At 43.0% G+C, this 60,948-nt stretch overlaps 1 protein-coding gene and 2 long non-coding RNA genes across 7 annotated transcripts; 2 read left to right on the top strand and 1 right to left on the bottom strand.

Moving 5' to 3' along the window:
- Positions 1–3,271: 3,271 nt before the first annotated feature.
- LOC119262005 lies at positions 3,272–7,573 on the bottom strand. The gene has a single exon (XM_037532712.1). The coding sequence runs from the start codon at positions 6,677–6,679 to the stop codon at positions 3,302–3,304; it is 3,378 nt and encodes a 1,125-aa protein (XP_037388609.1). The 5' UTR covers positions 6,680–7,573; the 3' UTR covers positions 3,272–3,301.
- A 27,682-nt stretch (positions 7,574–35,255) lies between these two features.
- Positions 35,256–44,361, top strand: LOC119262007. Its single transcript, XR_005129346.1, has 3 exons — positions 35,256–37,661; positions 44,049–44,227; positions 44,310–44,361. It is a non-coding gene; the product is annotated as an uncharacterized LOC119262007 (long non-coding RNA).
- A 4,985-nt stretch (positions 44,362–49,346) lies between these two features.
- Positions 49,347–56,303, top strand: LOC108441831. Of its 5 annotated transcripts, none has more exons than XR_005129343.1 (8): positions 49,347–49,512; positions 49,587–49,704; positions 49,790–49,864; positions 54,784–54,858; positions 54,937–55,054; positions 55,137–55,213; positions 55,415–55,526; positions 55,662–56,303. It is a non-coding gene; the product is annotated as an uncharacterized LOC108441831 (long non-coding RNA). The 5 variants fall into 5 exon arrangements; XR_005129340.1 differs by having other exon boundaries at positions 55,415–55,534; XR_005129341.1 differs by having other exon boundaries at positions 49,790–49,880; positions 55,415–55,534.
- Positions 56,304–60,948: the final 4,645 nt, after the last annotated feature.

Below are 60,948 nucleotides of genomic sequence, written 5' to 3'. Positions count from 1 at the left end.
TCCATTTTCTAAGCCGCTTCTCCGTCAGGGTCGCGGGGGGCTGCTGGAGCCTATCCCAGCAGTCTTCGGGCGGAAGGCAGGATACACCCTGGATGGGTCGCCAGTCCATCGCAGGGCAGACAGACAGACACTCACACCTAGGGGCAATTTAGCACGTCCAATTGGCCTGACTGCATGTCTTTGGACTGTGGGAGGAAACCGGAGAACCCGGAGGAAACCCACGCAGACACGGGGAGAACATGCAAACTCCACACAGAGAGGACCCTGGTCGCCCGGCCAGGGAATCGAACTCAGGCCCTCCTCGCTGTTATGAGTGCATAGTTAAAAAGCAGCCTGTGGACGAAACCAGTCCTGCGTGTTCGTTGATGCAAAGTAAATGAGACAAGTAGATCAGACTGAAGTGAAACAAACGGTTTTATTACAGAATTCTGGAGAGGTTACAAACAGAGAACATGCATCATGTATCTCCCAAGTAAGCTCTGACCCCTTCTCATCTGACTCCCTTTTTTATAGTTGCATGACCGCTCCTTCCTTACCCCAGCCTCCAATATGTGCGTTAGGCCATCTCACTAATCCACATCATAAAAGTTTAAGGATGCGCTCGTGACATGAGTGCATCTGCAAGGTCAGCTTAAGGTATTTCCTGTGTTTATCAACTCCCCCCGTTTTCCAAACAATGGCTCTGCTTATCTGACCAGATGAACCACATGTGTGGTGTGCTAATCCCAGGGTCTACTACTATCAGCTTCGAGGTATTACCTGTTATCTGACGTCCTTGTGTATTCCACCATTAGTCAGCACACAGCCTTATGTGCTGACTCTTAGCTCTTAGAATAGCACAATATAACCATTAAGCTTTCTTTAATACATCTTAAAAGAGTAATATGAGCAATACTAAGGCTAATAATTCCACAATTCCCCCTTTTGACCTTTCACCCGAAAGGTCAACATTCAGACATAATATTTAAACATAAATTGTACCCCGATTTAGTTCCATGTTATTCTCCAGATCGCTATCCTGGTCACCAGAGCGGCCATTGCTATCCAGGAGAGGAAGCATAATGGCCCCCTTAGGCTCCTGTTTATGGAACATTGAAGTAATAAACCTCTCAGCTAATGTCCTAATACAAGGAACGCAGCAACAACCGCATATAATGAGGATGGCCAAAAACACAGCGATTGACATACATAGAGAGATAAACACGGCCTTCCATTTACCAAATACCTTATCCAACCACCCCGTGATGGCGTTGTCCAACCCAGAATTGTCATGCATTTCTTTAGAGAGAGCTTTGAGGCCCTCTAGGGCTTTAGTAACTGATCCATCCGGGGCGGTGTTGTTGGGGATGAATGTACAACACATATCACCAAACATGTGACAAACACCTCCCGTTTCCGCCAAAAGCATGTCTAAGGCCATTCTATTTTGTATAGCCATCAAAGACGTGGCCGAGAGTTGTGCGCTGAGGCCCTCAACGGCTACCTTGGTTAAATTGGCAAGGCGCATGACTTGGTATTTAACATAATTGATGCATTTTTGTTGGGGGTGACGGGGAAGAGGGCAGAGATAATAGGAATATTTTCAAATCCTGCGGCTATTTGATCAACTAACTTATATTCGTCGGGGACCCCCCTTGGGACCCCTATGGCGTCTATGTAAGTGAGTGAATTTTTGGTGAGATCAAAATGATCCTCTGTAGTTTCACGTTTTCGCCTATGCATAGTAATGTGTTTAGCCTGTCTCTGACCTACTAACAATATTGGAGACACCAGCCTTACCATGGCACAGAGACCGAATGTGTGAATAGGCATCCGGACTAAAAGAATAGTGCCGCCGCAGTAATAATATAGCCCTGCTCTGGCCCATGGGCCTACGGAGGCATTCCCTGAGTATGTAATGTGACACCAATCAGGGTTAATCTGGCCTATCATTTTACCTCGGCCGGTGCCATCAACGTAAGTGTGATTAAAACAGGTGAAGTTGCCGCTAAGTGGTGCTCTAAATGGGCCCGTACCCGTCGTATTGGCTATAACTGGGAAAATATCGGCTAATGTAGTGCAGTTAATCGGGTTCGCTTGTTTTGTGAGCTCAATCATACATTTAAAGCCTGTCATATCTGTGTCTGGAAATAAAGGAGCTGGGGCTAAGGAGAGCGGGGCACGAGCCTGTGCACAAGCCACGCAGTCCTCCACCCCAGCTTCCCCAGCCTGGGCTGCTAACCATTTGAGCCACAAATTATCCCCTACGTATCCTGTAGTTAATTTAACAATATCACCCGGTGACCACTTAGTATAGTCCGAGCCCTTAAGCCCTGGATCAGTCACCTCCTGGGTGGCGGGGGTAAATGTATTAGTCATGGTACTAACCGATGCTGATACAACTTTATTGTGCATATTTATTTTAATTAACCCTAATGGGTCCTTACCCGATACATCTACTCCTAATATGAGGTATGGAGAACGACCAGTCCTACCCCGATGCACATCCATAATCGATTTCTCCCATTTAATAGATAAGGTCAATGGATTTTGAGTCCTGCTAAAGTCTCGTTGAAATGACATATGTTCCCAATCTGTCTTATGAGTGTAAGCATCTCTTGCAGCTAAGGTGGGTTGCCATCTACCCGTATATTTTATCACTGAGTGCCAATACCTACACCACCTATCATCCCAGCCCCAACCAAACCCACACTTAGTCGTGACCTGCAGATCCCAGCAAAGATATACGTCATAACCTCTATATGTTGAGTTCTGACCTGCGCAGTTAATGACGTCACACAAATCAAAGGTCCATGCTGTGGAGCTGCCTAGGGTGTAGTCTAATTCTATTCCCCGTATTTAATAATACAATGGTCTTTGTTTGTAGTTGATCGTCTACTTCTGATTTTAACTATGTCCGGTGGTGCTGTGACATGGTCGGGGTTAACGGAGGTGTTCATATTAAGATACTGTGTTATCTGAGTGATATTATCATTTGTAGTATTGGGGAGGGAGGAGCTGTCATGCAAGGTGATCTGAGCGAAGCTTGCAAAACAGAGCATAAAAATACCAAACATACATAAAATAATCATGCCCGCATATAAAACACATTTCTCCTTTTCTTCAAGTCCCTTTCTGTCTTCTAAGGAGAGTCTCCTAAACCCCTGTGTTCTGTCATTTCCGAGGAACCACATGTTACCCCAAAAGCTAACGAACAATAATTAACTATATGTATATGTGTAAAGGTGCTCTTCGCCAGATGTTGGCCCTTCTGCGCTGGAGGCAGGGTAGACTTTCCCTGTTGTGCCTCTGTCCCCGGGGATTATTCTGCCCCGTTGGATGGGGACTCCTTTTCTGCCTTCGGTAGGTGCACTGGTCTGCACTGGGAGAGATGGTACCAAGCAGGTCCTTTGCCACTAAGCCGAACGGCGTGAGACATTCGCTCGACCACTCTGTAGGGTCCTGTCCACCTGGGCTCACACCACTTCCGCTTGATAACTTTCAGATAAACCCACTCAGCTAGTGCTACCTCCGGAGGGGCGTCAATTTCTGGTTCCCCCTTGGCGCGGACCTGCACAGAGTAAGCTTGACACAATGCTTTCATCTCATTAAAGTAGGCTTGGTGAGATTTGTATTGTATGTCTTTACACGCTAGCGCAGTATGGGGCCCCGGAAAAGATCTACCTGTCATCAGTTCAAAGGGCGTGAACCCTGTAGCTCTGTTTACAGAGCTTCTGATGCTAATTAATACAATTGGTAGGGCATCCAGCCAATTTTGCCCTGTAGAATATACAACTTTGTTCAATTTTGATTTCAGTGTTTGGTTCATGCGCTCCACCTTCCCTTGAGACTGTGGATGGTACACTGATCCGTACGCATGTTTCAGGCCTAGTACTTGCTCTACCCATGCCAAGGCGTTACTTGTGAAGTGAGTACCATTATCTGAGTGTATTCTTTTGGGAAACCCGTGTTGGGGAATCCAGTGATTGATCAACATTTTACAGACTGATTTGCTGTCTTCCCTCATAGTGGGGAACGCTTCCACCCAACCCGAAAATACATCCACAAACATCAACAGATACCTGTACTTCCTGACTGTCTGAATCATATCTGTGTAATCTATCTGAATATGTTCCCCTGGGCCATTGGGCTTAGGGAATTTTCCTACCCCTGGTTTGCAAGTTTTACCCACATTATTTACATTACATACTTGACATTCTTTTACATGTGTGGCTATCATGGCAGATAGAAATGGGTGCCACCATCCTTTCAAGTTTTCCTTCATCTGTACCTTTCCTACATGTGCCAACCCGTGAGCTTCTCCCAGCACTGCTTTTGCCAAAGAGGCTGGAAGTATTGGGAGTCCATTGGGACCTTCCCAGACTAACTCACCCTTTGTACCACCTTTATCCAGCCAAATAGTCTTTTCTTCTGGGCTAGCCTGGTCCTGCAGTTGCCTGAGCTTTTCTCCTGTCGGAATTGGTTCCCATAGTTCACCTTCCTTCAACACCATCTGCAAACTTGATTCCTTATAACCTGCTGCTTCCTTTGCTGCCTTATCTGCTGCCTCATTACCTCTTTCTACCAATGAGTCCCCTTTCTGATGTCCCTTGCACTTTATGATGGCAACCTGTTTTGGTAGTTGTATCGCTTTCTCTAGTGCTAACAACTCCTCCTTGTGTTTAACGGGTTTGCCCACACTGGTGAGATAACCTGTCTCCTTCCAGTGGGGTAATTCAATGTGAGCTGCTCCCACTGCATAGGCTGAATCTGTGTAGATGTTAACTGCCCTGCCTTCTGCTAATTCGAGCGCTGCAATGACTGCCAATAGTTCCGCTTTCTGAGCTGAGGGACAATTCTTGACTTCTTTTGAGATCACTGTACAAAAATCATCTACTTCCCCATTCATTTCTTGTACTACCGCAAACCCTGCTTTTATTTCTCCCCCTTCTCCCCTATAACCACACCCATCTGTCCACAAATTTAGTGCCTCTTCTATTGGCGTGCCCTTGAGGTCTGGTCTTATTTTCCCTTCTATTTTTACCTTTCTCGCACACTCGTGCGGGGGTCCTTCTAACATGTTATCTGCCATGTTAATCCCATCATGAGTGTAAGTAATGTTGGGGGCCGTCAGTACTTTATGTATGCGTCTTTGCCTGAGGGGAGTGAGTGTGAACATCTGAGAATTTATATATGCTACCACTCCGTGTGTGGTCAGCACATGTAATGGATATCCTGCAACTATGTGTGCTGTTTTTTGTACTAATTTGGCTAGTCCTGCAACATGTCTGGTGCAACATGGTTGTCTTTTCTCTACTAATTCTAGAGGAATACTCAGATACATTAACACCTGTCTACCTCCCCCCTTTTTCTGAAACAACACCCCATTTACCAATGAGGGTGTATCAGAAACATCCAGGTAGAATGGAATGGTGTAATCTGGTCTAGCAAGGTCAGCCGCATGCGCTAGTTCCTGTTTTAGTTCAATGAACGCCTGCTCTAGTTCAGGTGTCCATGACAAAATGCCTGACAAATTTCTCATCCCTAATGTCCTTATCATCTCACGAAGCGGTGCGGTGCGACCAGTAAAATCAGGTATGTATGAACGACTGTATCCTACCAGCCCTAAAAATGCCAACATGTCTCTGACCGTAATTGGTTTGGGATGGCTTAAAATAGAGGACCGGTGCTCAGGGGACATACCTGTACTCCCCTTAGTGACCACTCTGCCAAGAAAGGTGACTCTTGACCTACAAAATTGCAATTTTTGCTTCGAGACTTTATATCCGCACTCAGCCAATTTCTCCAATACTGCTATTGAAGCCTCAATACAAGCCTGTTGGGTGTCTCCAGCAATCAGGAGATCATCCACATACTGAATTAAAATGGAACCTTCAGGGAGAGAACAAGTATCCAAACTCTGCTTTAATGCTTGGTTAAACAGGCCGGGTGAAAGTGCGAAGCCTTGTGATAAACGTGTGTACCGGTACTGTCTGCCACGATGTGTAAACGCACAAATGTCTCTACACGCTTCATGTACCGGAACACAGAAAAAGACATTGGCCAGATCTACACACGTGAACCAAGTTTTGTTGTGGTCTAGTTCAGATAGTGCGGTATATGGGTTAGGAACGGGGATGGTTTGGGTGGCCAGGGCTGCATTAATGGCCCTTAAATCATGTGCCATTCTGTAGTGCCCAGGTTCTTTCTTTGGAACTGGCAAAATGGGAGTGTTCCACCTAGACTGACATGGTTCTAGCACTCCAGCTCTAAGGAGTGCATCAATAGTTTGGTCTAGGGAGGCCATAGCCTCAGGTTTATGGCGATATTGGGGAAGCCAGATTGGTCTAGTCGAGGTCATATTAAATGAGACTGGAGTTTGTTGTATTTGCCCTACGTCATCGGGGCCCTCAGACCACAATCTGTCCGGGAGATGTGACAAAAGGACAGGGGTGTCAATATGGTCAGCTGCCTCACAACCATGATGTCTAGTTAACAAATCATGTGTCAACGTGATGCGATTATGGGTCTCACCCCTTATGAAATATGTTTTTGTGGCTTCAGAAAAGGAAACATCAGGAATCTGCGTCTGTACCCAATCAGTGGCAGCGTTTGCCCTTTTGGTCATGCCCCCTAACTGCTTTGCCATATGGCCTGGATGTAGCGCTAACGAAATATGTGGCGCCGCTGAGGAAGACATTCTATACCACTGTGATTGTGCTGGTGTTAGTGTAATTGGAGCTGCCACACCCTCAGGCCCAACATATATACCTGGAGAAAAAACTTCCCACTCTGCATCTTGCAGTTCAGATTGGAATAAATCATAATAGGGCAAATCTGCCGAAGGGTCATAGTAGAGGGTGAGATGAGGGGGGTCGGGAGGAGGACCATAGGGTTCCAACCGAGATATCCATGGTCTCCACTGGATAAATAAATTCAACGCCCCTGTAGTTGTATCATTGATCAGGCCCCATTAAATATCCACCATGTCATCACTTGTGGCAGATATTAAATACATGCTTGGGCTGTTCTCACCATAACAACTTGTGACCTGACCATTTGGCCAAGTTAAAGTCAGTCCTGTGGGGCTGCACAGAATGGAAGCCCCCATTTTCATCAGCAAATCTCGTCCACACAAATTCACTGGTGCTTGAGTTGCAATGATAAATGTGTGCATGACAGTCTGTGAGCCATTATAGACAACCAATGGCTTGGTTTTGGGCAGAGTCATTGAGTCCCCTGAGAAACCTCTGACTGAGAGATAGTTACTACTCATCATATCTGGTGGAAGTTGAGAGTTGATCGCAGAAAAGGTGGCTCCTGTGTCAATCAGGAATAGCAATCTCAGGTGCCCCACAGTCAGTGATAGCATGGGTTCTGCCATGGCCACGCTATCAGGGTCCCCCAGTGGGCCCCGTCAGTGCTCTCCCCCCCATGGACTCATCTGGTACTGTCCCCCTGGGGCAGCACCTGGGTGAGGGGCCGGGTAGTAGGTGGCTTGGTGTTGAGGCTGAGGATGGTGTGGTGCTCCTACCAGCGGATGGGGGCATTGTCGTGCCCAATGATCCATGGCGCCACATCTGAAGCAGCCTAAATCATACTGCTGCGGACTACGGCCCCCGCCCCTGTTACCCCTCCCCCTGCCTCTGCCACGTCCCCTGTACAGACCCCCATATGGTGTGGGTTGATATTGAACCACAATTGACTGTGGTTGATTTGGCAACAGCTGGGTCTGGGGAGGCAGCGTCTGTGAAATGGGGGATTGTGATTGTGGTTGCCTCCCTGCATAATTAACAGAATTGTCTTCATCAGCGGTAATCACCATATTGCCTGGGTTGTTCCTTTTCTTGTCCTCACCTAAAGTCTTTCGAGCCTCTGCCAGTTGAGCTTTCATCAGCTCCAACTGCAGTTTGTCTACTTCACCTGTCCTGGTGTCTACCTGTCCCTTATGTTTGTTCATATAAAACAGAATAGTTTTCAACCATGAGTCATGTGAGGCGTCTGGTCCCATATTGGGATCATCTTCCATTTTTTTTCTAACATAATCTGGCATACCTTTTAGGATGGCTGTACGGAACCATATTTGCTGTACGCCCCCGTGGCCTGGGTGTGCGCTAGTTCTGTTGATCCAGTCCTCAGCTGCAAGACCCATATACTCAGCTGGGTTGGTCTTGCCATCCCACGGGTAGGAAGGGACAGTAGAGGAGGCCTGCACTGGCCACTTTTTTCTCATGCCATCAGCAATGACGTCTGCGTGTCGGGTGAGACGCTCTGAATTATGTACATGCTCAATGTCTGCCTGTTTCTCTACGTCTGTGGCATCTAATACGGTAGTGGCGCGATTAAGGAGATTTCTGAAATCCCCTATAGCTAAACAAACTCCTCCTGTGAGTTTAGCCAATTGTTTTAACCATGGCCCTCCTCCTGCTGTTAAAGGTGGTAGTTGCTCAGCCAGTCCCGCCGCATCAGACAGGTTAAACGGGACGTATTTCATGTCGCCTTGTGAGGTGGCTAACAGGGGGGCCATTAAAGGGGTTTTATCGCCACGATTGTTACGTACGTGTGACCGAGTACGTGTGTGTATTCCCCTATCTTCCCGATCGACATCCTCCCTAATGTCTATTTCTAACTGTGACAATTGCTCACCCAAATTAACTCCCATCCGTTCTAAGGTTCTGAGCCTCTCGTCTATTTCTAAACTTGTTCTAACCGAAGCCTGGCTCGCAAGAGACCCGGAGGATACCTCTTTATCTTGATCTTTACGATATTTACCCTGAAATACACATGTGACCTCCACTGGTGTCTGCTCGAGCTGACACTGGGGATCAGTGGGAGGTGGGTGGGGCTCCTGTCCACCACACGTTTGGATGGCCTCCGGGGAACCCCCCGTTTCCATCACCAAGGGGCATGGCTCCGCATTCCCTTGTGCTCCACCTCCTACAACACGTAAGAGTGGGGAGGCACGTTGGGTCGGGCGCTGCTGACCGGCGGGGTCACCCTCAGACTTTGTGTATACGTTGGGTGGATTTGGTTTTTCATGTGCTATTCTGTTACAAAAGGGGTTATTAGGGTTAAAATTATATTCGAGCGAGGTGTTCTGGGCTGCATCTGATTGGTTCTGGGTTTGACACACCCACTCCCGAACGCGCTCAGTAGATTGCGTCGAGGGGCCGGGCTGTTGCGGTCTTATGTCTATTGTGCCTGATTGTACGTTAATGACGGGGTATATGCCTGGCGTTAGGTTATCGTAGGAGGGTGGGGATACTTGGGCACCACTCCGCACCATTCTATCCAGGTTGCCATTATATGTGCACTTCAACCTTCTGACCTTAGCTATTTCCTGTTCTGCTTCTGATAACCTCTTCCTGGCTTTTCCTTTGTTAAACATTCCTGCCTTTTCATGTTCTGCCTTAGCCTCGTCTAATTCCTTTATTGCTCTAGTTGTAAAATCATTTAACGCCTGTCCCAAAGAAATCTGGTCATGGGGAGACAGTTCTTTATCCAGCATCCATTTTCTCCGTTTCTGCTCTCAGCCTTTTCCACTTTTTTGGATCTATTTCCAAGTCATAAACCGCTTTAGCCAAAATAATTATCTGTTCCTCCAATGTTTTCCATTGCCAATTCCCCACCCCAACTGTATTATCCAATTCTTTTTCTAAATCTCTTTTACTGTATTCAGCCATGTTGATCAAAAACTGGTACTCACCAAGACGTCTTCGAAGTTTTACTTGCTCAACTCACAATGCTCAGTTGTCACCGTTAGGTTTGCTGCATGTGAGGAACTTCAAACTTATCACGAATGGGCGCTTTAGAGGACCACCCTCAGGGACTCCAACCCGGTACTTTAGAGGACCACCCTCAGGGACTCCAACCCGGTACTTTAGAGGACTCAAACCTCAAGGACTCCAACCTGATACTTTTAGAGGACTTGAACCTCAGGGTCTCCAACCTGGTGCTTTAGAGGACTTGAACCTCAGGGACTCCAACCCTGTTTTAGGGAGAGCCAATCCCAGGGACTTTCAACCCAGTCCTTATCCCATTCACTCGTCAGATGACGGGAGGGGTTCACCAATTCCCGGCAAAAAACCACAGACCCAATACCTTATTAAGCACTCAGTATATTTTTACCTTATGTTTGTTCCAATTCAGTCCTTTAAATTTAATTACCTGATCCAACCTCTTTTACCCATCTATAATTTAGCAGTTGTCAATATGCAGAATTTATTTAAATAGGTTTCTGCTTACCTTTTTTAAATGGCGCGCCTGTGATGAGTAATGGAGGAAGATCAAGCCTGTTTTTCTAATGGTCTCCTTTGCATCACGTCGGGGTCACCAAATTGTGGACGAAACCAGTCCTGCGTGTTCGTTGATGCAAAGTAAATGAGACAAGTAGATCAGACTGAAGTGAAACAAACGGTTTTATTACAGAATTCTGGAGAGGTTACAAACAGAGAACATGCATCATGTATCTCCCAAGTAAGCTCTGACCCCTTCTCATCTGACTCCCTTTTTTATAGTTGCATGACCGCTCCTTCCTTACCCCAGCCTCCAATATGTGCGTTAGGCCATCTCACTAATCCACATCATAAAAGTTTAAGGATGCGCTCGTGACATGAGTGCATCTGCAAGGTCAGCTTAAGGTATTTCCTGTGTTTATCAACTCCCCCCGTTTTCCAAACAATGGCTCTGCTTATCTGACCAGATGAACCACATGTGTGGTGTGCTAATCCCAGGGTCTACTACTATCAGCTTCGAGGTATTACCTGTTATCTGACGTCCTTGTGTATTCCACCATTAGTCAGCACACAGCCTTATGTGCTGACTCTTAGCTCTTAGAATAGCACAATATAACCATTAAGCTTTCTTTAATACATCTTAAAAGAGTAATATGAGCAATACTAAGGCTAATAATTCCACAAGCCCCAGACCATAATTCCTCCTCCACCAAACTTTACCTTTGAGACTATGCATTCCAGTAGGTAGCATTCTTTTGGCATCTGCTAAAAATCAGATTTGTCCATGAGACTGCCAGATAATGAGGCGTGATTCATCACTCCTGAGAACATGTATTTTAAAAGCTCCAGAGTCCAATAGAGCCAGACTTTAGACCAATCCAGCTGACATTTGGCATTCCACATAGTGGTCATAGGCTTGAATGCAGCACCTTCAACATGTAAACCAATCTCATTAATCTTCTGATATTGTCTCATACATTTTGCTTGTGCAAAAGTGACAACATATCACTTAGACCAGTCCCTTATCACCCCCTGTCCCTACCACTTAGCCCTTGGCCCTCTGTTTTGTAAACATCTAGGGTTAGGGTGTCCCAACATTTGTTGAGATAGAGGGGTAGGGGCGAAGTGTTAGGGCTATATGGCCCTGCAAATGGAGATTTCTCAGAGGCTCATTCCAAACAGAGGTTTTTCAGAGGCTCGCTCCAAACGGAGGATTTTCAGAGGCTCGCTCCATACGGAGGGATTTCAAGAGGCTCGCTCCATACGGAGGGATTTCAAGAGGCACGCTCCATACGGAGGGATTTCAAGAGGCTCGCTCCATACGGAGGGATTTCAGAGGCTCGCTCCATACGGAGGGATTTCAAGAGGCTCGCTCCAAATGGAGGATTTTCAGAGGCTTGCTCCAAAAGGAGGATTTTCAGAGGCTTGCTCCAAATGGAGGTTTTTAAGAGACTTGCTACAAACGGAGTGTTTTCAGAGGCTCTCTCCAAACGGAGGGCTTTCAGAAGCAAACTGCAAATGGAGAGTATTCAGACTTGCTCCAAACGGAGGGATTTCACAGGCTCGGTCCAAATGAAGGGATTTCAAAGGCCAACACCAAATGGAGGGTTTTCAGAGACTCGCTCAAAATGGAGGGATTTCAGAGGCTTGCTCCAAACGACGGGTTTTCAGAGGCTCGCTCCAAATGGAGGTTTTTCAGAGGCTGGCTCCAAACTGAGGGTTTTCAGAGACTTGTTACAAACTGAGTGTTTTTAAAGACACACTTCAAACTGAGGGTTTTCAGAGGCTGGCTCCAAACAGAGGTTTTTCAGAGGCTCACTCCGAACTGAGGGTTTTCAGAGGCTCGATCCAAACGAAGGGTTTTCAGAGGCTCGATCCAAATGAAGGGTTTTCAGAGGCTCGCTCCAAACTGAGGTATTTTATTGACGCGCTCCAAAGGGATGGTTTCAGAGACTCACTCCAAACGAAGGTTTATTAGAGGCTCACTCCGAACGGAGGTTTTTCGGAGGCTCACTCCGAATGGAGGTTTTTCAGTGGCTTGCTCCAAAAGGAGATTTCATAGAGGTTCGCTCCAAATTAAGGTTTTTCAGAGGCTTGCTCCAAACTGAGGTTTTTCACAGGTTGCTCCAAACGGAAGTTTATCGGAGACTCACTCCAAACGGAGGTTTTTCAGAGGCTCGCTCCAAACGGAGGTTTTTCAGAGGCTCACTCCAAACGGAGGTTTTTCAGAGGCTCGATCCAAACAAAGGGTTTTCAGATCCTTGCTCCAAACTGAGGTTTTTTATAGATGCGCTCCAAAGGGAGGGTTTCTGCACAGGGGGAGAATGAAAAAGCTGAGAGCCATGCTGCTTAAATAGCACCTGGTAACAATCCCTACGCAGACCGGGTGTTTTTGCTTTGCGACTCTGTAACGTCGGGTTCTCTGGGTCTAACAACCAATATTCCTCTCTTAGGAACACACTGCCCCAAAACCACCACATCTAACTCTAGGTAACCTATGTAGGGTATGTCCAGACCATTTGCAGCTTTCAAACCTAACCACCTACAGTCTTCCGTTTGTAAGTTGGAAAAGTGTTCAACAAAGAAACTCTCAGTTATTGTTGACCCAGTGTCAATTAAGCAGGGAACTGAAATGCCTCCTATGGACACATGCAACACAGGACAATTTCCAATAAGCTGACTATAAGACTGAGAATCATAAAACTTATAGCCAGAACCATCAAGGCCCAGTGTGTGGCTCTGCACACTGGGAATTTCTAGTTTTCCGGCTGGCTAGAACTGCTTGGTGCCTGGCGCACCGGCCTATGATGGCTTAGAGGAGGGGCAGCTTGAAAATACCGGGCTATATGACCTGGGTTATCACACTTAATACAAATGGGTTGCCCATCAGTAGTGCGTTTAAAACGACTACCTCTTAATATGTAGCATGAGAATTCGAGTTAACAGGACCCAGACGTCGAATCAACATGTCCAACTGGGCATGCTGCTTCAAGACTAAGACCCTTAACACTAGAACTACCAGACCTCTGCCATTTGGCAGTTATACCTTTAAATCCCAAAGAACTGCCAAATGGCAGGTGTGAAAAGGCCTTCTTGCCTCCAATGTTATGTAAATGAGGCCATTACATTTGCAAGAAGTAACTAAGGACACTCTCCTACACTCTACACCCTTCTCGGCAACAAGTTGGTGGAGCCCCCCCCCCAAAAAAATGTCAACATTACCAGAAATTTAGATTCAAGTTAGCTTTATTGGTATATGTACAGTAAAGAAACGTGTTGCTTTGTTTCCCTGTACAATGAAATAGTAATAAAAATAAGTAATACAAAGATAAAATAAGCATGCAACAATATTACAACAAAAGTATTCATAAATAGAACGAAATGTAAACTATACAGTAAACTATACAGAAATATAAACTATGCTAATAATCCTATGTACATACAGTCATTGTGCAGTAGTGCGCTACATTACAAATTGTCTGAACACACCTGGCACTGCCACAACATCTCCTTTCTGCATTTGTCACATGTGAACCTGTTACAAGAAACGCAACGCTTAGTGGCATGGTTATTCTTGCAGCAACACTTAACCTGGCACAATGCCCTTTTCCCTGTGTCAGGTGTGGGTGGTTGCTGCTGAAGGTTTTCCTTATGCACCTCCTTGGCTGCCATATGAGACTGTGCAAGCTCTTCTGCAAGCTTCACCAAGAAGTCCAACCGTCTCTCTTTGACCCCAGTGCATGCCTGAAAAAGCACATGTGCATTCAGTGCTGAAATGTCAATTAAGTTATAAAACACAGCGACTGGCCAACGCCGTGTTCCTGAACGTACAGTGTACTTTCGCACCATCTGGTCCATGACATCCACACCACATTTTAAGCTGTTGTAGTCGGTGACTGTGTTAGGCTTTTTTTTTCGGGTGTCCCCAGTCTCCACCATACTGTGCATGCTACTGAGGATGCAGACAGTCTTTCTCCGTTTGGGCGTGTAAACGGTCAGTGTGGCACCAGAGGTTGAAAACACCTGTGTACTGAATTCCTCACGGTCCAAAGTCTTTTTGGCAGAGTCTGGAAACTCACGGCGAATCTTGTTTACAGTGCCAAGGAGGGTGGTCTTCCGGCCGAGCAATCGTCTTGCTAGTGACAATGAGGTGAAAAAATTGTCTGTGGTAACGGTTCTTCCTTTGTCCATAAATGGTTCCATTAGCTTCATCACCACATATTCCGATAGTTTTTCCCCTGTGGGACGACTGGAGTCTTTGCCAAGATATGGGATGTTGCATACATACTTGGATTTCAGGTCACATGCCACCCAGAACTTTATGCCAAACTTGTAAGGTTTTGTTGCAATGTACTGCAGAAAACAGCAACGGGTCTTGGTTGGAAAAAGGTGCTCATCTATGGTGATATGCCTTCCTGGGTTTTATGAAGCAATGCAGTTGGCAACGAAAGACCCCCAAACATCAGAGACTGCAGCAAATCGGTCATTTGCAACTCGTTCAATGCGTGTGTCCTTGTCATCGAAGCGTAGGTGCCGCATGATGTCCTGGAAGCGGTTTCGAGCCATAATCTTGCTGATGGAGGGTACTCCCAGTGTTGCAGACCATGCGTCATGCACCGCTGGAAGGCGGACAATCCCTCGCAGGATGAGGATTGCAATGAACGCCATTAGTTCAGGGAGGTCCATGAACCAGTTTCCATGCTGTGTCTGGCGTGCATGCTGGACAGTCCACTCCTGTATGGTCCGAAGCAATTGCAGAGAGATGAAACAGAGGAAACTAAGCGACTCGACACTTTTCTTCTGGCAAAAGCAGTTGGCTCTCCATCCATGGGATTGCATTCAATTGGGCTGTGAAGCAGAGGTCTTCCAATCTGCTCTTCACGCCACACTGTGTCGTCTTTTGCCATCTCTGTCAGCCACTCGTGTGTCTCCATGCGACCTCTCTTTTCTGGAGGTGGTGAAGTCTCCTCATCTACAGGACCATATGTTTGAGATTTGATTAGTGAAAGGTTGAAATAATGTGAAATTGACACAAACATAATATTTGAATTAGAATTCCAAAACATCTCAAGTATGCCTCCTTTGTACTAATGTAGGATTGTTATCACACCGCAAAAAGTGGCATATTGATTAGTCAAAATAGCTCAAAAACATCTTATCAAGACATTTTATCTTGTTTTAAGTCAAAATACAAGTCAAAATTACTCAAATTAAAATAGAATATTCTTGAGCAATTTTAACTTATCAAGATGGTACCTTTTGCAGTGTCTCTTCCAAAAACACAACAGCCATAACTGGCAAACAAAAATAGGAAATTTAGGAAATCTTACCAGAAGAGATTTCAGAGTCACTACTCTGATCAAGAGTTACTTCTTCTCCATCGGAGTCACAGGGGTTGATATGGTTGAGGATCATGCCCAAAGCTTGCTGTGCACAGTAAACCTTTGCCATCTTTGCTTCTCAGTCAACAGAGTAAGTGAAATATGTGTGGTGACGTGGCTTTTTATCCACATGGAGGTGGAACCACACATAATCATTATCATAGTATGACACAAGATGGCGTCGCGACCACACCGCGAGGCCCGGCGTCTTACCAGTTTCAGTAATATAACACTTATTTACTTAACTATTCTCAGTATTTTCGCTCAGATCGCTCGTGCGAACTACAGCTACAGCAGACAGACACTTTTGGATATCAACATTCACGGCACAAACATCGGATTTACACATCAGTTTGACTTTAACCAGCTTCCTCCAGAGTTGATCCGGACACCGGGACCTAGCGAGTCACTCTTGTCGACCGCAAGTGCCCGACGCCGGCGACGCCAGCGCAAACAAAGACGGGGCAAGCGCGGAGGTTTGCGTGCTAAGCTAAGGCTAAACCCACACCGGCCGGCGTTACCTAGCGTTTTTCTCGCCAATGTTCGCTCGCTGCCGGGAAAGCTGGACGAATTAAAGATCTGGTCCCTCACACAGAGATGGCTCAGGGACTGTAATTTGATGTTTTTCACGGAAACGTGGCTAAGGGGCGATGTGGCGGACAGCGTGGTGGAACTGGAGGGACGTGCGCTGTTCAGAGCTGACCGGTCAACCGCGACAACGGGGAAGACCCGCGGCGGAGGAACCTGTATCTACGTAAACAAAGCGTGGTGCACGGACTCTGTTGTAGTGGAAACCCACTGCTCTGCGGACCTGGAGTTCCTGACCATTAAATGCAGGCCCTTTTATACGGCTCGTGAGTTTAGCTGCATCGTCGCTACTGTAGTCTATGTGCCTCCTGATGCTAATGCTAACTCGGCTATGGAGGCTCTCTGTGCTACCATCAACAAACTTCAAACTACATACCCGGACAGAGCCTTTATTGTAGCAGGGGACTTCAATCACACTGATCTAAAATCTGGATTACCAAAATTTTATCAGAATGTCTCCTGCACCACAAGGGGACAAAAAATTTTGGATAAAGTTTACACAAACGTGGCTGATGCATACAAAGCCACACCCCTCCCCCACCTCGGACTTTCAGATCATCTTTCTCTGTTTCTACTCCCCAAATACAGTCCAGTCATTCGGAGGATCAAGCCTACAACCAGAACTGTAAAGATCTGGATGGATGGGGCTGACTCCTTCCTTCAGCACCAGTTCCAGCACACTGACTGGAGCGAGTATGCAGCCCGGGCCACCACGGCCTCACAAATCCACCTGGACACCTACACTAACTCTGTCCTGGAACACACCAACAACTGTGTGGACAGAGTGACAACACAAAAGACAATAATAATATTCCCAAATCAGAAGCCCTGGATGAACAGAGAGGTTCGCTCTCTGATCAAAGCCAGAGATGCTGCCTTCAGGTCAGGAGACCGGGAGGCTTACAGCTTGGCCAGAGCCAATCTGAGGAGAGGAATATCCATAGCCAAGCACTGCTACAAACAGCGGATGGAGGAGCACTTTACCTCCTCTGACCCTCGGCGTATGTGGCAGGGCATACGCACCCTGACAGACTACAAGCCACCGAGCACTGCGCCATCCACCAACAGTGCTTCACTCCCTGATGAGCTGAACCACTTTTATGCTCGCTTTGACCGGGGTAATAAGGTGACATGTTTAAAAAACGATCCTCCACCAGACGATAATCCACTTGAACTTTCCAATTCGGATGTCAGTCGCATGCTGAGCAGGGTGAATGCACGGAAAGCAGCGGGCCCTGATGGTGTACCTGGCCGTGTGCTAAGAGCCTGTGCTGAGGAACTCTCGGGTGTCTTCACACACATCTTCAATGTCTCGCTGGCCCAGGCAGCTGTCCCATCCATCTTCAAGTCTGCCACCATTGTGCCAGTGCCAAAGCACTCAACTGCTTCAGCCCTGAATGACTTCCGACCTGTTGCACTCACCCCAATCATCTCCAAGTGCTTTGAAAGACTAGTTCTTTCCCACCTGAAGCTCTGCCTACCTGCTACGCTGGACCCACACCAGTTCGCATATCGGAGCAATAGATCCACTGAGGACGCCATCTCCACAGCACTACACACTGCACTGACCCACCTGGACTGTCAGAACTCTTATGTGAGAATGCTCTTCATTGATTTCAGTTCAGCATTTAACACAGTGATCCCGTCCATGCTGATATCCAAGCTCAACCATCTGGGCATCAGCACATCACTTTGCAACTGGATTTTGGACTTCCTGACTAACAGACCCCAGTCTGTTAAATTAGGCAATCTCCATTCATCACACATCACCCTGAACACTGGCGTTCCACAAGGCTGTGTTTTGAGTCCGATACTGTACTCCCTCTTCACCCATGACTGTGTACCTGTTTATGGCTCAAACACCATAGTCAAGTTCGCAGACGACACCACGGTGATAGGCCTGATCACAGATAATGATGAGACGGCCTACAGGGACGAAGTACAGCATCTCTCCTCATGGTGCCATGACAACAACCTGGCACTCAACACGCACAAAACAAAGGAGATCATCATGGACTTCAGACGGACTAGGAACCAGGCTCACACCCCCATCTCCATCAGTGGAGTTGCAGTGGACCAGGTGTCCAGCTTCAAGTTCCTTGGTCTCCACATCTCCAAGGATCTCACCTGGTCCTTGAACTCCTCCGTCCTCATCAAAAAGGCGCAGCAGCACCTTTATTTTCTACGGAGCCTCAAGAAAGCTCACCTGTCTCCCAGGATCCTGGTGAACTTTTACCGCTGTACCATTGAGAGCATACTCACCAACTGCATCTCTGTATGGTACGGCAGTTGCTGCGCTGCTGACCGCAAAGCACTCCAGCGGGTAGTAAAAACGGTGCAGCGCATCACAGGCACCGATTTACCCACCATCGAGGACATATACCACAAACGCTGCATGGGCAGGGCAAGAAACATCATCAAAGATGTTACCCACCCAAATCATAGACTTTTCAGCCTCTTACCATCTGGCAGGCGTTACAGGAGCCTCCGCTCCCGCACCAGCAGGCTTAGGAAAAGCTTTTTTCCTGAGGCGGTTATCCTGACGAACGCTACACAGTCACTTTAAAAAACTGCACTTCCAACACCTTCTGCACTGATGATATACTTCATTCATACAACTTTCATTTGTATTGCTGCTCCCTGATCTGTACAGTATCTATTACATCTACATGTCTATATTTGTATACGCATGTGTATATAATAACCTACATTCATATTACTGCATATCTCACTTTATGTATGTGTTATGTATATATGTATATTATATACTATATATTCACTATGTACATTCCTGTATATAAACATAATACACAGATAGATAGATACATATAACACTGCATATATAACACTGTATATTTTATATTGTATGTCTCATATTTTATATTACATATTTCACATTTCACTTGTACACACATGTATATAACAGTTATATTTATGCACTGGTCACTGTTACCACCGCACTTTATGTAAATAATGTTATATATTGCACTTCTGGTTAGATGCTAACTACATTTCATTGGCCCTGTACTTGTACTCTGCACAATGACAATAAAGTTGAATCTAATCTAATCTAATCTAATCATCGTTCACACTATCACCCATCACACCCATCCCTGTTCATTGTTACCTGGTACTGGCATATTTCAATCTAATGGCTGCAACAACAACATTAAGATATTTAAAAAACATTTTCTTCTCAATGGATCAACATAGTTCACACTATCACCCTTCACACACAACCCTGTTCACCTGGTACCTGGTACTATCACCCATCCCCCCGTTTAGCATTACCTAGTAGTGGCTGCATGTACATAACAAAAGGTGGCCTAATGGGATGCAAATTACCCCAGCACTGCCATTTGGCAGTCTCTGGTAGAAGAAGGAGTTGTATGAAAATGCTGGTAGTGCTAGTGTTAACTCAACAAGCTCAGATGGTTGTGCCATTGTGGCCTCACACAGAGACGTGAGCTGAATTTCACTACTGTGCCCCATTACACGCTGTCCCCGTTACAGCCTGGCTGACCCTCCTCCATCCACCTAATGGCTTCTCGACGTATATCTAAAAGGGTTACATTGTCATTAGTTCATACCAACCTTTTAAGTTCTCGACGTAGAGCAGAGTCTCTCACATTTTCACAAAACTGATCTCTTAAAACCACATCGGAATTAGCAATAGCATTCCTCTTACATTGTTTAACCCTATCCATAAGCTCCATTAATGCATGTGAAAAATCAAACAAAAATTCCCTCTTCTGCTGTTTTCAGTCAAAGAAACGCTGCTGCCAGTACACATAAGACTTAGTACAACCATAAGTCTCTCTTAAAACTGTAATAATCTCCCTTGGATTTTCTCCAACAGTAGCAGGCCTATATTTGATTTCATTCCGAGCCCCCCCCTTCTAAATGATCAAATAAAAACAGTGCTTTGTCTAAATCAGACATACATCTGGATCGGATACAGCTTTGCACCTCTTCCACCCACTCTTCTACAGAAAGGGCCCCGGTGGCTAGAGAGCCAGAGAACTTAGGACACTCTTTCACTTGGCAGGTAAAATGACTGTTCTCGTCGTACAGGTGGAACATCACCCTCTCTACTATTGTCCCCAGTACCTCCATTTTGTGCCACTGAAAGTCTCTCGTTCTCTGTTTGAAGACACTCCCCCTGCTCCTGCAGCCTCTGCAGCTCGTTGTCCATGACGGAGTCCCAATGAGGTCCTTTTTTTCTGGGGATGCCAGCTGCTTTTCTTTATATAACAGAAAACCTACCCCAATGCTGCTCAAATACACTTTAATTAAAAACACCAAACTGACAGTGGTACAGCCTCAAAACAAACTGGTTTATCCTGCTGACTACGCCAGAATGTGGCGTCCCCTTAAATACAATGCCAGACTACGCCACCCCTTAATTTACACCTGGAGCAAAGGGGAGCTCCGCAAGAAATGATGTCACAACACAGATTTAGAAAAATACAAAAATTTTAATTAAACTTTATTAAATTGTTCACACTGTCAGTTTGGGATTAAAATTAAATTCTCTTTACCAGGGCTTGTTCAGGTATGGAGTTGGCAGTCAGCTAGAGCTATTCTAGTACACACGTGATTAAATTCCCATCAACACCATCAAAGAAAATCTCCACACAGCAATCACACTATATTGCACTGCAATCAGGTCACATCAGTGAACACCAACAAAGACTCCCAACTCCAATTGGTTCCCAGCTTCTTAGTCAGCAGTCCCAGATACTAAATTAAATAAAATAGATGAGTAGACCTTTGTACTTCAAGTTCCCCAATTAGGCTACTCAAATACTACTTACTTTGAGCAACTGAGAGTGCGTCACTGCGAGCGACTGAGAGCCACTGCGGTAACGTTTTTTTGTGCTATCAGCTTTTAAATCGACAAAAAGCAGCTCCGGGTACCCTAGGGAGAGTTAGTACCCCCTGGACTCCGGCGTTAGAGCCCTCACAGCGGGGCGAATGGGTGATGCCTTGGCGGTCTAGCCGGAAAGCTAAGGCTAATGCTAACGCTGAGGCCAAAGCTAGCTCCTCCAATTTGCGTGTCAAACAGGTTTGCCCTGCTCAGTGAAGCACCCACTGTGAAGCCTGTGAAAAGCACTCTGGTCATAGGAGACTCGATTGTTCAACACGTGAAGTTAGCTACTCCTTTAGGGGCTCCAGCAGTTACAGTTAGATGTTTATCGGGAGCCTGAGCGCCGGACATCAGTGGCAACCTTAGACTCTTAGCTGATAAGAGATATTCGAGGATAGTCATTCATGTAGGGGCCAACGATATCCGTCTGCGGCAGTCAGAGATAACTAAGGCTAATATTAGAGAGGTGATTAAACAGGCCCAGACGATGTCCGATGCCGTCCGATGTCTGCTCTGGCCCCATCCCAATGCGGCGTGGCGCTGAAGCCTACAGCAGGCTTACGGCGTTAAACTGCTGCATGTCCAAGTGGTGTTCCGAAAATCAAGTGGGCTTTATGACAATTGTTTACGTTTTGAGGGCAAGCCTGGTCTTATAGGTAGGGATGGTGTCCACCCCATGCGGGAGGGTGCTGCCTTACTTTCGTGCAGCATAGCACATAGTCTTTTAGTTAGTCGGCAGAGTAGCGTAAACAGCTGCTGACAGTCCAGAGCCGGGACCAGGCAGCAGACAGACAAGCTAAACCGACCGTCTGCGATCCGCCTTGAGGCGTCACCCAAGATCAGCTGTATAGAGACTGTGTCTCTGCCCCGAATTAAAACAAAATTTAATCATAGAAAAACTCAGTCTGTTTAAATATTAAAAAAAACAATCAACATATATCCATGTTCTGATGATGGCACTAACACCTTAGATCTAAAACTTGGACTACTTAATATAAGATCACTAAACTCTAAAGCAGTCGTCGCAAATGAAATTATAAGCAATCATAAATTTTACTTTTTTTGTCTTACTGAAACGTGGGTTAGACCAGATGAATATTTAGCTTTAAATGAAGCCACGTCTGTAGGCTATAATTATGCACATGGGCCAAGATTATCAGGCAAGGGAGGTGGAGTCTGTATAATATACTAAAATACTCTCGATATTAGTCAGAAACAATGAGACACTTTTACTTCCTTTGAGGTCCTTTATATTCACGTTAGAAATCCAGTCACAAAAAAAGGCGGCGTTTTCATTATTTAACATTTACTGACCACCAGGGCCATACAATTTATAAAAGAATTTAGTGACTTCGCTGCAAACCTGGCTGTGTGCAACGATAAAGTAATAATTGTAGGGGATTTTAATATTCACTTTGAGAAGGTAGATGACCCACTAAAAAAGGCATTTACCTCAATCCTAGACTCTGTTGTTTTACCCAAAATGTAACAGGGCCTACACACTACTGTAGTCATATGTTAGATTTAGTTTTGACACTAGGTCTTAACATAGACAAGCTTAATATCCTACCGCAAACCACAGCAATCCCCGACCATTACCTAATTTCATATGAGCTACGACTTAGCCATAATATATATAGTCCCCTTGTTATTCAACAAAGCGCTCAATAAAACCTTCTACCGCCCTACAATTTATAGAAAATCTCCCAGTTATCAACCCCAGTCTCCACTGCATCAGACCCAATGGAACTAGATTTACTAACCGATTATTTAGAAAATACCACACGATCCACTTTAGAAAATGTGGCCCCACTTAAAATAAAAAGAATAAGGCAGAAAAAGCTCGCCCCGTGATACAACGATAAAACCCGGACCTTAAAACTAACAGCTTGGAAATTAGAGCGGAAATGGCGTCAAACCAAACTGGAAGTGTTCCACACTGCCTGGAAGGACAGCCTTATAGAGTATAGAAATGCTCTCACTGAAGTTCGCTCAGCATATCTGGCCTCGCTGATCGAGAAAAATAAGTATAATCCTAGAATACTGTTTAATGTGACTTCCCAAATCACAAAAAAATCTGGCAGGTACTGAACCAGAAATTCCAACTCTCACTAGTGAAGTTTTTATGGACTTCTTTAATAATTGTTAAAGTCAAGTCTGACCTGGAGTGTTACTTCTGCCACAATTTGGATCATAAAGTTGCAGACTTCTTAGTCTCAAGCGAAAGCAAGAGAGACAGGAAAAGCAAGGAAAACAGTCTAGGGGGCAAACAAAAGGCATAGGATTGGTTCAGACCATGTCTGCTGAATATATAGTCTCCCCTGATGAGTGTTACCATCCTTTCATTTTAAATGGCTCAGTATCTGTTTCAGGCTCTGAGGGCAAAAGTCCTGTTGTCATTCTACGTGACACTGGGGCAGCACAGTCTTTTATCCGTGAAGGTGTAGTACCACTGCCTGAGAAATCATTTAGTGGGTCCTATGCACTTTGTCAAGGGATTGAGATGGGTTATGTGCAGGTTCCCCTACATCATGTTAATTTGCAGTCTGATCTGGTATGTGGCGAAGTGAAGGTAGGAGTTAGACCGGAGTTGCCTGTGAAGGGAGTTGACATCATTTTAGGAAATGATTTGGCAGGAGGAAGAGTTGTCCCTGTTTTCGTGGTTTCAGAATGTCCAGAAGTTGCCCTGTGTGATGTTTCTGAAACTAAAATTTTTCCTGCTTGTGTAGTCACTAGGTCACAAAAACTGGCAAAAGGCGATGAGAAAGAGGACCACATTGATTTGTCCAACACATTTTTAACTGGGCCTGTTCTGCCTGCTTCATATCTGCCTGCTATAGAGGGTAGAAAGTTGTTGGAGTCAACCTTGACTCATGGTAAATTTACCAGAGAGGATTTTATTTCTGCCCAGAAGAAAGATGTTGGCCTAGAGAAGTGTTTTCAGTCTGTGTTTAGCCCTGATGACTCAGAAGGTAAACAGGTAGCTTTCTTCTTGGAAGACAGCATGTTGATGCGACGGTGGACCTCACACACTAGAAATGAAGATGCTGTGTTTCAGGTTGTAGTTCCCACTGAATTTCGTTCCCTGGTTCTAAGTGTTGCTCATGATCACCCTTGGTCTGGTCACTTAGGAATTACCAAAACTTATGCAAGGATTTTAAAACATTTTTTCTGGCCTGATTTTCGCAAGGATGTTGTAGCATTCTGTCGTTCATGTGATACTTGCCAGAAGGTAGGGAAACCAAAATCAAACTGTCCCTCCAGCTCCTTTACATGCAATCCCCGTGACTGGTGAACCATTTGAGAGGGTCTTGATAGACTGTGTTGGGCCTCTTCCTAAAACTAAAACTGGAAACCAGTTCCTTTTGACAGTCATGTGTGCTTCCACCCGTTTTCCTGAAGCCATTCCTTTAAGGAAAATAACCAGATTATTGTTAAGGCATTGGTTAAGTTTTTCACTATTTTTGGTCTTCCAAAAGTCATACAAACTGATCAAGGTACAAATTTCACATCAAAGCTTTTTGCTCAGGTTTCCAAGATGTTGGGCATCAAACCCGAAATGTCTAGCCCGTACCACCCCGAATCACAGGGGGCGCTAGAACGCTTCCATCAGTCACTAAAAAGTATGCTAAAGAAACATTGTGTAGACAGTGGACAGGATTGGGATGAGGGTGTACCTGTTGTACTTTTTGCTGCACGAGAGGCTAAGCAGGAATCTTTGGGGTTTTCTCCAGCTGAGTTGGTATTTGGCCATTCTGTAAGAGGTCCCATGAAGGTTCTGAAGGAGATGTTTCAGATTGAACAAACTCCTGTAAGTAAACATGTGCTAAATTACATCAGTTCAGTTCGTGAGCGCTGGCATCATGCATGTGGCCTAGCCAAAGAGATGCTGTGCAAGTCCCAAGCTTTGATAAAAAGGCTGTTGTTCACCATTTTAACCCTGGCGATAAAGTTTTAGTGCTTTTACCTTCTGGTGCTTCTTCTTTGTCTTCCAGTTTTGCTGGGCCCTACATGATCCAGAAACGGTTAGGTGATCTTGACTATCAGGTAAGAACACCAGACCATAGACGTAAATACAGAGTGTCTCATGTAAATATGCTCAAACCTTACTATGACGACCACTGGCACATAGTGACACTTTGATAGCTGTAGAAGCTCCTGTAGTTTTAACTTCTGTGTTGGATACTTGCTCCGTTGCTGAAGAAAAAGATTAATTGGGTTTGTGCTGTTCTTCTCAAATGGGGGCTAGGTTGTCAAACTCTGAGATGCTAGCACAGTTGGACTCTGGACAGTCTTCACTTGTTAAACATTTACCTGACTCACAACGTGAAAATGTAGTAGTTTTGATTCACGAATTTCCCACTATACTCGGTGATGTACCAAAACAAACATCTGTACTTCAGCATGATATCAAGGTAGTTACTGAGCGACCTTTGAAACAACATGCGTACCGAGTAAATGCCCAGAAACGAGAAATTATGAAGAAAGAGGTAGAGTACTTGCTGAAACATGGATTAGCAGTACCCAGTAGTAGCCCATGGAGTTCACCGTGTGTTGGTTCCAAAGCCTGATGGCAATTCTAGACTATGCACAGATTACCGCAGATTAAATGCTGTCACGATTTCTGATTCTTTTCCCTTACCACGCATTGATGACTGTATTGATAATGTTGGTTCAGCACGTTTTGTTTCAAAGTTGGATCTGCTAAAAGGGTACTGGCAAGTTCCCTTAACCCCAAAAGCTGCTGAATTATCTGCATTTGTTACTCCTGATGCATTTTTACAATACACTGTCATGGCTTTTGGTCTCAAAAATGCCCCAGCAACATTCCAAAGATTGGTGAATACCATATTTTCTGATGTACCAAACTGCACGGCTTACCTTGATGACATTGTGATTTATTCTCAGGACTGGGACAGTCACTTGGCATTTTTGAGGACTGTTTTTACTTGTTTGGCTAAGGCAAACTTAACTTTGAACTTGAGTTTGCACATGCTACTGTGACAAGTCGGTCAAGGAAAAGTCTGCCCGCTAAACGAAAAGGTCAGTGCTATTGTGAAATTTCCAGTTCCTACCACCAGACGTGAGCTGAGACGTTTTTTGGGTATGGTGGGTTACTACAGAGGATTCTGTCGTAATTTCTCTTCTGTTGCTGCTCCACTGACAGCGCTGTTAAGTCCTGCAAACAAATTTGTTTGGACTTCGGAATGTCACCAAGCTTTTGAAAATGTGAAAGCTTTGTTGTGTTCTGCTCCAGTTTTGGCAGCACCTGATTTTAACAAACCGTTTAAGTTAGAGGTTGATAATAGTCAGGTAGGAGCTGGAGCTGTCCTCTTACAGGAGGATGAACAAAATGTTGACCACCCTGTGTCATTCTTTTCTAGAAAGTTTGATAAACATCAGTTAAACTATTCAACTATTGAGAAGGAAGCATTAGCCTTGCTTTTAGCCTTGAAATTTTTTGAGGTTTATATTGGCTCTAGTCTTTCACCAGTTGTTGTTTATACTGATCACACCCCACTTATGTTTTTATCAAGGATGTATAACCACAACCAAAGACTTATGAGATGTTTTTTGTTTTTGGAGGATTTTAACCTTGAGATAAGGCACAAAAAGGGAGTGGAAAATGTAATGGCAGATGCACTTTCTAGAATTGAATTATAACTGAATGTTTTAAGACAAAAATGTGTAACAAGTTCCTAATTTTTGTTCTTTTTGGGTGGGCGTGTTACGTGCAAATGAACGTAGGGCATGTCTGTGTTTGTGTGTGTTCACAGGTACAGCCTGGGGTGTGGTCCTGTTGCAGGAGTACCTTGGTGGGTGGAGCCCACTTTATTTAAGTCTGCCACTAGAGGGGAACAGGAGGGCAGGAGGCAGACAGACACCACAGAACCATAGAAGGAGAGCAGCAGCCATGGTGTTTGGTGGGGGAGAACCATGTGGCCTACAAACTTTAACACTCCATGTAATTGACCTATGTTTGAGATAACCAGTTCTTCTGTGGCTCTTTAAAACAGCCATTAGTATTTGTTTTAGGTGCTGACAGGTAAGAAGGAGCGCGCTCATACGTTACACCATGTAGGACTGTCTACTGTTAAAAACCTTAGGTAAGGGACGGGCACTACCCTCTGTATGTTTTGTTTAATTGATTAGGTTCAGAGTAGTTAGTTTTTGTTTTCATTATTGATTTCTTAGATTAAAAGTTGTTTTGTTCAGTTAGCTTAGGGTTTCATTTTTCTTTTGTTTTGTTCTTTTCTTTGGTGCCGTCCTGAGTTCAGCCCTACATTTATTTTCAGTTTTGTATGGATTTGATAATTTTTTTCTTTTTGTATATATGTATATTTATGGCTGGTTTCTGTATATATTGAATGAGTTCAGTAAACTGCTAAAACGTGAGCTTATCTGGTCTGTGGTTCTCTCCCTCTCCATTCACATACACCAACCCACTCATCCAACCTCCACCACATGTTATATGCTCCTCTTACCCCTAGACTGCTTAAAGGGGCTGTAACAATAATAAAATTGAAAATATTAGACAACAAATTCAACCCTCAGTATCAAATTCAAATCCAGCTTGGCTGTCATCTGACTTGGCTGATATAGAACAAAACACTGCTGTAGAAAAGAGCCTGGAAACTTTACCCACTCCCACAGCTAAAAATAGAGAAGCTTATCTCTTCTGCAAATTGTACAACCTGCATACTCGATGCAATTCCATCAAAATTACTCAAAGAAGTACTGCCAGTTATTATAAACCCTATTTCAACTATTGTAAACTCGTCCCTTAGTCTGGACCATGTACCCAAAACTTTTAAACTAGCAGTTATCAAACCCCTGATCAAGAAACCAAATCTTGATGTCGCCATTTTGTCTAATTACAGGCCTGTTTCTAACTTGCCGTTTATATCAAAGGTCTTAGAAATGGCTGTGGCCCAACAACTTAGTTCATATCTACACAAGAACCATATATATGAAAAATTTCAATCTGGATTCAGGCCACACCACAGCACTGAGACAGCTCTAGTTAAGATAACAAATGATCATCATCTTGCCTCTGATCAAGGCTACATATCTCTTAGTGCTACTTGACCTTAGCATGGCTTTCGATACAATAGACCACAATATTCTCCTAGAAAGATTAGAAAACATGGTTGGAATCACAGGGACTATCATGGTTCAGATCTTACCTATCAGAAAGTTATCAGTTTGTTAGGGTAAACAATTTATCTTCCAATTATTCAAAAGTGACATTTGGAATTCCGCAGGGGTCTATATTAGGACCATTATTATTTACGCTATACATAAACCAGCCATTAGGGGTGTATGTTGTGTACTTCTGGCGCCGGTCCCAAGCCCGGATAAATGGTGAGGGTTGCGTCAGGAAGGGCATCTGGCATAAAAAAGGGTGCCGGTGGAAATTGGACTACTGTAAGTCGAAGACCATCAGAGAGGAGAGGAGGAAGGTGGGTTAGAAGGCAGCGAGAGAGAAGGAAAGGCAGGAGTGTGGAGGTTAGAGTAGGGACTCTGAACATAGATACAATGACTGGTAAAGGCTGAGCGCTTGCAGACATGATGGAGAGAAGGAAGGTAGATATTCTGTGTCTCCAGGAGACCAGATGTAAAGGAAGCAAGACCAGGAACATTGGAGGTAGATTCAAACTGTTCTATCATGGTGTAGAGGGGAAGAGAATTGGAGTAGGGATTATCCTAAAGGAACAGCTTGGGAAAAGTGTTCTGGATGTAAAGAGTGTGTCAGACAGGATCATGAGCCTGAGGTTGGAGGTTGATGGTGTAATTTTGAATATGGTCAGTTCATATGCACCACAGGTTGGTTGTCAGTTAGAGGAGAAAGAGGAATTTTGGAGTAAAATGGAAGTGGTAGATGGTGTCCCTAGAGAGGAGAGATTAGTGATTGGTGCAGACTTCAATGGACATGTTGGTGAAGGGAACAGAGGGGATGAAGAGGTGCTGGGTATGTATGGTGTGAAAGACAGAAATGCGGAAGGTCAGATGGTTGTAGATTTCGCAACGAGAATGGAAATGGCTGTGGTGAACACGTATTTTCAGAAGAGGGAAGAACACATGGTGACATACAAGAGTGGAGGGAGGTGCACACAGGTGGTTTATGTCCTTAGCAGGAGATGCCACCTAAAGGAGATTGGAGATTGTAAAGTGGTACCAGGTGAAAGTGTAGCAAGGGTGGTTGTCTGTAGAATGAGATTAGAAACAAAGAAGAGGAAGAGAGTGAAGACAGAGCCGAAGATTAGATGGTGGAAGCTGAAGGAGGAGGATGGTTGCAGGCAGTTCAGGGAAATGAGCTATGTATGAGCCTATGAGCCTATGATGAGCTGTATGAGTGGCTGGACAGTAAAGAAGGAGTAAAGGACTTGTATCGTTTGGCTAAACAGAGAGATAGAGCTGGAAAGGATGTACAGCAGGTTAGGCTGATAAAGGATAGAGAGGGAAATGTACTAGTGAGTGAACAGAGAGTGATGAGTAGATGGAAGGAGTACTTTGAAGAACTAATGAATGAGGAAAACGAGAGAGAGAGGAGGACAACGGGGGGAGAGATAGTGGATCAGGAAGCGCAGAGAATTAGTAAGGTGGAAGTGAGGGCAGCTTTAAGAAGGATGAAGAATGGAAAGACAGTTGGTCCAGATGACATACCTGTGGAGGTATGGAGAGTTTAGGAGAGAAGGCAGTGGACTTTTTAACCAGGTTGTTTAACAAAATCCTGGAGAGTGAGAGGAAGCCTGATGAGTGGAGAAGTAATGTATTGGTCCCCATTTTTAAGAACAAGGGTGATGTGCAGAGCTGCAGTAACTACAGAGGTATAAAGTTGATGAGCCACACCATGAAGGTATGGGAAAGAGTTGTTGAAGCAAGGCTAAGGCGAGAGGTTCAGATCAGTGAGCAGCAGTTTGGTTTCATGCCCAGAAAGAGTACCACAGATGCAATTTTTGCATTGAGAGTGTTGGTAGAGAAGTACAGAAAAGGTCAGAAGGAGCTACATTGTGTCTTTGTGGATCTAGAGAAGGCATTTGATAGGGTGCCTAGAGAGGAACTGTGGTACTGTATGAGGGAGTCAGGTCCATGGACCATGATGTTTGCAGATGACATTGTAATCTGTGGTGAGAGTAGAGAGCAGGTGGAAGAGAATCTGGAGAGGTGGAGGTTTGCACTGGAGAGGACAGGAATGAAGGTCAGTAGAGAGAAGACTGAATACATGTGTGTGAATGAGAGGGAGGCAGGTGGAAAGGTGAAGATGCAAGGAGTAGAGGTTGTAAAGGTGGATGACTTCAAATATCTTGGGTCAACCATCCAGAGCAATGGACAGTGCAAAAAAGAGGTGAGGAAGAGGGTGCAGGCAGGATGGAGTGGGTGGAGACGGATGTCAGGGCTGATGTGTGACAGAAGGATTGCAGCAAGAGTGAAAGGGAAGGTTTACAAGACAGTAGTGCGTCCTGCTATGATGTATGGTTTGGAGACTGTGGCTCTGTCTAAAAGACAGGAGGCTGAGCTGGAGGTGGGGGAGATGAAGATGCGGGGTTTTTTTTTTGGGAGTGACAAGGCTGGAGAAGATTAGAAATGAGCAGATCAGAGGGACAGTGAAGGTGGAGCAGTTTGAAGATAAAGCCAGAGAGGCCAGGTTGAGTTGGTTTGGACATGTGTTGAGGAGGAATAGTGGATATATTGGTCAAAGAATGTTGGAGATTGAGCTGCCGGGTAGAAGGAGAAGAGGTAGTCCTCAGAGAAGGTTTATGGATGTAGTGAAGGTGGACATGGAGATGGGTGGTGTAGAGGAGGCAATGGATAGGGCAAGATGGAGGCAGATGATCCGCTGTGGCGACCCCTAAAGGGAGCAGCTGAAAGAAGAAGAAGATTATTTACACTATACATGTTACCGTTAGGCACAGTTATAAGTAACCATGGTGTAAACTTTCATTGTTATGCAGACGATACTCAACTGTACACATCAGCCAAGTCTGATGACAAATACAGGTTAAAGAAAATGGATGACTGTGTAAAAGACGTGAAAGGCTGGATGTCACGTAACTTCCTCCTATTAAACAGTAACAAAACAGAGGTTCTCCTTCTGGGTCCAAAATTAGCAAGAAGTAAATTACCAGATTTAATCTTAAATCTCGCCGACTTTCCAGCCACACCTGGCTCAGCAGCAAAAAATCTTGGCATTATAATAGATTCAGATTTATCATTTGATCAACACATAGGCAGCATCACCAGGACAGCTTTTTTACATCTTCACAACATTGCCAAGATAAGAAATGCCCTGTCCCTGCGTGATGCAGAAACACTAGTACATGCCTTTATTATTTCTAGGCTAGACTACTGTAACGTGCTACTGTCAGGATGCACGAGCAGGAATTTAAACAAACTCCAACTAGTCCAAAACGCTGCAGCCAGGGTCCTCACTAAAACTAGAAAAATTGATCATATTAGTCCAGTGCTATCATCACTTCATTGGCTGCCTATTAAATTCTGTATTGATTATAAAATCCTTTTATGGGCTTATAAAGCCCTACATGGTCTTGCTCCCAAGTACTTACAAGACCTTGTTTCTCATTATGAGCCATCACGACCACTCAGATCACAGAGTGTTGGCTTATTAATAGTCCCCAGAATTCAGGTTTCAGCTGGGGGAAGAGCTTTCTCTTATAAAGCCCCCAAACTCTGGAATGATCTTCCAGAAACTGTTCGGGACTCAATCTTTCAGACTAGGCTAAAAACTCACTTGTTCAGTTTAGCTTTTGGTAGCTAATGTTCCCCCTTAGATAAAGACAGCAGATCCAGGGGTCCATGGACACAGGCAATTATAGTAAACTGAGACGCTGGTGCTGTCGTCCCGCTACTTGCACGCGGTCACTCAGGTTTTTGGACAGTGGAGCGGAGGGATGCCAAACTGTTTCAGAGTGCTGCCGTGTCTGTGTGTCCTTCTGGTTCTCTCCTTTTAGTTAAGCTATCATAGTCAGATCTGCCGGAGTCATTAGCCACACTCTATAAATGTTTACATCCCCTGTTTATGTACAAACGGATAGAATAAAACTAATTCCATCTCCCGCTTTCTTTCCGAGTATACGATCACCCATATGTCCGGCTGGACACTGAAGGACGACTGACTGCCAAGCCCTCCTGCTTCTCACTTCAGACCAGCTGCCCATGCCCCAGCTGCCACCACCTGCCTTGGACTAGCTGCCCACCCTACACTGAAGTTCTCATAGACTCCTAGCTATTCCTAATACCAATATTACTGCTATTAATATTAGTAGTATAATCACATGTAGGTAGTTTGACCAGAGGAGGATGGGTCCCCCCTGGTGAGCCTGGTTCCTCCCAAGGTTTCTTCCTCAGTTCTGAGGGAGTTTTTCCTTGCCACTGTTGTACATTCTTACAGTCCTGTTAAAACTTTGTCTTTTCCGAAATTCTGTAAAGCTGCTTTGTGACAACATCTGTTGTAAAAAGCGCTATACAAATAAATTTGATTTGATTTGATACTTACGAGGAAGCCGACATTTGCATATGCACAATTAAGAACACTAGTGTTAAAACCTAAAACATTTAACAGCAGCAACAGGGGAGGTCTAAAAACAAAATCATAAAAATAAATAAACCACAGGAAACAAACCAACCAGCAACAAATGTAAAGCACCAGTAAAAAGAAAGAAAATAAAAGCTAAAAAAAAAAAAAAAAAAAAAAGCAAAGAAAAGCAGCCAGCAACCCATTTGCCGTATCAATCTAAAGGTACACAAAAAAAGGTTACTTTCGGTACAGATTCAAGAGGCAAACCAATCACATTAATACTGCCAATATAACAGAACCCTACCGATCTTCCAGGGTTTAACAAGATGGATCAGGCTCAAGGGACAGAGTTCACATCTGTAGGCCTAAATTGCATAAACACGTTTTAATATACAGCATTACCTTCTTTTGTCCACCTTGTTAGGCTCTGGACTAAATCATTCCATTAATAACAGTGTACAATGTCATAAGTGGTTAGCAACAATAGTTCAAACGCTATAGGCGACTAACAGTAAAGGCTAACAGTACAGAAATGCTGAAAACTGAAAGGCTAGAAGTAGCTAGCAGCAGATACTAAAAGTGCTAACCGCCATGGCTAGGAGGCTGTGGGTAACTACAGCATACAAGTGTTAGCAGCAGTGGCTAAAAGGCTATGCCAACAGCAATAGCTAGAGGGCTACATGTAGCTAACAGCGGAAGCTAACAGCTGTACTCAAATACCGCTATATAAAAAAAAAGGAAAACATACCTGCGCTTAAAACAGCAACCAGCGTCAGGTGGGGGCTAGAAGTTTATTATGACCTGGACAGCAATGCTCTTAGCTGCCCACTAACAGGAAGAACATAATATACATTATAATACCGTTATCTGGCACACCCAAGGTAAAAAATACAAGTCAAAGCAGGTGCAAACACCATACCTACATACATGGTTGCTGTGTACACATCAAACACGGCTGCAGCAGCGCACCTCAGCTCAGCTCTGCTCTGTCCCCAACACAACACCACCAGTAACCAAGGCACCTCGTTTGTGCCAGTCCCTCAGTAAATGAGCAAAATAGGCCACTTGACTGCTAGATCTAGTTTTCACAACACATCTCAAAGTATACAGCTAAAAGGACAACGTACCTTAAAACCACAGTCACTTGATAAAGCCAGCCCGATGCTTCAACTACTGCCACCAACGCTGTTGCGCCTAACTTAGCCACAATGCTCTACGGGCCTGATTCGCAACTTCACGGCTGGCTCCATGATTACATGCCTCCTCGCACACTGACAAGCCAAAAAAAAGGAAAACCCTACACCAGGGCTATATGAGGTTTTTCATAGGCTCGCTCCAAATGGAGGTTTATCAGAGACTCGCTCCAAATGGAGGTTTTTCAGGGAATTGTTACAAACAGAGGGCGGCACGGTGGCGTGGTGGGTAGCACTGTCGCCTCACAGCGAGGAGGGCCTGGGTTCGATTCCCCGGCCGGGTGATCAGGGTTCTCTCTGTGTGGAGTTTGTATGTTGTCTGCGTGGGTTTCCTCGCACAGTCCAAAGACATGCAGTCAGGCCAATTGGTCATGCTAAATTACCCCTGGGTGTGAGTGTCTGTCTGCCCTGTGATGGACTGGCAACCTGTCCAGGGTGTATCCTGCCTTCTGCCCAAAGATTGCTGGGATAGGCTCCAGCACCCCCCCCCCGCGACCCTGATGGAGAAGCGGCTTAGAAAATGGATGGATGTTACAAACAGAGTGTTGTCAAAGACTTGCTCCAAACTGAGTGTTTTCAGAGGCTGCAAAAGGAGGTTTTTTCAGAGGCTAGCTCCAAACAGAGGTTTTTCAAAGGGTTGTTCCAAAAGGAGGCTTTTCAGGTCCTCATTCTGAATGGAGGTTTTTCAGATCCTTGCTTCAAACTGAGGTTTTTCAAAGGCTGGCTCCAAACAAAGGTTTTTCAGAGGCTCGCTCCAAATGGAGGTGTTTCAGAGACATGCTCCAAACGTAGGTTTTTCACAGCCTCCATTTTTCTGAGGTTCACTCCAAACTGAGGTTTATCAGAGGCTTGATCCAAACGAAGGATTTTCAGAGGCTCGTTCCAAACTGAGCTTTTTCACAGGCTCGCTTCAAACTGAGGTTTTTCAGAGACTTGTTACAAACGGAGTGTTTTCAGAGACTCACTCCAAAGGGAGGGTTTTCCGAGGCTCCCTGCAAACGGAGGTTTTTCAGAGGCTCGCTCCAAACAGAGGTTTTTCACAGGCTCGCTCCAAATGGAGGTTTTTCAGATATTTGTTCTGAATGGAGGTTTTTCAGAGACTCGCTCCAAACAGAGGTTTTTCACAGGCTCGCTCCAAATGGAGGTTTTTCAGATATTTGTTCTGAATGGAGGTTTTTCAGAGACTAGCTCCAAACAGAGGTTTTCAGAGGCTCGTTCCAAACGGAGTGTTTTCGAAGACTTGCTCCAAACGAAGGATTTTCAGATCCTCGCTCCAAACTGAGTTTTTTCAGAGGCTGGCTCCAAACTAAGGTTTTTCAGAGGCTCATTCCAAATGGAGTTTTTTCAGAGGCTCGCTCCAAATGGAGGTTTTTCAGGTCCTCGCTCCAAATGGAGGTTTTTCAGGTCCTCGCTCCAAATGGAGGTTTTTCAAAAGCTGGCTCCAAACGGAGGTTTCTGAGAGGCTTGCTCCAAATGGACAGATTTCAGAGGCTCGCTCCAAACAGAGGAATCTCAGAGGCTCGCTCCAAACAGAGGAATCTCAGAGACTCACTCCAAAGGGAGGGTTTTCTGAGGCTCCCTGCAAACGGAGGTTTTTCAGAGGCTCGCTCCAAACAGAGGTTTTTCACAGGCTCGCTCCAAATGGAGGTTTTTCAGATATTTGTTCTGAATGGAGGTTTTTAAGAGACTAGCTCCAAACAGAGGTTTTCAGAGGCTCGTTCCAAACGGAGTGTTTTCGAAGACTTGCTCCAAACGAAGGATTTTCAGATCCTCGCTCCAAACTGAGTTTTTTCAGAGGCTGGCTCCAAACTAAGGTTTTTCAGAGGCTCATTCCAAATGGAGTTTTTTCAGAGGCTCGCTCCAAATGGAGGTTTTTCAGGTCCTCGCTCCAAATGGAGGTTTTTCAGGTCCTCGCTCCAAATGGAGGTTTTTCAAAAGCTGGCTCCAAACGGAGGTTTCTGAGAGGCTTGCTCCAAATGGATGGATTTCAGAGGCTCGCTCCAAACAGAGGAATCTCAGAGGCTCGCACCAAACAGAGGAATTTCAGAGGCTCACTCCAAACTGAGGTTTTTCAGTGGCTCGCTCCAAAAGGAGATTTTATAGAGGTTCACTCCAAATGAAGGTTTTTCAGATGCTTTCTCCAAACTGAGATTTTTCACAGGCTCGCTCCAAACGGAGGTTTGTCAGAGACTTACTCCAAATGGAGGTTCTTCAGAGACTTGTTAGAAACAGTGTTTTCAGAGACTCACTCCAAACTGAGGGTTTTCAGTGGCTCGCTCCAAACGGAGATTTTTCAGTGGCTCGCTCCAAAAGGAGACTTCATAGAGGTTCGCTCCAAACGCGGGTTTATCAGAGACTCACTCCAAACCGAGGTTTATCAGAGACTTGTTACAAACAGAGTGTTTTCAGAGACTCACTCCAAACTGAGGGTTTCAGAGGCTCACTCCCAACGAAGGTTTATCAGAGACTCACTCCAAACGGAGGTTTTTCAGAGGCTCGCTCCAAACTGAGGTTTTTTTATAGACGCGCTCCAAAGGGAAGGTTTCAGAGGCTTGCTCCCAACTAAGACTTATTAGAGGCTCACTCCAAACGGAGTGTTTTCAGAGACTCACTTCACAGGGAGGGTTTTTCAGATCCGCGCTCCAAATGAAGGTTTTTCAGAGGCTCGCTCCAAATGAAGGTTTTACAGAGGCTCGCTCCAAATGAAGGTTTTTCAGATATTTGTTCTGAATGGAGGTTTTTCAGAGTCTAGCTCCAAACAGAGGTTTTCAGAGGCTCGTTACAAACGGAGTGTTTTCAGATCCTCGTTCTGAATGGAGGTTTTTCAGATCCTCATTCTGAATGGAGGTTTTTCAGATCCTCGTTCTGAATGGAGGTTTTCCAGATCCACAGGGTTTTCAGAGAGTCATTCCAAATGGAGGTTTTTGACAGGCTCCATTTGTCACAAGCTTTTAGTGTTTTCAGAAGCTTGCTCCAAACGGAGGATTTTCAGAGACTCGCTCCGAACTGAGGTTTTTCAGAGATTCGCTCCAAACGTTGGTTTTTCAGAGGCTCACTCCAAACGAAGGTTTTTCAGAGACTCGCTCCAAATTGAGTTTTTTTTATAAACCGACTCCAAAGGGAGGATTTCAGTGATTTGCTGCAAACTGAGGTTTTTCAGAGATTCTCTCCAAGCAGAGGTTTTTCACAAGCTCACTCCAAACGGAGGGTTTTCAAAGACTCACTCCATACAGAGGTTTTTGACAGGCTCCATTTTTCACAGCCTCCATTTTTCAGAGGTTGGCTCCAAATGAAGGTTTTTCAGATCCTCGCTCCAAGCAGAGGTTTTTCACAAGCTCACGCCAAACGGAGGGTTTTCAAAGACTCACTCCATACAGAGGTTTTTGACAGGCTCCGTTTTTCACAGCCTCCATTTTTCAGAGGTTGGCTCCAAACGAAGGTTTTTCAGATCCTCGCTCCAAACAGAGGTTTTTCAAATCCTCGCTCTAAAAGAAGGTTTTTCATAGGCTCACTCAAAACAGATGTTTTTTTAGAGGCTCGCTCCAAACGGAGGATTTTCAGAGGCTGGCTCCAAACAGAGGGTTTTCAGAGGCTGGCTCCAAACGGAGGATTTTCAGAGGCTGGCTCCGCAAAGAGGTTTTGCCAGAGGCTCGATCCAATTGAAGGCTTTTCAGAGGCTTGCTCTAAATGGAGGGTTTTCAGAGATTCACTCTAAATGGAGGGTTTTGACAGGCTCCATTTTTCAGAGGCTCGCTCCAAACGGAGAGTTTTCACAGGTTCACTCCAAACTGAAGTATTTCAGAAGCTCGCTCCAAATGGTTGTTTTTGAGACTCACTGTAAACGGAGGGATTTCAGAGGCTCGCTCCAAACGAAGGGTATGTATGTATGTATATATATGTTGCTCTTCATCAGCAGAGAAAGCAAAACAAAGACAAAATGACTATTTACAAGACTTCTCCCTTACCTTCCCAATAGAAATGGAAAGACGTGTTTTCCTGAAAAGATCCATGCATGATTTTACTCTTTTCTTCTCAGCTTCAGAGGAATATTCCAATGTTCCATTCCCAGCTCACTATTTCTTCCCTGCTCTTTTATCTACCTCCCTCCCTCTACCTCAGCTGTCCACTGTCAACCATCGATTCACTAAATATAAAGAGACCACCATAGGAGCTTCACAAACCACATATAATCATTACAGCAGTGACACTGACACGACACTGATGTTTTAAAAGAAGAGCTAGTTACAGCGCCCTCTAGTGTTGCCAACTCCTCAGTAAGGAAAGTAGCTATTGGCTGTCCTAAACGTCGTTAGAAGTTGCTAAACGACGCCATCGCCTAATTTGCATAATGGTCCATTAGAATAAAGGAAGAATGTTGTGGGAGAGAAAAAAGTGAGTAAAAAACACCCTTAATGTGTAATGTGTATAGCTAAAAATGAACTCTGAATAAATTAACTTCTTCTGTTGATTCTTTTGTTTCTTTTTTTCTTTGAAATACAGTCACTTCTCAAAATAACTTCATGACTTTAATGCTTTGTCTAGACCCACATTACATAAATCATTTTTACGTAAATTACATAAATCAATTTTTTCCTGTGTTAATGTTAGCATATCAAATTTAATCAAAAGACTGTTATGTGGGATGGAACTGCTGCTCTACGTTCAATCCTCCTCCTTTATCTGGGCTTGGGACCGGCAAAGTGACCTTAAAAGAGATACTTTGACAGAGTTTCTTAGTGTTTTTGTTTTCTGTCTTTATTTAGTTTGTTTTTTTCGATTTTTAAATATTTTTTTATTCATATTTACATCCCGCTCTGTAAATAGGGGGCGGGATCAGCGGTGGCTTTGGGCATGCGCAGTTAATTTGCGGTGTGGCCGTGGAGTGGTGTGGGTCTGTTCTGACTGTGAGACTGAGCACTGTGAATGTTGTGGGACCCACTGCACGCTGAGGACAGTAACTGAAGAACATGTGTGTTCACCCCAGAGTCTCCAAAAGTCTCCAATAACACCAGAAAAAGTCACTAGATTTGTCGCTAGTTGCTATTTTAAAAAACTGTTGCTAGAGGAGTCTGAAAAGTCACTAAATATAGTGACAAAGTTGCTAAATTGGCAACGCTGCGCCTTCCAGAATTATATAGTAAAGATGAGCACAAAGGCTAGTAGTGTTATTGTTTGTCAACTGCAGTCATATGCAAAAGTTTGAACATCTCCAGTGAAATGACATGCTTTGTTGAATTTGCACGTGAAAATAAATTGTCTACAGAGAATACACTTATATATAATTTTCTGCATGTTTTATTAAAATTTCTATTTATTAGATGAGTTTAACACTTTTAAAAGAAAAAAAACATACCCCTCTCTATTATCTGCAAATAAACAGTAATTGAGCATTAAACATGTAGAGTTGTGTACTCTGTAGACAATACATTAACTTATTTTCACTTGATAAAATCTATAAAATGATCTGAGGCTCTTCATCCAAAGAACACCACCCCCACCACCCACCCCGATCTTTCCAGCTATATACCAGTACACAGTGAAATGAAACAACATTCCTCTAGGACCATGGTGCAACACAGGAACACAAGTGCAAGACAATACAATATACACAGTGTAGACAATACAGTACAATAAATAAATATGAATGACAATACATACAAACATACTATGACATATTAGCAGTTTAGCAGATAGCCTAGCATAAATGAGCATAGCAGCAATACAGTGTACAGTATTTGGTTGGTACAGTAATTCTAGCAGCTAAAATTGTTAAAAGTGAAGTACAATGTGCAAAAATGCAATCATTTTTGTCAGTCATTCTGGACTCTTTCAACTCTTTCATCTCTGTCACACTGACTAACACATGCGCGCGCACACACACACACACACACACACACACACCTCCCATAAGAATGGATGGCGGAATGTTCAGAACTTCAAATTCTGACATCAATGATATCACAGCAGGCCACTCAGTCTCACAGACACAGCTGTCATGCAGGTTTGCTTTAATCTGCTTTAAAATCCTTAAACTTTCACCTGGAAACTCCATTTCAATGGTAGAGAAACTTGTCGTTTCTGAAAACTCAAAATATATCATCATTTTATCAATTAGCTTTATGTTATGAGCATTTGTTTGACACTAGGCACAGAAAACTGCCCCATTCAATCCCATGTAAATTTCTCAAAATCAGAATCTGCTTATTTCAAGATTTTCCCTGTGTTTAACTCGTCATAACTCAAGACATTTTCTACTCAATACACACAACATTACACCCAAATAATCTTCAAGAGGTCTTATCTCACACCATATATCCGGTTAAGCGATAGAGTAAACATTTCCCAAGTTATGACTTTGTTCAGAGGGTGCAAATTGGACTCAAACAAGGCTTCTCCACTAAGAGCTGCATAATAACAGAGTGACAGTTCACCCCTCAAACACATACATCTCTCCCTCTCACACACACCACACAGACACACACAAACAACACACACACTTGCAGCTCTTTTCAAGCACTCAGACATATCAAGTGAAGTGTTCCAATGAAATACAGTAACTATATTTTTACAGTGTTCCATAATTTGGAACTGCAAGAAGTGGGGAGTGAGTTGGTCCCTTATTGTTATGCATGTGTGTGTGTGTGTGTGTGTGTGTGTGTGTGTCTGTGTTATGTGTATATGAGTCCGTGGGAGTTGAGGAATCTGATGACTAAAAAGAAAGTGTTGCACATTCTGGCTGTGGGCGCTCGAATGCTGCGATACGTTCTTGCCAAAGGGCACTGGGATCACCACCGCAAAAACTTCATTCTGTGGTCACTGAACTTTTGTGGAAATTCTGAGCTATGATTTCAGGTTACCATTTTAGTGAATTATTAAAATGAACTTCATTGTCCTGCTGGAAGATCTGACTGCAATCCAAACTTAGCTTTCAGACGCAGCCAGATTTTGATCTAAATCTCCTGGTATTTGGAGGAGTCTATGATGCTACATGACCAACTTGAAGAACAGCAGCCACACATCACAGATCAATTATCATCTGGGCCTGGACCAAGATTTCAATGAAGCTACTTTGTGTCAATTTCTGGTACAAAAAGCATTACAATGAACTGAATTAAACTGACGGTGTATCAGTGAGGTTTTGGCAAATACATATCCTAAAATGCCTGTTTCTGGCATATTTTCACAATAAAATGATTCACAGTCCTAGATTTTTTTAAATCAACCAACAATTTTTCTAATCTAATGCACTTCCTGCATTTAAAAAATACTGAAATACTAAGATACTACTAAAATACTAAGATATAAATGCTTTTATAAGCTAAGTTAAGCTGGTCTGGTGCTGGTTTAACACGGCACGGTTTTGCTGGTTGACCAGCATAGCAGCATCAAAAGCACAATATATGCTGATTTTGCTGATGATTAGCATATCAGCTTCCACTGCTGCTGGCCAGCATATCAGAATCCAAACCACAATATATGCTGCATTGCTGTTGGCCAGCTATGTGGGCTTATGCTATTTTTCTAGCATTCTTGCTATTTTTTTGGTTGGTTAGCTAGATAGCTAAATCTAAATTTGCATGTATGTTTGCACAAAGGTTTTTCACTGATGTGTACAGTCTTAAGAAAAAAAATTATATAATGGTTGATAGAGACCTAAATTTATTTGAAATAAATCTTCAAAAGTACTGCTTTTGGCAACACCGAGAATTATATGGGTTTTGTTCTTTAGCTTTAACAAAACTCCCTTATGTAAAGTAATAACATCATGACCTTTTTTTTTTTTTGCTGTTTTTGTGATTGCTTTTAAGCTTAATAAGAATAGGTAATGCCTCATTCTGACTTTTTCAGGTGTTATTAGGGCTGTAATGACACTAACCAGGACAATGAGATGTTAACCTTAAGCACAACGCTCATGCACAGAATCACACATGCAGACAGACAGATGCTGACACATGTATGCATTGCACATGGGCACTGCACACTTCACATACACTAGCGCCACCCCGACTCAAGTGTCAGTAAACTGAGTGTAATTTTGCTATATTTAAGTTATGCTATACCAAACAAATAATTTTTGTTGAGAATTTGGATTAATTAAGTCAAAGTTGCACTGCATATATTCAGGGATGAATATATTTTGAATATATTGTAGCTAGATACAAATTTGTGCAGCTAGTAGCTGACACAGTTGTATGAAATGTAGCTAGTAGCTGAAGCACCTACAAAGTTTTGCGTAGCTATAGCGAACAATCACTTCAATTTCACTACTGGCTTCAGGCAACCCTGAACCACAGAATGCAGTTGTAAGCTGGGCTGGTGGCAACTGTGCAATCCTGACTGAGCCACAGACATATCGAGCAAACGGGCACATGCTGGTCCCACACACTGATAGCCCCTTACTAGTAGGCTTAGCTGAGGGGTCACAACCGAAATGTTAAGAAGAACCATTTTGTCCTTTCAACAGAAATGAAACCATTTGGGAGCCACAACATTTTATGTCCGTTTTCCCTCTTGGCTGTAAGTATATATCAGTATGTGCTGATGTGCTAATACAGTCTAAAATAGAATATGAACACAAACGCAGACTTACTTTGCTCTGCTTTAAGCGTTAGCTCAGCTATCACCTTCAGTGTAAGCTTTCGCATCAACCATTTTCCTGGAGAAATTCCAAAAAAGGATAGCTGTACCTGCAGATTTTGTAGGACCATGACTTGGGGGGAGGTTAGGGATCCAGCCCTGTGACCGGAAGGTTGCCGGTTCGATCCCCAAGGCCGACAGTCCATGACTGAGGTGTCCTTGAGCAAGACACCTAACCCCCGGGCGCCGTGGATAGGGCTGCCCACCACTCCGGGCAAGTGTGCTCCCCTAGTGTGTGTGTGGTGTTTCACTTCATGGATGGATTAAATGCGGAGGTGGAATTTCCCTGGTTGTGGGATCAAAAAAGTATCACTTAATCACTGTACAGAATTTTGTCCCCCCACTGACTAGTCCAAAATCATTTATCAATGTCAGAGGAGTGTGTTTCCTGGAGAAGTATACACTGTGCTCCCTCATTCTTGCAAAATAAGAAAATTGATTTTTTTTAACGTTGTCTCCTACGCCCCTAACATTCAAGGAAATAAAAGTAAAATTAGAAGTGAACGTAAGAAATGGAAAAATGAAATACTTGAGAAGAAAATGTGCACCACAGAACAAGAAGCGAAAATGCTGCACTGCTATTACTCTGAAAAAGAACAACCAAAAAAAAACACCAGTGTCCCGATTTCCCAACCCATTCTCAATAATGATATGTATTGTACATTGTGAAAATGTCGAACTGTTCTGAGTTTGGCCACATCATCTACCTCTACTATTAAATTAGAAAAAATTATTTAGCTAGCATTGCATTACTAAAACAAAGTACTAAATTAGCGTATCTAACTTGATTATTAATTGTACAAAAATATTTTTGGTCCAATTGATAATCTGTCCATAAAGGCCATGTTATTGTACCTTTTGATTTCTCTTTTGCAAAGATATGCTGAAGTAATGTCAGTTGGTAACTGGTTTTATGTACAATAACAAATCGATAATAGAAAGATGTCATCGTGGAGGCTTGTGACAGCATAAAAAAATAAATAAAACAGTGTCCTGTGAATTTTGACTCACCCTGTAGATTGTTTTTAACATTAGTGGGATGATTTCTTTTTGATTATTTTCATATTATTCATCATATTCCTGCTTTTATGGTTTATGAATATGCTGTGTTTAAAAACATGGTATTAACATGTTTTCTTCTTGTTTTTATTTCTTAATTTTATTTTATCTCTCCACAGGTCAACCTACCCATTTTTGTCTGTTAAAGCTCAATTTTGAGTGTATCTTTTAAGAGCAAGCTATATATAATTATCCCAAAAGCTCTTTTAAAAGCTATCTTTCTATTTATTTGTCTGTCTTTCTGTTAACCAGCCTGACTCAATTTCTCAGCATTTTATTATGAGTGATTTAGAACTGGAGGATGAGCTCTACAGTGCTGATGAGCTCCTTAAAGAATTACAGTAAGAAGATGTAAGCCATTTAGACAGGACTGTCCAGATTTAAGGCTGAAGGGCCAGTGTCCATGAGGAAAATAACTAAACTGTGTAAGATACTGAACTTTTTGGACCTTCACATCTAATCAGTCCATAATATTAGTGCATTATGGCACAGCTATATCCGTTAGCAAATATTTTCCATACTGTTAATTTTAAAAGACTAATCATTTAAATTTTTTTTCCTACTCAGATTGGAAATATATCAGCTGATTTATTTGGCTGAAGTTTCCATGAATGGGTAGTGGTCAACTATGAAGTGGAGAAGTTGCGCCAAGAGGACTACGTAACTTCTCCAGTCTGCACTCCTGATATGCTTGCAGTATCTGTCCATGGAAACCGCAAACGTTAAAGCTTAAAAGGTTCTGCAAGGTACAATAATTTGTTTAGATTTTTCCACTGATTTGGTCTTCAGTTTGTACTAAACCCTAAACACTGCTTTACTGGTTTGTAGTGTGGATGAAAAAGGATCTTTTGATGGAGTTTTCACTCACAAGGATGAGGAGGTTTGTAAATAATTTTTGTAAAATTTCCTTTGCACTGTTCATCTTTTGGATTTATTTATGTGTTGAACAGGCTTCTGGGTACGTGTAGCATTGGAGTAGACAGCAGTTAGAGAATTGTTTTAGCAGCAAAATAGATTTCTAGACTTGAAATTGCTGTTGTTGGCATGGTGTCCTGCTAGGTGCACTTAATATGTATTGAGGAGAAATATTCAGCAGATGTTAGCAGCCACGGTGCTAGGGAATGTACCATTTCTGTGTTGAGACCAGGCCTGCAAGTACTTCCCCCATCTGCAACAGGTTGCATTGCAGTGGCCTGATCTGAGGTCTTGAGCATCTCCTGTCCATGCGCCCCTTTCTATCAGTAATGCATGCCAAGGCTCATGCTTGGAAATGTTAGGTGATTTACACAGTTTTGACATTAACAGTTCAGTGGACATGCATATTTACATTATTTGAATAGATCTTCCTGTCTCTTAAATGAAGTGAAGCAGTTTAATAGCTTTCTGTCAAGAATAGCTATTACCACCAAGTACATGAGCAAAGCAAGTTTGTACTTAAAACATTTTTTTTAGACATATTCATATTTTTTCATCAAAAATACTTTTATAAGTTGAACAAACATAATAAACTATGCAAGTAATATTCTGGAACAAAAGAAAGTTTTTCAATATGGGCACTACACTGGTTCAAAGATACACACACACACACACACACACACATTTTCTAAGCCGGCTCTCCTTCAGGGTCCCAGCAGTCGGTTCAAAGATATCGACGGGTATTATATGTTACCCTTTTTCCTTTTTTTATCTAGAAGGTAAAATGGCATACAAATTGCTGATGATTGAAATGTGATGATCAGTGACTTATAAATGTCTAAATCAAGACCTCAAGGGGATCTGTTCTTAGGGCTGTTTGATTATGGCAAAAATCATAGGTACAAGAAGTTTGGTCAATATTTAGATCACGTTTAATCATTGACTCTGTAAGTTTTGTGCATTTAGTGAACTTTTTAAAAAACAGGTTGAATTGCACAGTATTTGTTGACACTGTCTTAGCTGTGGATGGGGCTTTTCTTGATACAGGAGTAGAGTAAGGGGAATTTTTAAAGGACGGTATAGGAGAGATGCCTGATGTATGTGGGCTGAGAGAAGAGATACATGATGTAGGTGGGCTGCGAGGAGAGGCGCCTGATGTAGCTGGGGAGAGAGGAGAGATGCCTGATGTAGGTAAGCTGAGAGGAGAGGCACCTGATGTAATTGGGGAGAGAGGAGAGACATGTGATGTTGATGGGCTGGGAGGAGAGGCACCTGATGTAGCTGGACTGAGAGGAGTGATGCCTGATGTATGTGGGGAGCGAATATTCATACTCTTACACTAACAACTACTTTCTCTACTATATTAACAAAAGTACAAAGCCTTAACCCTTGTGTGGTTTTCATCTTTTGCTAGTCAGTAGGTCTGAGGGACCCACCTCATTAATGTTATTTAGAATCAAACAGCCATAACAATTTATGTAGACATACCACATGTTTAAAATATCTCAAGTGGCTAGTGTAGGGCTCTCCTTCAGAAGCTGTAGCCAGTCAGCAGCCTGTCCTTATTGTCCACTTGTCCACACACACACAAATTGCTCTTATATATATATATATACTGCCTGTAGATATGAAATATTGATTAGTATCCATCCACATCAGCCAGTGCTATTGTGTAAAGCCTTGTAATACTGATATCAATTTTAAGCCACATGTCTAATATCTGCAGTTTTGTTCTTGGTTTGTCTTTCTAGAATGCAATGCGGAGGAGCCTGATCACTCTTCGTCTCAGATCAGGGGCCATCATATAGGAAAATCCTCACTCTACAACCCTTTCTGTTTAGTCACTATAACAGCTTCAGTTTGGACTGGATTTTGGGAAATAGCTAGTACTGCAAAACAGTTTAAACAATTTTTTATTACTAATTACTAAATTTCTATTACTAAATTTCTTTTTACTAATTCTTATTAAATATTACAGTGATGATGGTGAAAAATGAGGAGAGTTGAATGTGTGGTTGTTTATTAGAAAGAATAATGTTAGTGCGACTCACCGGCTACAACTGAAAAATGAAAACTGAAACTGGGCAGCAGCAGTGCTCTGATAAACAGCAGGGGCGCTGTACCAATATTCCTAATTTTCAGCTCAGTTCATCTCATTTTGTTTTTACATTGGTAACAGTAGCTGTCTAGCTAACTAAACTACATTTTTGATATTGTTGTAATTACATCTTTATGTTCATGTGTATGGTTGATTGCTTGGTAACAGACAACAACTATGACCTTGATTGAATAGGATTTTCTAACATGAGATAAGATGCTGGAAGAAATATAAAATTCCTCAATTAAGGTAAGATTTGCTTCTGTAAAATGAATGTATGAAAAATGTCTGTCAGATTATAAGTGTTCTGTTCATTACTATATCTCAGCTCTACATATGTATGGGTCACATATTGCTGCCTTGACTTTACATATTTGTCAAATGAAGGTGTCATCCTATGTGTTTAACCCCTTTCCCTGCACTGCATTTCACTGTTATTCTCCTGCCAGTGTGCATAAAGAATGGCAAGTAAGCTGCAGTAAAACCTGCTGGAGCAAAAAGGCTCAGAAACTCATCTAAATCTAATTTTATAGAAGAAGGAAAGAACATTCTTAACTCTGAAATTAAATGAATTGAACTGGATTTATTTCAAGTAGTTTTGGAGTTGTATTTATGCATGTGTGTAACTAACTAACTAAACAAACATGTGAAATGGCCAAATTATTTACTTATTTTGTACATTGAATGTAGGTCACACATTTTAAACACCTCATGAATTTGTGACCGGCTGCAGCATTCATTCAAATGTGCACCATTCTCTGCAGTGCTTCTGTGTGACTACAGTGGGGAAATGCAACTATAACAATTGTAATTGAAACAAATTATGAATTTGATTCTATATGAAAAACCTACTAAACCTACTACTAACACCGACCATTCTTCCAAATGCTTCAATGTCAGAGCTCAAAACACATTTTGGACTTTAGACTAAAATCCTCTGGCTTTGCGTTTGTAGTGACAATTTCAGCTCATTTTGAGCAGAACTCCAAAACACTAGCCAGTGCATGAATAGCAAACACAGCTTTGGATAGTTGTGCACACATAAAATCATAAAAAGAAGTTACCATTTTTAATGTAACACAGTGATTTTTATACCTTGGGATGCATTTATACTAAAACAATGGGATCTAACCCCTCACCATTTAGCCATGAGGGACAGGGATGCTTTAGATTCTGTAGTGGAAGTCAACACATGGGCTCAGGAACACTTCCAAAAACCACTGTCTGTGAACACGGTTTGTCACCGCATCCACAAATACAAGTTAAAACTCTACCTTGCGAAGATCAAGAAACACCACAGCCTTCTTTGGGCCCAAACCCATGTAAGATGGACTGAAGTGAAGAGAGAAAATGTTGTGTGGTCTGACAAATCAAAACTTGAAATGCTGGTGCTTTCTCAGAGCTAAAGAGGTGTGGGACCACTCACTTTATCAGCGATTGCTACAGAGTGTGCACTAAGCCATATTTGCAGCAACATATGCTGCATTTGACACAACGTCTTTTTTAGGGAAGGCCTTGTTTATTTCAGCAACATTCTGCATGTATTCCAACATGCCTCCATAGTAAAAGAGTCCAGGTGCTGAAATGGCCTGCCTACAATCAAGACCTGTCACGATATAGTCACGCCAGCGTGTCCTGGGTCTTCCCCAGGTCTCCTCCCAGGTGGACTTGCCTGTGACACCTCCCGAGGGAGGCGTCCAGGAGGCATCCTAACCAGATGCCCGAACCACCTCAGCTGGCTCCTCTCAACGTGAAGAAGCAGCGGCTCTACTCCGAGTCCCTCCCGGATGACTGAACTTCTCACCCTATCTCTAAGGGAGAGTCCAGACACCCTGCGGAGGAAACTCATTTCAGCCGCTTGTATTCGCGAACTCATTCTTTCGGTCATTACCCAAAGCTCATGACCATAGGTGAGGGTGGGAACGTAGATCGACCGGTAAATCGAAAGCCTTGCCTTATGGCTCAGCTCTTTCTTTACCACAACAGACCGGTAAAGAGCCCGCAATTCATTAAGGAAATTTGAAAAGACCCCCCCCCCATTTTCACTAAATAAGCAGGTCTTAATCCTCCTTGATTAGAGGCTCTCTACAATAAGCTGAAAGTTGTTCTCTGCACTACTTTATGTAAAATAGTTTTAAAATATTTTTTGTGCAATACCTTTATATTTATTTATTGTTATACGGTTATATTTATAATTCATTTACTTTTTATTGGTTTCTTTAACTGATTTTACTGTTGTTTTCGTTCTTAAATTTAAAAAAAAAAAATTCAAAAACATAAAGCTTTGCAGTGTCTGTGTGAGTGTATAAACCCGATGATTGATGATGCAGGGGGCACCAACCAAAATCTCGCCTAGGGCACCACATTGGTCAGGGCCAGCTCTGGTGTTGTTAAAAGGAAAGGTGATGTAACACTGTGGTTTAGATGCCCCTGTCACAACTTTTTGGAACATCTTGCAGGCATTAGATTTCAAATAAGTGTTTACATACAAAAAATCTTAAATGTCGTCTTTGCGTCAGTTTTCAACTGAACACAGGTCGAAAAGGATTTGTAGATCATTGCCATCATTTATGTACATTTTCCTTCTGTCCCAAATCTTTTGGAATTGGGTTAGTAGACCAACATAGGTCATTTTTTTTATTTTGTGTACTGCATTTGTCTGATGTACTGATTTAACAGCTATTATACTGGAAAGTAGTGTCCATTTAAAGTTACATTAATTACTGTAGCATAGGCCTCTGTATTTAGCTTGTATGTTGAGTTCTTGGTGTGACGGGTAGGACCTGTCTAATGGTGTGCAGTTCCCCTCCAGACCCTTTTAGTGGTAACACCAGGGAGTGTGGGGGAAGTGTCTAGGGAGGAGGCTGCATCGTTGATTTCGTCATGCGCAGGACTGCAGTAGTGACGCAATTCACTGATTGGTCTGTCTTTATATTCTACCAGCCCTGCATGTTAATGATTGTTTGGCGTGGTGCACGTTAGCTGTGTGAGCCTGGTGGTGCGTCGCGATTTCACTGCGTAAGTACACATTTAGTGATTTGTGGTATTAGTAAAGTTGAATATTGGTAACTGATGTGTTTAACACTTTACAGATCAAGAGCTGTGCCTGAGAGCCTTCGAAGAGCACATTTTATGGGTGCTTTGTGCGGTGTCAAGAGATTTTATGAACTGCAGAAGCAAGACAGTAGCAACAAGCCTGACGCGTTCTAGGTTGGTATTTTAGGAATTTGTAGTGTTACTTTGTAAATGTAATAGACTCTGTTTATTTATGCTGGTATAATTTTTATTTGATTAGACCCAAACTCCCAGTAGAGGAATACAAGTAGTACCACTTCCAGACAGATCAGTCCCAGTGAGCAAGTGTTGGAAGGTAATGGGGGGTGTGGGTGAGTGGTTGTGTGTGAGCCTACCTTTGCGAGGAAGAAGCAAGGGACTGTATACAAGTTAATGTCTTGTTTTTGTTTTATTCCTCTGCTATAGGTTACCTCATCTGCACCAGTCGCTGCTTTTTTATTTTTTTTTGGGGGGGTTTGTGTTTTTGCTGTATTTTTTTTTTTTTTTTATTATGATAACAATAACTTATTGTGATTTGTTTTAGTTCTTCCTGTGTCTATTCGAGACGGGCAATTGAGTGATGTGCCTGGTGTTGTCACTGTATCACGAGCCCTGAATAATTTGCTCTGCAAGTGAGCTTGGAAGCTGCCGGAAGAGTATATTTAACTAGAATAAATAAGTGTGAATTTTATTCTGGGATATTAATAATTTTGATAAACTTTTGTTTTCTCCAAAGGTGCTGTTGGTGGGATGCCGTCCAGTGTGGGGTTGTGATATTTTGCAGTGGTTGTGTGTTGGTATTTGACTTCACCAGAGTGCAGTGGTTTTATTGCACAGAAGGTAGTTTGATGTGAACCATTTGTCCATTTTATAGTGTTAAACCCTCCACTGGAGTTGTGTGACCACCACAGTGGCCTGGAGACTTTATTTTTGGCTTAAATAAACTTTGGTATTGTTGCCCTCTTCTTTGTTTGCCGTCTCTACTCATTCAGTTGAGACCCCTGTGAGTGGGGAAGGGTCACCCACGTGATGGTGTATGCAGGTGTGAGGTGGTTTTGCCAGTGTTGATGGAATTGTCTTTGGGCTAAATCGGTACACCCCATCGCCTGTGTTACGTTTTTGGCGTAGTCGACAGGATCCCTTTTAGAGACGGCATTAAGTAGAGGACAAAATACTAATTGTTTTCTTTTTTTTTTATGGTTGGGAAAAAAACAGCGACTGGTTGAATCCTGGGAAGGACTGTAGAACTTTTTTGTTTTTATCTTAGCTTCTCTGTGTTAGGTGTAAGACATTGTTTAGTGATGCACATGATCATGTACTTGTAGAGGAGTGTGTAGAAGAGGCACGGCCGTGTTTAAGTAGTAGACCCATGACTCCTTTAGAGCAAGCATTGTTTTTATATGATTTATTAGATGGGGAAGCTAAATTAAAAATAAAACTTTTGCAGGAGTTCTCACATGCTTTGTTATGAATGGAAGTGGTAAGGCGTAAGAGCCCAGGGTTTACTAATAACACTGATATTTTGGTTAGAGATCAGTTCATAGAATGTTTATAGCATTTAGCAGACGCTCTTATCCAAAGCGACTTACAAGAAGTGCTTTGTCAATGTAGAGGAAGTATCTTTGCTAGTTACCAATAGCTTAGAGAAAGACAGTCCTGAGCTCTGATACTGCTAGAAACAAAATGTCACTGCAGACACCAAGAGAAAAAGGAAGAGTTGAACGCAGAATCTGTGCCATTCAATGCAATAAACTACAATACACAGTGTAGTACAATAAAATAAGTGCTGCTTGTAATTCAGTGTTCATTTAAGTGCTGTGTAAAGAGATGAGTCTTCAGTCTATGTTTGAAGACAGCAAGAGACTCTGTGGTTCGGACAGCCAGTGGGAGTTCATTCCACCACCTGGGTGCCAGTACAGAGAACATTTCACCGTTGCCATCAAGTAGGTAGGGGCTGCTCCATTTTTGGCTTTGTAGGCAAGCATTAGGGTTTTAAATCTGATGCATGCAGCTACAGGAAGCCAGTGAAGGGAGCGCAGCAGCGAGGTGACGTGGCTGAACTTGGGCAGATTGAAGATGAGCCGTGCTGCCGCATTCTGGATGAGTTGCAGAGGCTTGATGGTCTGCATGGGAAGACCAGCCAAGAGTGAGTTGCAGTAGTCAAGCCTTGAGATAAGACTGCACTAGCACCTGGGTGGCTTCTCGGGTGAGGAAGGGTCGGATCCTTCGGATGTTGTACAGGAGATACCTGCATGACCGAGAGAGGTTCGCGATGTGAGTCAAAAACGATAACTGGCCATCCAGAGATGCACCAAGACTTCTTGCCTCTACAGATGGAATAATCAGGGAGTTCTGGAATGAGATGGCAAGATCATGATGAGGACCTGTAGTTGCAGGGATGAATGTCAGCTCAGTCTTGCTGGGATTGAGCTTCAGGTGGTGGGCTGCCATCCATGTAGAGATGTCAGACAGGCATGCCGAGATGCGACTGGAAACCTGTGTCAGAGGCTGAGAAAGAAAACATTAGTTGAGTGTCATCAGCATAAGTGATAAGAGAAGCCATGAGAAGATATTACATCACCAAGAGAGCTAGTGTAAAGAGAAAAAGGGAACCCAGGACTGAGCCTTGGGAGACACCAGTGGAGAGCCTGCATGGAGAGGATGTGAACCCTCTCCACGTTACCTGATAAGAGCGATCCTCCAGATAGGACTTGAACCACTTCCACACATAACCAGTGATTCCGAGGTTGGTGAGGATGTCCAGAAGGATCGTATGGTTGACTGTCAAAAGCTGCTGAGAGATCAAGAAGGATCAGGACAGAAGACAATTTGGCCAGTCTTGCAGATTGGAGGTTCTCAGTCACTGCGATGAGGGCAGTTTCTGTACAGTGTGCTGGTTTGAAGCCAGACTGGTTGGGGTATTGGAGCTGGTTCTGTGTGAGAGAGAGAAAGTTGATTATAGACTGCATGTTCAAGAACTTTTGAAAGGAATGAAAGTGATACCGGTCTGTAGTTGTTGACATCAGAGCTGTCAAGCATGGGTTTCTTCAAGATGGGGAGTACTCTTAATCTTGAAAGTTGCTGGAACTTCACCTGACGCCAAAGACTCATTGATGAGAAACGTGATGAAGGGCAATAGGTCCTCAGAGATTGACTGAAAAAGCAGATGGGATTGGATCCAGTGGGCATGTGGTTGGGTTACTGGATTTGATCAGTTGAAGGACAGCATCTGTAGAAAGAGAACAGTTTAAGGGATCGAGAATGAGATGATGCGGTCTAGTGGAAGGTGTGGGGGCAGAGGGAAAAGACTGGTGGATTCCATCAATCTTCTCCTCAAAGGTGACAATCCTCAGGGATGAGAACAGGGTGCAGGGGGAGGAGGAGGGTTGAGAAGAGAGGAGAAAATGTTGAAGAGCTTGTGTGGATCAGATTCTGATGCTTCCAGTTTCCCTTTGTAAAATGATGACTTTGCAGCAGTAACTTCAAGTGAGAACTTGGAAAGGAGAGATTGATAGGAGTGAAGATCTGAGTCAAGCTGGGATTTCCTCCACCTTCTCTCAGCCTTCCTTAGATCTTGTCAGTTGCTGCACAGGACACCTGTCAGCCAGGGGGCAGGTGGGGAAGATTTTGCTGGCCTGGAGGAGAGAGGACACAGGAGGTTAATTGCGGCTGAGAGTGAAGAAAGGAAAGCATCCGTGGCCTTGTTCAGTGAGAGAAAGGAAAATGAGTCAGGATGGGGAAGGGTGTTCAGGACGGTTGAGGTGAAAGATGAAGGAGTGGAGTGCAAGTTGTGCTGAGAAGAGGAGTACAAAGGGGTGTAATAGACAGGATTAACAGGGAGGGCAAGTGAGAAAGATGGGAAATGGTGATCAGAGCGATGCATGGGAATTACGGTCACATCCAGCGCAGAGATGGGTCTGGTGAAATCAGGCCCAAAGCGTTGTCTGCTCTGTGCATCGGAGGAGTCTCGTTGAGAATGAGGTTGAAGGATGATAGCAGTGGTAACAGGCAGGATGACTGCAGCTTGTCTGATGGCAGGTTGAAGTTGCCAAAGAGTATGAGTGGGGTTTCGTCGATGGAGAAAAGACTCAGTAGAGTGTCTAACTCATCAATGAAGTAGCCTAGAGGAGAGGGTGGACGATAAAGAACAATGATATGAAGTTTAGTGGGGAAAGATAGTGACTGCATGGTACTTAAAGGAGGAAATTGAAAGATGAGAAGAAGCAAGTAGAGTGAAATGCCATTTTCGAGACAAGAGCAAACCTGTGCCACCACCCCTGCCAGACTGCCGTGGGGAATGCGAGAAGTGAAAGGCAGAGGACAGTGCTGCTGGAATTGCTGAGTTCATGGGGGTGATCCAGGTCTCTGTCAATGCCAGGAAGTGCAGCGAATGGAAGGATGTGAGGGCTGAAATGAAGTCTGTCTTCTGCACAGCTGATTGGCAATTTCAGAGCACACCTGCAACCCTGGTCAGAGAGTCTGACGAACGTGGGGGATAGATGAGGTTACTGGAATTATGGGTCCTGTGATGAGTAGTTCATGATCTGTGGGATGAGTAAACAGGTATTGTAAAGCACATGACGGAAGCAGTAATTAGGACATAAAAGGTAATGAGATAGTAAAGCAATACTTGGCCAAGTTAGGGAGACATCTTCGTTGATTAGAGCTGCTACAGACAAAACAGCAGAGACAGAATTCAATCAGAAGACAAGCACACTGATTGTTGCAGGGAACACCTCCTCAATTTATCTGCCTTGTGACTGATAGTCTGGCCCCTACAGTTCACACCTTTCACTAACCCGAAACCACACCTGAAACTAGTAATTGCAATTAAGCACTAGGTACGAGACAGCCTTGTAACAGTCTAAGCTAGAGAAAATCTTAACTCAGAGCCTACCTTTACCAGCAGAAAGACAGAATTCAATCAGAAGACAAGCACAGAAGACAGTTAGGTCTCATAGGGGTACAGCAGGCCAACATACAAATCCTTTTCATCTACTGAGGTCAGTAGTAAGACAGAATAATGAAGAGGAAGTGGAGGCTACAGACAAACTTGTCGGGGGTAGATGTGATGGGTAGGACCTGTCTAATGGTGTGCAGTTCCCCTCCAGACCCTTTTAGTGGTAACACCAGGGAGTGTGGGGGAAGTGTCTAGGGAGGAGGCTGCATCGTTGATTGTCATGCAGGACTGCAGTAGTGCAATTCACTGATTGGTCTGTCTTTATATTCTACCAGCCCTGCTTGTTGATGATTGTTTGGCGTGGTGCACGTTAGCTGTGTGAGCCTGGTGGTGCGTCGCGATTTCACTGCGTAAGTACACATTTAGTGATTTGTGGTATTAGTAATGTTGAATATTGGTAACTGATGTGTTAGTTTAACACTTTACAGATCAAGAGCTGTGCCTGAGAGCCTTTGATGAGCAAATTTTATGGGTGTTTTGTGCGGTGTCAAGAGATTTTATGAACTGCGGAAGCAAGACGGTAGCAACAAGCCTGACGCATTCTAGGTTGGTATTTTAGGAGTTTGTAGTGTTACTTTCTAAATGTAATAGAGTCGGTTTATTTATGCTGGTATAATTATTTTATTAGACACAAACTCCCAGTAGAGGAATACAAGTAGTACCACTTGATGAAAACAGACCAGTCCCAGTGAGCAGTGTTGGAAGGTACGAGGAAGAAGCAAGGGAATGTGTACAAGTTAATGTCTTGTTTTTGTATTCCTCTTATTCCTCTGCTATAGGTTACCTCATCGGCACCAGTCACTGCTTTGTTATTGTTTTTTTTATTCTTGTGCTTTGTTTGGGTTTTGTTATTATTTACTGTATTTTTTTATTATAATAACAATAACTTATTGTGATTTGTTTTAGTTCTTCTTGTGTATTTGAGGCAGGCAATTTTGAGTGACGTGCCTGGTGTTGTCACTGTATCACGAGCCCTGAATAATTTGCTCTGCAAGTGAGATTGGAAGCTGGCGGAAGAGTATGTATGTATGTATGTATGTATGTATGTATGTATGTATGTATGTATGTATGTATGTTTTTTAACTAGAATAAATAAGTCTGAATTTTATTCTGGGATATTAATAATTTTGATAAACTTTTGTTTTCTCCAAAGGTGCTGTTGGTGGGATGCCGTCCAGTGTGGGGTTGTGATATTTTTGCAGTGGTTGTGTGTTGGTATTTGACTTCACCAGAGTGCGGTGGTTTTATTGCACAGAAGGTAGTTTGATGTGAACCATTTGTCCATTTTATAGTGTTAAACCCTCCACTGGAGTTGCGTGACCACAACAGTGGCCTGGAGACTTTTTTTGTCTTATATAAGCTTTGGTATTGTTGCCTTCTACTTTGTTTAATCTTGCTTGACATCAACTTAATACAATTAAATGTTAAGGTACTTGTTACGGAGCCCTGCTGGTGACAATCCCTGTTTAATTAAAATGCTGCACAGCCACAGCTTACTAAAGGATGAAACTGGTTCCGTATGCATGGTCACAAATAAGATATGGGAACAAGGTGGTAGTTAAGTCACTGTCTAGACTGTCTAGAAGGACGTTACTAGTTTTTGAAAGTTTAATCAATAGGAGGACTCACTTGGATGTTTCTGCTTACATTTTACAGTATGAAAAAAAAAAAAAAAAAATCCTGACTGGATATTTGTAATTTGGGCACTTAAATGTTTTAGCCCTTGTTACCAACCAAATCTAACAATGAAGTAAACCATAAAATTAAAATGAGACATATTTTTCATTCCCAGAAATTATTAGCTTTGTTTGTCTTATTCTACAACCCCAATTCCAAATGTTCCAAACAGGTCTTTTGTTGCCCCTGTCCCAACTTCTTTGGAATGTGTTTCAGGCATCAAATTCAAAATGAGTAAATATTTGCAAAACCAATAAAGTTCATCTGTTTGAACATTAAATATCTTGTCTTTGTAGTGTATTCAATTAAATACAGGTCAAAGGATTTGCAAAATCATCGTATTCTGTTATTCTACACAACGTCCCAACTTCATTGGAATTGGGGTTGTATCTATCATTTCTCTATGGAAGCCTGTTCCAGCCACTGAGGAAAAAAAATAAAATGCATAGCAGGAGTATGACATGCTATTTCAATTATGCTTTACTATTTCATAATTTGCCGTCATAATGACTTAAGTCAACTATGACTTACTATGACTTTGACCATTTTAAAATAATGGGTTAGTATTTCATAAAATGAGATTTTCACATTGTCCAATAGTGTATCATTATTATGTGATGTTAAGTCATAATTATGAGAAACTCTCATCATTGTGAGGCATTAAGTCATTGTTATGACATTCCATATGGCCTTTGGTTTTGAGTGGCAGAAACAGGCTTCCATAATTCTTTCTCTCGGCCTAGAAGAAAATGTCTCCCTGGGATGCCCTAGACCTGTAGATCTACTTTCGTAGAGTCTAGATCCAGCTGCAATCTGCCACCCCTGCTCCAGCTGGAGAAGGTCTTCAGAAGTCCTTGATTGGATGGATTAGATGCATTGGTCAAGGAGGTGGGGAAGCATGTTGAATGCAGGCTGCAACTAAACTCTGCAGAAAAGCAGATACAGGAAGATGGTTGGTGACCACTGGTATAGAGTTTCTCTTGAAACTAAACTTCTTTCATGATTTGTATTTAACATAATGGCAGCATTAATTTGTGAACCTACCAGCTGCTTTTACTGAACTTCTCATCTGCTATATTGCATGTCAAAATGCAGATCTTGACAACACTATACAAAAACAACTGAATTGGGGGAAAAAAAAGTATACTCCTATAGTAGGAGTATAAACATTTATGCTGTAGGAGCGAAATAAATTGAGGTTCCAATGCATTAACCTTCATGGACCTTGTTGATTTTAAAAGCCTATACTGTCATGGCTATGGACAAAACATCTCTCAGTGCGTTTCTGCCTTAGCCTGCATCGGGAGAGTCTCAGTAATTTGAATCCAATAAGGAATGTGATGGATTCACTTTTGTTAAGGTTTGATTGAATGACTCTAGTTGCACTGCTTTACTTGACAGAAAGATGGCAGTAGAGGCCTTTGCTAAGCAATGTCTACAAGCACTCTGGCTTTTAAAGTATGTTAGGAAGCCAGTGGCAAAGTCAAAAGGGTAACAACTAATAACCCTGAGGTCAAAACGTGAATATCCTCAGGGACTTTCTCAACTGTCTCCAGCCCAGTCTTAGTATGAGAGTAATCAGTTTGTGAGACAAAGACCCTTCTTTAAATTCATGGGAAATGAAATGGGGTTCTAGGGCACACGAGGATTTCCCTTGCTCCTCTTTCCTAAAGACGTACGTGTGTGTGAGTGAGAGAATGAGCAAGAGACCGTGAGATAAAATTGACTACTGACAAACACATAGATAAAGCAAAACCTTGACTCCATTTGGCTGGAAAAATTGGTCCATTTTGTTTTTAACAACTAATAAACTTTAAAATGTGAGATTGCTTATTGAAACACTCCAATTAAGATGAGCATCTAAAAGTAGGCGATCATGCTCAAACTACTTAATCACTTTACAGAACAAAATACACAGCTAACATCACATCACACAATATCTGCATTATTTAAGACCAGATTTGGTACAAGATTACACATTGTCAATATGCTATCTCTAAAAAAATCCAGTTACAGAAAATAATTTGTGAAATGCTTATAAAAACAGAAAGCTGTTATTAATCACTTGTTTGAATTGTATTGAATTAAAAACAATACAAAAACACAATACTTGATGTTTTACCTTTCGAATTTCATTGTTTTTTTGTAAATATATGCTTCTTCCATATTTAGTGCCCGCAGCAAGTTACAAAAAAGTTGGGATAGGAGCATGTTTCTGCACACATTTTCAGTGGGAGACAGTTATAGACTTCAGGAAGGCCGGTCTAGCATACCCTCTCTCTGATTATGCAGCCATGCTGTTGTAACACATAATAACAAATAAGCATACAGGTCTCTGAAAAGGAGGTTGTCTAGAAGGCAGCATATCACTGCTGTCGGAACAAAACCTTGTATCTCTGTTTTTGTCAGTTTTTCAGTTTGACACAATTTGAAAATATCAATTTTCCTATATATGGTATGTAAATTCCATGATGAATGGACCAAAAGAAATTACCTAAAATTACTTGGAAAAAATTCGGGTTCCATTGACTTCCATTAAAAGTGGAGTATGCTTTTACCTTCTGTAAATTTACAGTTTTGGAGATACTAGGTTTTGTTCTGACAACAGTGATATGTTGCTCCAACATATCACTGTGTTGAGTGTTATGGGTGCTTTTACAGATCTACAAGTTACCTATTAATATTATAGTTATAATATTATAGGGGCAGTCATGGGCTGGAGATTATGGAACTGGCCTCGTGAGCGGAACGTTGCCGGTTCGATCCCCAGCACCAACAGTCCATGACTGAGGTGTCCTTGAGTAAGACACCAATTGCTCCCCGGGTGCCATGGATAAGGCTGCCCACTGCTCCAGGCAAGTGTGCTCACTGCCCCCTAGTGTGTGTGTGTATTCACTAGTGTGTATGTGGTGTTTCACTTCACGGATGGGTTAAATGGGGAGGTGGAATTTCCCTGGTTGTGGGATTAAAAAAGTATCACTTAACTTAATATGCTGGTATGTTGGTAACAATCTGGATGGTCCTGGTCTTCATTTGTCCAGAGAAAATGACATCCAAAGTGACAAGCCTCAACCCATCTTTGCTTTTAGAGGATCAGACCTTTCCTGGATGCTCCTTTTGTCAAAGCATGATTGCTTCACCTTTTTAAGATATATTTTTTGAACATTCCACAATGTTTTTAGTCTTAAATGACACCATTCCAACTTTTTTGGAACACATTGTGGGCATTGATTTTCAGAGTATGTTCATGAAAAAAGTATGAATTTGCAAAGGCAAAACACTAAATATCTTGCCTCTGTACTGTTTTCATTCACATACAGATCAAAGTAGATTTGTTTTCTTTTTTTATTTGCGTTGCACTTACTGCCCCAACTTTTTGCAAATGAGTTTTTATAATCATCCTCATCAGCTAATTTGAAAGAGAATGAAATGGTATTATACATTTTTATGGTCTTATGGTTGTGGGAAACTGTACAAATGTATTGGCAGTGCTCACTAACTTATAGCTGCCCAAAGCTCTTTTTCCCCATTAAATGACCCAGTCTCATGAGAAACAATACTTGTGGCCATGATGCAGTGCAGTTACGGCCTCAACAAAACGATCAGCGAAACAGAAGCCTAAATACAAAATACTGTTATTCAGCCTCACTGAATGATAGCTTATATGTTTTTATGCCAATTATTGACTAGATTTTGCAGATAAATAACTAATATTAAAAGGTGAAATTTATTGTTTTTTTTCATACACCCACATTGTAGTCTAGTAAAACTACTTCTGTTCTAAACAAACAGGCTTTTGTTTTGCTAAAGCCTACAAACTAAGTGTGATATAAGCTGGTTGCTCAGCTACTTAGATTAGCTGTAGTGGAATTCGCAGCCATGAATTTATTTACTTTTTTCTTTTTTTTTCATAAAGCATCCTACTTAAAAAGACATGCACATTATCATTGCATTCCAAAAAGACAACACTGTATTTCATTTGTATGAGTGTGCATTTTGGTATAAGATGTCTAGAAGAGAGGGTCCTACAGTGATAGCATGGGATTTCACACCAGTGTTCATACACTGCCTCGATCAAGCTTAGCCTTTTGGCCTCTTCCAAGTATGAGATGCTGGTGAAACTTTGCCCTCTGCTCCAGCTGGGACAGATTTACATTTCTAGAACTCCTCTAACAAGTGGGAAGCAATTGCTCCTGGCTTATTTACAGTAAGGACATTCTTTGACAGTTCATTCACAGAGAAGCTACCTGACTACTTTTAGCACATTTCTGATGAAAAACACAATGTGCAGACATGGGGTGAGGCACTTGAAACTTAATATAGGAAATAGCATGTTGGTGTGCCTATGTGATACAAGTTCACATTTTTTCCCCTAATAATGAGTAAATGCCAGGTTTGTTTATCCAACGTTTATGTGGACAATGAATCCTTTTTGGTAGGTTTCTGACCTGCACAAACCTTTTATTGGCCCATGCAGGGATTTGGAGCAGGAAATCAGAGTTAATGCTCTTTGTGACTTCAAACGGATGCCAGGAGCTCTTAAATGTCAGTGCAGAGAAACAGACAGGAGAGATGCACCTGGAAGCACTGTAGTCAGAGGCAGTGCTCTTAGCTTATCTTTAAGATGGTGGAGGTGGCCAGACCTGGAGCATTTAAAACAGAACAGATGCCCAAAATCTTGCTGCTGTGTTCTTTTAGGGTCATCCAGCCCAGCATAAGTGGGAGAAGAGACGATTTTTGCAGTTTCATGAATGTGTTGCTGG

The sequence above is a fragment of the Pygocentrus nattereri genome, chromosome 22 (genome assembly GCF_015220715.1).
Source record: "Pygocentrus nattereri isolate fPygNat1 chromosome 22, fPygNat1.pri, whole genome shotgun sequence".
Classification (NCBI taxonomy): Eukaryota; Metazoa; Chordata; class Actinopteri; order Characiformes; family Serrasalmidae; genus Pygocentrus; species Pygocentrus nattereri.
The sequence above is the reverse complement of the archived record's forward strand: the minus strand, read 5'-3'. Positions and strand labels throughout refer to the sequence as shown.

Excerpts from the sequence above, each read along its gene's own strand:
- LOC119262005 (XM_037532712.1), bottom strand. The coding sequence starts at position 6,679 with ATGTCTTCCTCAGCGGCGCCACATATTTCGTTAGCGCTACATCCAGGC.